The 61,750-nt window shown below is 47.4% G+C and overlaps 3 protein-coding genes and 2 pseudogenes across 3 annotated transcripts; 4 read left to right on the top strand and 1 right to left on the bottom strand.

Moving 5' to 3' along the window:
* Positions 1-1,302: 1,302 nt before the first annotated feature.
* Positions 1,303-2,416, bottom strand: LOC125540857 (protein STRICTOSIDINE SYNTHASE-LIKE 10-like). Its single transcript, XM_048704395.2, has 2 exons — positions 1,866-2,416; positions 1,303-1,783 (listed from the first exon to the last, which is right to left on the bottom strand). Exons 1-2 carry the CDS (start codon positions 2,414-2,416, stop codon positions 1,303-1,305), a joined length of 1,032 nt encoding a protein of 343 aa, XP_048560352.1.
* Positions 2,417-6,062: 3,646 nt separating this feature from the next.
* On the top strand, positions 6,063-7,667 carry LOC147983571 (uncharacterized; annotated as a pseudogene).
* Positions 7,668-10,808: 3,141 nt separating this feature from the next.
* On the top strand, positions 10,809-24,201 carry LOC147983570 (uncharacterized). Its single transcript, XM_087540779.1, has 5 exons — positions 10,809-11,135; positions 22,407-22,591; positions 23,177-23,348; positions 23,474-23,693; positions 24,089-24,201. Exons 1-5 carry the CDS (start codon positions 10,809-10,811, stop codon positions 24,199-24,201), a joined length of 1,017 nt encoding a protein of 338 aa, XP_087396905.1.
* A 949-nt stretch (positions 24,202-25,150) lies between these two features.
* On the top strand, positions 25,151-25,717 carry LOC147983569 (uncharacterized). The gene has a single exon (XM_087540778.1). The coding sequence runs from the start codon at positions 25,151-25,153 to the stop codon at positions 25,715-25,717; it is 567 nt and encodes a 188-aa protein (XP_087396904.1).
* Positions 25,718-41,532: 15,815 nt separating this feature from the next.
* Positions 41,533-42,770, top strand: LOC125534876 (protein STRICTOSIDINE SYNTHASE-LIKE 10-like; annotated as a pseudogene).
* Positions 42,771-61,750: the final 18,980 nt, after the last annotated feature.

The raw sequence follows: 61,750 nt of genomic DNA, 5'->3' as shown, positions 1-61,750 counted from the left end.
ATCAGGAGACAAACCCACTTAGCAATCTCAAATCTTATTCTGGTTTATTTGTTTTCTTTGTTTTGAAAAAACTTTACAAAACTTGGACACAACTTTGCATTGAAATTGACTTTTTGGTAATATGCAAAGAATAAGCATTTAATACTGCAACTTTCACACTCTAATATAACTAGCACACAACTTTTGCACTGAACTTTTTGTAATATGCACATGCAATTTCCGTGCTATTGTATAATTAAACACGTAATGTATAGTATTTGCATGTATACTTACACACAAAAAATTAATGTTTTCAGGAAGCATGAACTAGTGGCATTGACATTTTCCTTTATAAGATGAAAGAAGATGCAAAAAATAAAATAAATAATGACAAAATAGTCACACTAGTACATATAAATTTGATTTTTATAATATTTAAGAATGAACATGTAATGGTGGATTCACAAATAAGAAGTTTCTAAGAATGAATACCCTTAAATAAGAAAGAAGATGAAATATAAACTAAAAAAAGTTTTGAAGACTGTATTAGTGGCATTGGTTCTTCTAAGAATGAATACCCTTTAAGAAGAAACAAAATAAAATAAAAACTGAAAACTTTCACGCAACTATGCAATGAAACCACACTGTTTATAATATATGCAAATGATAAACATATAATAGTGGAATTTATGCACTCTAGGATAATTAACACACATATTGTATAGTATTTGTGTGTAAAAACTTACACTCATCCAACATCCCAAAAATACCCATAAAGGAAAAGGAAAAAACTAACTAAAAACAGAAAAGGCAAAAGCAAAAACACATAAACATAGAAAAAGAAAAACTATGGGTTTCAAGCTCAATAAGAAAATTGATAGACCCAAAACAAGGGTAAGTCGAAAATTCAACCCGAAAGCCATGAAAGAACACAAAGAGGGAAAAAGAACAGCACAAATCTTGACAAAAGAATCAAAGGTCAGAAAATAGACTGACCCAATATGAAAACCATGCAAGCGTACGGCCTTTGTTCGCCAAATAGATTTAGTGAATTGAGAGAATTTAAATAGCTATTTAACTGGACTTTTTGAACGAATGTATTAAGTTTTAGGACGTGCACGCACACTGCCACACGATATGTGCATGCCAAAATGTCCCATGAAAAGAAACTTCCACCCAAGATTGAGAACAAAGAGAATTCAAAAAATGAAATATTGTCTTTGAATTTATGTCAAACTAAAAACGAGATCAATTACGTCCACCAACAAATTTTTAACCTACATAACTGACCATGTTATGACAATCTTCTAACAAAAAAAAAGACTAGGCAACTAGGCCGATATAATCGAGCTCGACGGAGCCGAGCCACAGCTGTCCTTTCCTCTCCGTCACCTCGCTGAGCGTCACACCCTTGGCCGCCGTCAGCTCCTCGACCTCCACGCCGCCGCCGTCGAGCCGGACACCGACCAAGTGCTTCACGGGGGCTGTGGTGGCGCCCGGGCGACCCTTCTCCTGGTTCAGCGCCACCCAGTAGCCGCCCTTCCCGTCCCGCCGCACGTTGTCCGGATAGCCCGGCAGGTCGGCGAGCAGCTCGTAGTGGCCAGCCTTTGGTCCCTGGAGATAGTACCTGTGTGCCTGGCACGGCACGGTGTGCGCGACGACGATGAACGTCCTGTCGTAGCTCACTGCGACGCCGTTGGGGTACGGCAAGCCGTCCTTGAGCACGGTGACCTGCTTCGTCTGCGCGTCGTACTTGAGCAGCCTCCCCGTCGCATCCGCGTTCATCATGATCTCCGTATTAAATCTGCCGAGGTCAGTAGTTTTAACTTTCGTATTACCAATTTGTGAAGTTGAGCATGCAGAAGGGATCTGGATTAAGTACGTACCTTCGTGGATATGTCACGCTGCTGTCGGTGAAGTAGACATCACCGGTGACCTGATCGATGTCGATGCCGTTGACGAAGTTGAACCGGACGCCATTGGCCGTCGTGGCAAGCACCTCGGCCTCGCCGCCGTCGGGGCCAACCCTCATGAGCCCCTTGTACGCGTCGGCGATGTAGAGGTCGCCGGACTTGCGGTGGAACGCGAGCCCCAGCGGCCGCCCGCACAGGCTCTCGGTCTCCTCGGACGGCGCCACAGGCACGGTGCACATGGGGAACTTCCTGTAGTTGGCGTGGTGGGCGAAGGTCGTCCAGCCGACGGCGCTGCCGCCCCACTTGAGGACGCGGCCATCGGAGACGCCGGTGTAGGGGCCCTGGCCGCGCGCGTCGAAGGCCAGGCTCTCGGCGCCGGTGACGCCGTTGGGCAGGGGGAGGTGGAGGCTCCACTCCGTCGGGCTGGTCTTTACCTCCGCGGCCGAGCACGACGGGGCCACAGAGACGACGAGAAGAGCGAGCAGGAGGACGAGCCACCCGCTCGCGGATCCGCGGCGCCCCATGAGCTGCAGCGCCGGTGGTTTCGTCGGAACAAACGCTCCGTCGATCGAGCAGAACGATTTGCGGGTTTGCGTGAGTTCGTTTACGGCAGGTAGCTAGAGATTTAAAGGGCACGATCGCATTGCATCGGGAGTTTGAATTCGAACGGCCATCTGATTCAGAGTTGTAACGTTTCTCCTCCTTTTGAGGAGATTCGGAGTTGTAATCGTCTGCGTCGCGCGGAGGTGGACACTTCTACGGTGTGGTGACACGTGTCGGATCTGATGGACGTAGACGAAGTGCAGGCACGTATCATACTCCAATCTGTGTCAGTTCACCCAACGGGATTTTCCAAAGACTTGGCTACCTGGTGTAGGGATGCAAGCGGACACGTTCGCATCGTCTGTGTACGTCGGCGGCAGCCGAAAATTACTATTCTCCCCGTTTCAGAAACAAGTGTTTGAACTAAAATCACGACACATATTTTGAAGTGGATAGAGTACTAATACATACATTTTTTTTTCTGAGGTACTCTTTCGCTTCTATTCCTTTGTTTAAAAATATTTATCGGAGAAATACATAAAAATGGATATATCTAAAACTAAAATACGTCTTGATACATCCATTCCTCCCACAAGTATTTACGAACGGAGGAAGTATAATATAAGAGTGGTTTTGACACTAAACGCTCTTACATTATGGGACGGGAGGAGTAATAAAATAATTGCGACCACCAGGCATCCGTGGACCAGCCAAAATTTGGCTGGTCGCCGCATAGCCGTGGGATCTTGGTCTGCGTAGCCGTTCGATGGGAGCTATCGCCTACCTCACATCTTGTGCGTCTTCTCTCTAGGGAACAGAACACGGGGGGAAATCCATGGCGGGTTGTCCCTCTCTTCTTTCCGCTTCCCCTCCCCCGCCACCGCGCGCAGCGTGCGTCCGGCCTCACCTATTTGCGTCGCCCCCCGATGCTCGCCGTTGAAGCTCCCTGCTGATGCTCACCGTCGTCAGAAACGCAAAAGAAAAAAATAGGGCGTTGACCTGTAGCAGCTTTTTTGTTGCCTCCCCCCGCTCCCTGTTGCATCCATGGGTGCTCCCTCTCTGGCGCCGGTCGCAAAACACCGGTCCTCGCAGGCGTTGTGGTCCCTCCGGTATTAATACGGCCACGACGTCACTAGCCAACCGAGCCGGTGGTAGCAAAAGAAGACCCTAGTTCCAGCATGGGGCGTGGCTGGTTCCAGCATTTTTATCCGTCTGTTGCAACGTCGATAGCACGCGGGCGTTTTCTCTCCTAGCCCATGCTCTAGTCGGTGCCAACTTTTTTGTCACCAGTTGCAGCTTTTTTTTCTGTCATATGCAGCATCGGCAGCGGCCGCATCGCGCTTGTATCAATCATCAGTCGTGGTCACCCACCATCGCCTGCCCATTGCAGCTCGCGGCCAGCCTGAGATGCAGCTGCGAAGGGCGCCGGGGTTCCAGTTCGCAGCCGTATGAAGCTCTGGTGAGGACGCATGCGAGCGGAGCAGCCATGGGGGGAGCTTGTCCGTGAGCCATGAGAAAGGGAGATGCGAGGGAGGATGGGGTGTGATTTGTTTGTCGAATAAAATTGAAGGGAGGGGAAGGGGATCAGGCTGAGGGAAGTGGAAGGACAACGCATGGCCCACACGAGATGATGCTTACGAGACACGCGGTCGCGCTTCAATCGCGTGGCTCACATGGGACCGGCCGAGTTGTTAGCCGGTCGTCCGGCCGCAAATATTTCCCAACAAGAATGCATTGTTGCTTCAAAACTTGAGCATGTATATGCAGGTGTCGCCCGCCTGCATTTCTAGTTTAGTGGAGCAGTATCAGCCGTCTACAAATAATTTAGGACCGATGAGATATCTTAACAACATTATAGTACAAACACACACAAAATGGATATTTTTTATATTGGCACCCTAGAAACTACAAGATAGTATCGAAAATAATATCACCTATGAATTTCAATACAATTTTCTAGTTAATCTAAAAAATCAAGTCTATAAAATTCAATATAATTTTTTAAAAAGATTCAGAAGTTTGAAATGCACATTTCATCTTTTCATATAAAAATGTGAATACAAGAATTGAACTTGGTGTGACATGACTATGGGATGCTACTGAAACTGAAAATTATTGAATATTATTAAATTATATTTCTAAACTTTGTTAAAGGAATGGGCATTTTGTTACCTGTAAGAAATGCCTCTAAAGTTGATTTTAAAATTGCTAAATTAATTTAAATTTGTGTGAAACATCTCTTGAGTATTTATGAAATTGATTGCATATGAGTAAAGCAATTACAATCATTGTGCAATTTCTATGGAATTTTTTAAATACATTGGAATATGACTTAAATAATTGAAAATTATGTAAATATATATGGATCATACTTATAAGTTCTTCTAGATCAATGAATAGTAACTAAATTAATTGAATATTTTTTAATAAAAATGATTTTTGTTTAAACATCGCCAAAATAATTGAAAATTTTGAATTAAAATTAAGAATTAGACATAGCTCATATTGAAACTATTTTATGAATTAATTTGAAGTGTGTGAATTTCATTGAGCTATTTGGTTATATTAGATTTTGTGGAAATTTGTAGAATTAATATTATTTGGAAATCTTGGCAATAAACTCCAAAAATATATGCAATTTTTGTTCATCTTATAATCCGTGAATTCTGCTTAGCTCTTCTTTAGAATGTGTGTTTAATTTTATCACTAGATAAAATAGGCAGTTGGGGAGTGATTTAGGGTCAAGCTCTTGTTTGTCCGACCTTCATGAATTGGAGGTGGATTTGAGGAGGAACACAAAGATCACAAGGGGGGAAAGCACTCTATTGGACAACATCCGCACACAAGATAACAAAATCACAAACCAAAGAGATAGCTCTTAAGGGCATCTCCAAGGCGGACCCGCAGACCGCCCGTATACATTTTGTTCACCAAGTTCAAAAAATATTCATCGAATTCAAAAATTGTTCATCAAATACAAAAAAATGTTCATCATTATTAGAAAATTATCATACAAAATTTTCCATAAAAATAAAAAAGGTTTGTTAAAATTAAAAAAATCATTCTTTTGAAATTGCGGACATTTTTTAATTCAAGAAATATTTTGAATTCGGTGAACATTTTTTTAAATCCGTGAGCATTTATCATTTCCCGAAAATTTGTTCAAACTATGATTTTTGAATTCAGGAACATTTCACAAATTGCAATTTTTTTCAAAATCCCGAATTATTGTTTAAAAAAAAGTTAAAACAGAGAAAAGCCAGAAAAAATGTGTTTCCGGCCCCGCGGATGGGCTAGGCAAGAGGGGCGCGGAATAGGAGCTCCCCTTCCCTCCAATCAAAAAAAAAGAGCTCCCCTTTGTTGACTGTAACTCCTCATCTCCCATGCATACTTGTACGCGCCCCATGCACTAACCCCACGATCCTCCCTCGCATGCGCACGTCGCGCCTCTGTAACCTCTCGCGCTCATGCGCTCTGTTGTAACACAGGCTATATAGCCTCGAGTAATACACACAGCAACATCCAAGGTGCATCGCTTCCTGCTTTCTCTCGTCTACATGGTATCAGACGCCGGCATCGTCCAGTGCCGGTAGATCGCTTCCGCTGCCGATCTCTCCTCGCGGCGTCATGGCTACGCCTCCGCCGCCATCCCCACCCCCACCCCCTCCCTCCTTTGGCCGTGGTCTCCACGGCGCCTTCACGGCCGCCGCCGCTGGCGCGGCCACCCCCAACCGCACCGAGCTCCTCACCCTGTCGGCCCTTGCCGCTGCCTCGCGCACTAACGCGCTCGTCCGTGGCTCCGGCGGCCCCTCTGCGGCGATCGCGCCGGCTCCATCACACCTTGCGGCCGTCTACATCAACCAACATGTGCCGATCATCCTCAACCTCAACCCGCCCAACTTCTCTCAGTGGCGGACGCTGTTCGAGGTCACCTTCCGCAAGACAGGCGTGCTCCCTCACATCACTGCTCCGGCGCTCCCCGACGACCCCGTGTAGCTCCAGGACGACGCCTATGTGATCTCGTGGCTCTACAACCGCATCAGCCCTGAGATCTTCGGGCTCGTCCACCAGCGCGATGCGACCGCCGCCGAGCTCTGGGCGGCCATCTCCTCCATCTTCCTGGAGAACCGCGAGCACCAAGCCGTCTTCCTCGCCACCGACTTTCGTCGCATCGAGCAAGGTGCCGGCTCCGTCCTCTCGTACTTTGCGCGACTGAAGGACCACGCCGACAGACTGGCGGACCTCGGTGAGCCCGTCGGTGATCGTGAACAAGTGTTGAACATGTTTCGCGGGTTGCACCCCCGCCTTCGCTATGCTATTCCCATCCTCACAATGCAGACTCCGTTTCCTTCGTTTCTCCGCTGCCGCGCCTTCCTGCTGCTCGAGGAGAGCCGCCTGACGCCGGAAAGCTCTAACGAGATGGCATGCTGCGCACGCCCCCAACTCCGGCGGGGGCTCGTCCACGGGCGGCAACACCAACCGCCGCCCGGGTGGCAACGACGGTCGCAACAAGGGCAAGGGCAAGGCCGCCGCTGATGGTGGTGGCGGTGGGAGCTCCTCCGTGCCGCGTCCCGCAGGGCCGCTGGCGCCTGCAACCACGCCCTGGACTGGGATGGTCCATGCGTGGCCCATGCCCTGGCGCCCCCACACACCTGGCGCTGGTGTGCTCGGGCCCCGTCCGGGCGCTCCTGCTCCGTTCGCTGGCCACGCCGCCCACTACGGCGCACCTCCCCTGATCCTGCCCGGCGCCGCCCCGACGCACTGGACCCCGGGTGTCGTCCCTGCTCCCCCACTGTACAACATGGGTGCCTCGTCTTCGACTACGCCCCTGCCGCCCATGTGGGACCAAGCTGCACTCGTCCACGCACTGAACAATCTCGGACTCCAGCAGCAGCAGAGCGCCCACTCCGGCGGGGACTAGTACCTCGACACTGGGGCGACTATACACATGGCGTCCTCATCAGGTCTGCTCACCACATCTCAACCCTATAATTCTTCACGCATTGTTGTAGGCAATGGCAACACGTTCGCGGTCACACACACCGGCTCTACCTCCATTCCCACCTCCAGTACCCCCATCCATCTTCAGAACGTCCTAGTCTCCCCCCACCTGATCAAAAACTTAATCTCTGTCAAAAAGCTTGCACGTGATAATCCTCTTAACGTCGAGTTTGACGATCTCAGTTTTTCTGTTAAGGATCGAAGGACGAAGCGGGTGATCCTCCGGTGTAACTCCGATGAGGATCTGTATCCAGTCACGCAGCCGCCATGCCACACTGCCCTCTCCGCCACCGTCGTCCCGGCCAAGGTGTGGCACCAACGCCTAGGGCACCCCGGCCACGACGCCCTCGCCCACACTCTGCGTGCCTGCTCCATCCCTCCACCGCCATCGTCTTTCGAGCTCTGTCATGCTTGCTAGTTAGGGAAAAGTGTTAGGTTGCCATTTTCATCTTTAGAACATGTTTCGTATTTTCCTTTCCAGTTGATTCACTGTGATGTGTGGACTTCGCCTGTATCTAGTGTCTCTGGCAAGCAATATTATCTTGTTCTACTCGACGACTATAGCCACTTTATATGGACGTTCCCCCTCGATCGCAAGTCTGATGTGTACCCCATCCTCCACTCGTTTGCCGCCTTCGTTCGTCGTCAGTTTAACCTCAACGTTCTCACTGTCCAGTGTGACAATGGACGTGAGTTCGACAACGCCATGGCACGCACGTTCTTCTCCACCGAGGGCATTGTTTTACGTATGTCCTGCCCTTACACGTCGCCGCAAAATGGGCGCGCTGAGTGGATCCTCCGCACACTGAACGACATCGTTCGCTCGCTGCTCGTTCACGCGTCCATGCCATACACCTACTGGGCGGAGGCCCTCAACACTGCCACATTTCTCCTTAACCGCCGTGCATGCCGCGCTCATCATGGGCATACCCCGTTCTACCTCCTGTATGGTGCTCACCCGAACTACACTCATTTGCGTGTCTTTGGATGCCTTTGCTATCCCAACATCTCGTCCACGACGCCACACAAGCTCGCGCCCCGGTCCACGCCGCGTACCTTCCTCGGTTACTCTGTCGCCCACAAGGGTTACAGGTGCCTTGATCGCGCTACGAATCACGTCCTTATATCTCGCCATGTGGTCTTTGACGAGACGCAATTCCCGTTCAGTACCATCCTTAGCCCCCCTCCCACCATAGCCGACGAGGAACCACCCCAGCTCCCCGTCATCCCGCGGCGACCGCGCTCCGCTCGGCCACCACACGCCGCCCACACCACGGCGACGCCACACACACCTGTAGTATCTGCCGAGCCTAGCCCTCCGACACCTCTCTGCACGTCCACAAACACTATCATGACAAACCCAGCGTCAATAGACCATACTTGCCCAGGCGCATCTGCCACCACGAGCCCCTCCCCGACCCCCGACCCGTCCGAGCCCTCGGCCCGTCCCCTTGCTCCTACCCACACCATGATCACACGCGCTCGCGCCGGCAAATTCTTTCCCAACCCCAAATACGCTGAAAACAACTCTGTCTCGACCACTCCTACCATCTCACCCATCCCCAAATCCGTGCACGCCACGCTACGTGATGTCAATTGGCTAACAGCTATGCAGGATGAATTCTCGGCGCTGATGGTGAACAGGACCTGGACGCTTGTGCCCTGACCGCCGGGCGCCAACATAGTCACTGGTAAGTGGCTATTCCGGCACAAGTTGAAGGAGGACGGCAGCCTCGAGCGCTATAAAGCACGATGGGTGGTCCGGGGGTTCTCGCAACGCCCCGGCGTCGACTTCGACGAGACGTTCTCACCGGTCGTCAAGGCCGCCATCATTCGCACCGTGCTCACCGTGGCTGCCAGCCGAGGCTGGCCTGTTCACCAGATGGACGTGAACAATGCCTTTCTTCATGGGCATCTCGCGGAGCGCGTCTACTGCCAGCAGCCGGCCGGCTTCATCGACAAGAACTTTCCCAACCACGTCTGCCTGCTTGACAAGTCACTGTACGGCCTGAAACAGGCCCCTCGCGCCTGGTTTGCGCGGTTCGCGGCCTTCCTCGGCATCCTCGGCTTCACGGTGTCCCGGGCAGACCCGTCATTGTTCGTGCTACATAGCGACACCGGCTCCGCCTTTCTTCTACTCTACGTCAACGACATCGTTCTCACGGCGTCCACGCCGGCGCTCCTCCGTCAACTCCAACAACGCATGTCCGCCGAGTTCTCCATGAAGGACCTGGGTGCCCTTCACTACTTCCTCGGGATCAGCGTGATGCGCACGGCCGACGGGTTCTTCCTGTCCCAGCGCAAATACGCGGATGAGCTGCTGGATCGCGCTAACATGATGACTTGCAAGCCGGCCTCAACACCCTTCGACACCCGCTCGAAGCTCTCCGCTGCCAACGGTGCACCTGTCCAGGACGCCTCCGAGTACCGGAGCCTAGTGGGTGCCCTTCAGTACATCACCCTGACCCGCCCGGACATGGCGTACGCCGTGTAACAGGCGTGTCTCTACATGCACGATCCTCGGACGCATCACCTCGCGCTGGTCAAGCGCATTCTACGCTACCTGCGTGGCACGACTACGCACGGGCTGCATCTCTGTCGCTCCCCCGAGCTCACCCTGGTCGCCTACTCTGACGCCGACTGGGCCGGCTGCCCGGACACGCGGCACTCTACGTCAGGCTTCGTCGTCTACCTCGGTGATGCGCTGGTGTCCTGGTCCTCCAAACGCCAGCCCACCGTCTCGCGCTCGAGTGCCGAGGCCGAGTACCGCGCCGTCGCCAATGTGGTAGCTGAGTGTTGCTGGCTTTGTCAACTTCTCGGGGAGCTGCGTGTTCCACTACCTGCCGCCACGGTCACCTACTGCGACAACATCTCCTCCGTGTACATGGCGGCCAACCCAGTCCACCATCGGCGCACAAAACACATAGAGCTGGACATCCTCTTCGTCCGAGAGAAGGTGGCCTTGGGGCAGCTTTGCGTCCTTCACGTGCCCACGGCTCAGCAGTTTGCCGACGTCATGATGAAGGGCCTCCCGACGCCGGCCTTCGAGGAGTTCAGGTCCAGCCTGTGCATTCGGCCTCCCGATGCTCAGCCTGCGGCGGGGTGTTGACTGTAACTCCTCATCTCCCATGCATGCTTGTACGTGCCCCATGCACTAATCCCACGATCCTCCCTCGCATGTGCATGTCGCGCCTCTGTAACCTCTCGCGCTCATGCGCTCTATTGTAACACAGGCTATATAGCCTCGAGTAATACTGTAATACACACAGCGACACCCAAGGTGCATCGCTTCCTGCTTTCTCTCGTCTACACCCTTCGCCCCGCTCGCCCTCCCCCTCCTTTCCCCTCCATCGCGCCGGAGATCGGCCGGGCATGGAAAATCGACCCCCCACCTCCGTCCCTTCACTCGACCCGGTGGATCCCATCCCCATCCCGCTCGACACGCCGATACACTTCCGGATTCCCATGGGGCGCGGCCCGGACGTCCTGCTGTCCGTCGATGGGTTCGGGAGGACCTTGCGGAGCTGGCCGGACGGTCCTTGCGAGCGCCGGGAGACCATGCCCGACGTCGTCACCTCCTTCGGCGAGGGCCCGCTCGTCCTTGTCGAGGTAGATGTTGATGGGGGTTACTTCACCAGAACCCACCTCCCCTGCTGCGTCTTCCGGTCGTGCCCTAGCATGCAGGGGATCATCAACAGAGTCTGCTCCACCCTGGGCCGCCCCTTGCCTTTCTGCTATCAGCCACCGTATCCGTATGTGCCAGATCCCAAGCCATCAATTATCTACTTTGTCCCGTCCAAATTGGGTTGTTTTCTTTTATTATCATATATCAGTCAACTGAAGACAAACTGAAGATCATATGCATTTCAATCGGATTCATGCCGCCACTACTTGCCGGTGTCTGAATTCTCATCTTTAAAAAAAAATTGTGTGTAGAAAGCAGGAAAAAAGTGACTGTGTTTTTTTCCATTGTGTGCATATATCCTGTTTGCCTTGATAATATGTATAATTCCTTGACTAAGATAAATTGCTCATCGAGCTACTTGTTCCACTCCAGGTGCGGGGACGACTTTGTGGCGTCATTTGTGTTGTTGCGGCACTGCACCAAGCGACATCTCTCTTTGCGAGAAGCCATAACAGGCAATTGATGGATGCGCCTAGTTAAGCCCAATCCATCTGCGCTGGTGCTCAGACAACTCTGTTGCCTATCAGAGATAGCGGCGGGTATCAGTTTCAATGACGCAGTGGAGGACACGATGACTTGGTGCTGGACCGCGGATGGCAACTACACAGCCAAGTCGGCGTACCTATGCCAATTCGAAGGAGCTGTGCGGTCAGACGATAAAGCACTCATATGGTCCACCAGAGCGGCGCCACGAGCCAAGACGTTCCTTTGGCTTGCTGCCCGCGGGCGCTGCCTCACGGCTAACAACCTGGCTATCAAGGGCATCCCACACAACCCTGTTTGCTCGCTCTGCTGCGCTGCACCGGGGACGGCCACCCATTTGCTCGCAGATTGCAGTTTCTCCAAGCAGCTCTGGATGATGGTCATCAGCAACCTTGGGGGCCCTTTTCTCAACCTAGCGCCAATGGTAAACTCCCATCAGCAATGCCTTCATCTCAAAAACAATTGGATGATGCAACTGCAGTTGCTCCCAGCTAATAAGAAGAAATAATGGAAGTCGGTCATCTGCTTGGTCTCCTGGATGATATGGAAGGAACGAAACAACCGTGTGTTCAATGCTGACATATGCTCCGCTCAACAACTCATGGGACGAATCATGGATGAGGCAAGATGTTGGTCAGCGGCTGGGCTTAGCTTGCTCGACAGAATATTTGAACCACCTTGATTTTCCCCTTGTTTGTTGCTGGATGCCAACTTCACCTTCTTTTTGTCTATCAGACTTTGTATTCACTACCAGAAAAACTTGTTTTGCCGACGGCCATATCTATGCCGACGGCCCCCACCGGCATATATGGGCATACCCTGACGGCCCAATAAAAGCCGTCGGCGTAGAAAGGCCGTCGGCGTATAACCATCTATGCCGACGGGGGCCGTCGGCATAGATAAGCCGTCGGCGTTTCTCCGAATATACCGACGGGGGCCGTCGGCATAGAGCAGGCCGTCGGCATATCGCGTGGGCCCGTCTACCCGGGCGGCGACGACAGTTTGACGGTGTCAGGCTACGCCGATGGGCTAACGGTGGCCGTCGACATAGCTACGCCGACGTCATCGATCCGCCGCGCCGCCACGTCATCGGTCCGCGTCGTTCGCCGGTCCCGTGGGGTGGCATTTCTATGCCGATAGCTAGGCCGTCGGCATAGGCCTGGCCCATGGTTTTTGCCGTAGGCGTTTAGATTTCTAATAATATTTTTATATTTTTTGTATTTTCTCTTATTTTTTTTAAATTTTTTTCAATACTAATTTCATTAACTTAAATGTACAGAAAACATATATCGATTGCCCCCCACACGGGCCTTCTTCCGTCGTGTCACGGAGAGGTTAGACGGGACGGGCCGGGTACCTGTGGGGGGTAGCAATGCCGCCAGGTGTTGCGGTGGGCCCTCCTATGGTTGTGGAAACGTGGTGGCAGGCGCAGGCACGCGGCTCCGGGGTGTGCCCCCTCCCCCCTCACGGGCATCGATGCCGCCGTGCCCCGGAGGGGGGAAACGACCACGTCGGGCCGACGCAGGGGGAATCTTGGGGTGGGTTGTGCCGGGACTGTGTTGGGGGTGTAGCTATGGCTGGGCTATTACAACAAGGTGAAAAGGTCCACCGGTCAAACTACGTCCAGCGAAAGTCAAAGGGATAGACCCGGCGGTCGTCTATGTCAGGGTTAGACGGGACGGGGTACCTGGGGGGTAGCAATGCCGCCAGGTGTTACGGTGGCCCTCCTAAGGTTATATAAGCATGGTGGCAGGCGTAGGTACCCGGCACGCGGCTTGTATGAGGTCCCGGTGCGACACTCCGGTGGCATTGCTACCCCCCTAGGGCCCCCGTCCCGCCTAACCCTGTAGCATTTGACCACGGGATCTACCCCTTTGACTTTGCACGGACGGGCTTTGAGCAGTAGACGTATCCACCCGGTTGTGTAAGGTCAGCCCATAGGCCCACGGCAACATCTGGCCCGGATGTTGCTCCAAAGTGTTCCTATGGGCTGACCTAACACAACCGGGTGGGGAGGTCCACTTGTCAGAGCCCGTCCGTGCAAAGTCAAAGGGCTAGATCCCGTGGTCAAACGCTACAGGGTTAGGCGGGACGGGGGCACTGGGGGGGTGTAGCAATGCCACCGGAGCGTCGCACCGGGCCCTCATACATCCGGGGTGGTGTGGTGGCATGTCCGAAGAGGCGGGACGCGTCTCCGGTGCGTGGCCCCCCCTCACGGACGACGATGACACGGTAGTAGACGTTCTGCGGTAACGATGCGGCGTCAATATTACTAAATACTCGGAGCGCGATAAAATCATGAGTCTTTTTGCACGACGTGGGCACATGTGCTATAGGAAGGATGGTATTTTTGCATAATTTTTGGTGATGGAGAAGTATCCGAAAAATTCCCTCTACGCGGATTGCCCTTCGCGCGTCTACGGCTGTGGCCGGCGGCCTCCGGGGGCTAGCATGCCGCCAAATCTTGCGTAGGCAGCCTCTCACAAGTCTGGAAGTGTTGTGGCGGTTGCAAACGCCCGGCACGCGTGTCCGGGGTGTGCCCCCCCTCACGGACGGCGCCGCCGCCGGCACCTCGAGGGGGGAAATGGACGCGTGGGGTCTACACGGAGGGGATCTTGCTGTGGGTCTGGCCCGGATGTTGCTCCAAAGTGTTCCTATGGGCTGACCTAACACAACCGGGTGGGGAGGTCCACTTGTCAGAGCCCGTCCGTGCAAAGTCAAAGGGCTAGATCCCGTGGTCAAACGCTACAGGGTTAGGCGGGACGGGGGCACTGGGGGTAGCAATGCCACCGGAGCGTCGCACCGGGCCCTCATACATGCGGGGTGGTGTGGTGGCATGTCCGAAGAGGCGGGACGCGTCTCCGGTGCGTGGCCCCCCCTCACGGACGGCGATGACACGGTAGTAGACGTTCTGCGGTAACGATGCGGCGTCAATATTACTAAATACTCGGAGCGCGATAAAATCATGAATTTTTTTGCACGACCTGGGCACATGTGCTATAGGAAGGATGGTATTTTTCCATAATTTTTGGTGATGGAGAAGTATCCGAAAAATTCCCTCTACGCGGATTGCCCTTCGCGCGTCTACGGCTGTGGCCGGCGGCCTCCGGGGGCTAGCATGCCGCCAAATCTTGCGTAGGCGGCCTCTCACAAGTCTGGAAGTGTTGTGGCGGTTGCAAACGCCCGGCACGCGTGTCCGGGGTGTGCCCCCCCTCACGGACGGCGCCGCCGCCGGCACCTCGAGGGGGGAAACGGACGCGTGGGGTCTACACGGAGGGGATCTTGCTGTGGGTCTGGCCCGGATGTTGCTCCAAAGTGTTCCTATGGGCTGACCTAACACAACCGGGTGGGGAGGTCCACTGGTCAAAGCCCGTCCGTGCAAAGTCAAAGGGCTAGATCCCGTGGTCAAATGCTACAGGGTTAGGCGGGACGGGGGCACTGGGGGAGCAATGCCACCGGAGCGTCGCACCGGGCCCTCATACATGCGGGGTGGTGTGGTGGCATGTCCGAAGAGGCGGGACGCGTCTCTGGTGCGTGGCCCCCCTCACGGACGGCGATGACACGGTAATAGACGTTCTGTGGTAATGATGCAGCGTCAATATTACTAAATACTCGGAGCGCGATAAAATCATGAGTTTTTTTGCACGACGTGGGCACATGTGCTATAGGAAGGATGGTATTTTTTCATAATTTTTGGTGATGGAGAAGTATCCGAAAAATTCCCTCTACGTGGATTGCCCTTCGCGCGTCTACGGCTGTGGCCGGCGGCCTCCGGGGGCTAGCATGCCGCCAAATCTTGCGTAGGCGGCCTCTCACAAGTCTGGAAGTGTTGTGGCGGTTGCAAACGCCCGGCACGCATGTCCGCGGTGTGCCCCCCTCACGGACGGCGCCGCCGCCGGCACCTGGAGGGGGGAAACGGACGCGTGGGGTCTACACGGAGGGGATCTTGCTGTGGGTCTGGCCCGGATGTTGCTCCAAAGTGTTCCTATGGGCTGACCTAACACAACCGGGTGGGGAGGTCCACTGGTCAAAGCCCGTCCGTGCAAAGTCAAAGGGCTAGATCCCGTGGTCAAACGCTACAGGGTTAGGCGGGACAGGGGCACTAGGGGGGGGGGTAGCAATGCCACCGGAGCATCGCATCGGGCCCTCATACATGCGGGGTGGTGTGGTGGCATGTCCGAAGAGGCGGGACGCGTCTCCGGTGCGTGGCCCCCCCTCACGGACGGCGATGACACGGTAGTAGACGTTCTGCGGTAACGATGCGGAGTCAATATTACTAAATACTCGGAGCGCGATAAAATCATGAGTTTTTTTGCACGACGTGGGCACATGTGCTATAGGAAGGATGGTATTTTTTTCATAATTTTTGGTGATGGAGAAGTATCCGAAAAATTCCCTCTATGCAGATGGTGAGAAAAAGCAGCTAACCATCCCCTTTAAGGTTCTTCGGTATCTTGATTTTATAAAAAGACTGCAGCGCCTTTTCATCACGAAGGAGTCTGCCAAAATGATGAAGTGGCACAAGGAAGGTGTAAGGTACAATCCAAAAAAAATCGTACATCCATCGGGAGGGGAAGCATGGAAGTCATTCGATGAAGAATACCCCGAGGAAGCAGCCGAGGCTGGGAATGTCAGAATAGCCGTATCAGGTGATGGGTTGAATCCATATGGTATGTTGTCCAATCCATACAGTTGCTGGCCTATGTTTGTAATTCCGCTCAATCTTCCTCCCGGTGCCCTAATGCAACGGAAGACCATGTTCTGTCGCTCATCATTCCGGGGCTTGACTACCCGGGGAAGCAATTGGGTGTGTTTATGCAGCCGCTTGTGGATGCTTTGCACCATTCTTTGTACTTTCCGAGGTTGACATACGACCGGGATCTGCAGAGAAATTTCTTGATGAAAGTTTGGTTGCACTATTGCATGCATGACTTTCCCGGCTATGCTTTATTCTGCGGATGGTGTACAAGTGGTAAGATGCCATGCCCAGTGTGCATGCAGGCTTTGCGAATGATTTGGCTGAGTAAGGGTGGCAAGTATGTAGCCTTTGACCTGCATCGACAGTTCCTCCCTCCAGACCATCCAGACAGGGAAGACAAGAAGAACTTCACGAAAGGCCGGGTTGTTCATGAAGTAACCGAGATTCCAACATTTTCGGGGGGCAGATGTTCTTGCTCAGCTAAAAGCTCTCAAGCCTAAAGTCAAAGGCAAAGCCAAAGCCAAAGCCAAAGGCTTCGAGGGATATGGTGAGATGCACAACTGGACGCACATTACCCCCTTCTCGCAGCTTCCCTATTTCAAGGACCTCAAACTTCCTTACAATATCGATGTGATGCACACCGAAAAGAATGTGGCAGAGTCCCTTTTCTACACGATCCTGAACATTCCTGATAAGACGAAGGATAACGTAAAAGCTAGAGCCGATCAACAGAGAATTTGTGATAGACCACGCCTGGACATGAAGCCTCCCACAGGCGGTCAAAAAAACTGGTTCAAGCCAGATGCTGACTTTGTCCTTAAACCGCCAGAAAAAAAGAAGTACTTATCTGGCTGAAACAAATTTTGAAGTTCACCGATGGTTATGCATCGAATATAAGTAAGGGAGTCAATCTTTCAATGGGCAAAGTGACCGGCCTGAAGAGTCATGACTACCATGTATGGATTGAGCGGATAATGCCGGTGATGGTTCGAGGCTATGTCCCCGAGCATGTCTGGCGAGTGCTTGCCGAGCTTAGCCATTTCTTCCGCACGCTCTGTGCTAAAGAATTAAGTAAAGAGGTGATTGAAAAATTGCATACGAAGGCACCGGAGTTGATAGTCAAGCTAGAGAAGATCTTTCCGCCAGGCTTGTTTACTCCGATGACACATCTCATTCTGCACCTCGCGAACGAGGTATTGTTGGGGGGCCCTGTGCAAAATCGCTGGCAGTACGACCCTGAGAGGCAGAACAAGCATCTCCGACGGAAATGTGGAAACAAAGCTAAGATTGAAGCTTCCATAGCTGAGGCAGTTATCCTAGAGGAGGTGTCAGACCTCAGGACATCATACTATCCAGACCACGTTCCCCATCTGCATAACAAGGTGCCTCGATACAATATAGAAGAGCCCAAGTATCAACCCAGGCTCGATCTATTCAACGCGCAAGGTGGGAGGGCTGGGGCCTCGAAATCTTATAACATGCCACGACAAGAGTGGGAGGACCTCATGTTCTATATCTTGCACAACATCAAGGAAGTTGAGAAAGTGTGGATGAGGTAATACCACTACACCATTCCTTTATGTCTTCCACATCATCATGTTTCATGTTCACTTAGTCCCGGTCTAACACCGCTTATCTTTTTTTAGTGATTTCGTTCAAGAGGAATGGACGGGAGTGAATCCTCCTACTGAGGCGGAGGCACTTACTCTTCTCCGTCATGGAAACCCTGGACGTAAAAATTTTGTTGCTTGGTTCATGGAGAAAGTAATTTTCCACACTCCCCTATTAAATACCTACTTCAACATTTATTAGTTAACCGAACTAATGCACGCAACAATTTCCATTATACTTGTAGGGAAAAGATCCGAACATATCTATGGATGATGAATTGAGATGGGTTTCCATGGGTTTTGACCCTGCCGTCATGACATGTAAAAAGTATGATGTGAATGGGTATCGCTTCCATACAGAGGAGCACCAAAACAGCCGCCCCGATCCCAAAACTATAAATACTGGAGTGTACACCCCCGGTCAAAATTCAGTAGACTACTACGGAAGGGTACAAAATATATACGAGGTTAAATTCCGCCAGGGGCGTGAGACCCTAAGTCTGCCTGTGTTCAAGTGTCAATGGTTCGATCCGCGGGAGGGGGTAAAACATACGCCTTCCATTGGTTTGGTCGAAGTTAAACCATCAACCGTCTATGCCGGAGCCGATCTCTTCATTGCGGCTACCCAAGCTACACAAGTATATTATCTGCCTTACCCATGCCAGAAAGTGTATCTAAAGGGTTGGGAAGTTGTGTTCAAGGTGTCGCCACATGGTAAGCTACCAGACCCGAATGAAGACGATTACTACAACATTAACCCCATGACATACGAGGGAGTGTTCTATCAAGAGCAACCTGATGATGATGATGATGGTGTGGTTAGAAACGATGACGCTAGACCATTGGGTGATGATGATGTGGACCCAAACGTCGACGATGCACGGAATGATGGTGAGACCATTGTCAATGAAAATGACATACTTATGCTAGAAAAGTTAAACAAAGACGCTGACAACGAGGAAGAGCCTCCACCTCCGTCGGACAACGAAGATGATATGATTGATAGTGATGATGAGACGGACCGAGAAAGAGGTTACAACAGTGATGATTCATATGGGTTCTAGCATATGTACGTTTCAAGTATTTTTTCTATAGTTTAGGAATATGCCTTTTTATGCATTTTTATTAATGTGTTTATTATCATGCCTTTTCCTTCATTTCATTAATTTACTAATTGCTTTTTCTCTTTTCAATGCCGGTTCGTGGAACATGGGCAAGGGAAGGCCGACGGCGTGGGTTTCCTACGGAAGGTCGTCGGCCTGCCTAGTCGGAGTGGTCGAGCACGTAATCCTCCCCCTCAGCTACTTGACGATGACTCCTCACAGGGAGGTCGAGGGAGAGGTGCCCCTAGAGGAGGAGGGGGCGGGGGGAGAGCCTCTAGAGGACGAGGTGCTGGGGGGAGAGCCACTACAGGGGGTCGTGACCAGAAAGAGCGCACCCTCACCGACTTAGGGGTGTTGTCTTCGAGGCCCTCCTCTAGTGAGGTACACTCTAGGGAGGAGGAGGAGGAGGAGGTGGTGGTGGAGGAGGAGGAGGATGTGGAGGAGGAGGCAGGCGAGGAGGAGGAGGAGGTTGGGGAGGGGGAGGCAGGCGAGGAGGAGGGTGGTGGCGGGGATGATGGTAGTGACGGGAAGGGGGTTGACAAGAAGGGGTGGCTGCGTGGCAACGCAAAGCTACCAAAGCAGGTTCCTGCTACTGAGGAGCAGAAGTGGCTCATTGAGCCCACGGGAAAAGAGTAAGTGGTTCATTATTTTGCTTGTCACATGCTTATTCCGGTTGTTATTTATTTTGCTTGTCACATGCTAATAGTTCATTCTTTTGTAGCAACTGGATATATTCTAAAGGGGTCCGTATTCCCAACGGCCTCATCACCGTCTTGCTGAAGTTATATTGGCCGGGGTTGTACTGTCCTGATCCAGTCAGGCAGCCGGACCGTCGGGTTTTGGCCACGAGCTGGGACCACTGGGAAGCGGCCCGCCACGCGGACCATGAGACCCATGCCAAGGCCGTGATCACTACCTTTTGGGTGAGTTCTCTTCAGAAGCACAAGTCCATTCTAGTTTCATGAATGATTTAACTCATGGCTTCTTCCACTCTTGTTTCATGCATGATTGTAGAAATTCTATCGAGTTCTTCCGGAGCACAGGGCTAGAGCGGACCAGATCGTGCTGCGCCAATGCAAGAAGAAGGCCCGCCAGATGCAGTACGAGGTGCGCTATGTGGCCATCTCCACATACTACCACGACGTCCTTGGTGTGAAGATGACCAAGGAAGAAGCGCGGAGGATGGGCATTACCTTGGAGAGGCCCGAGTTCTTGGCGGTAAGTATAAAAGATTTTTCATTATGCTTTCATATATTATGCTTTCATTATGCTTTCATTACCTTGTGGTACATTATGCTTTATGCTTTATGCTTCCATAACACCAATTTGGACACACCTACATGCCATTATGCTTTTATTATGTAGGTGTGTCCAAATTGGTGTTATGGAAAAGACGAGTCCTGGGCGGCATTGGTGGATCTTTGGTGTGATGAGGCTGGAGCCTGGGCGGCTATGAGAACCAAAAATAAGGCTAACCGAGGGACGGAGGGAGTACATGCTCAGGGAAACCGAAACCACTATCTCCACAAGGCAGTTAAATGTATGACTAACCCCATTAAACATTCTTCTTCTTCTATTTACCATCACTTTCTTATGTATGACTAACCTCTGTTTGGTGGTGCAGGAGGAGAAACTGAAGCGGCCGCTCTCACACATGCAGGCGTGGGAGATCGCCCATACGCGGAAGGACCCCAAGCCTGGCGAGCCCAAGTACTACGGCAAGAAGACCGCACGGAGGAAGAAGGCCTACTCCGAAGCGTATCTGAAGTTACATCCTGACACACCTGACCCCATTGCGGTGCCTCTGGACGACATGGCGGTGGTGAGGATGGGGCCCAAGGAGCACGGTCGGGAGGCGGTTCTCGATGCTGTGATCACTCCTAGTATCTCCTACACACAGCTTCGTCGGATCGACCCGAGCCTGAGCCAGCGCACGAGCCAGCCAGTGACTAGTACACAGTCCCTCTTTCAGGAGCAACAATCTGTAAGTATTTTCCCTCTTATCTTCATTGCTCACTTCATTTTCCGAATTTAGTAGTTTTATGAGTTCCATCATGTCATACCGTAGGCCTACCTGGAGTACACACGCCAGGAGACCATGGCGTGGCATCAGAGGCTTTATGAACACCAAGTGCAGAGGGATAGCCAGATGCAGCAGGCTTTTCAGGATATGGCGGCCGGCAGGTGTCCTCAGTTCCCTCCAGCACAATGCCCTCCAGCACAACCAATGCTGATGAGCTTTGAGGAGTTTGTGGCACAGAACGCTGGCCCCTCGCCGGTTAGTTCATCCCCAATCTATTCACCCAAAGCATGTCATGCCTTTCAACACAGTGATATATCCCGTGCATATGTCTTTTCAACATCCAGGGAACAGGTGGATCTACCATTGGCGGTGGTCTTCGCAGCACTCCGGAGACACGGAGCCCGACCACTCCGATCCACGGAGGCGGAGGTGGAGGCGGAGGCGGTCTTGGCGGTAGCGCTGCCGCTAGCAGTGACGACCTGGGCTTTGGCCGTCTTGGCGGTGACGACCTCCGCGGTGCTCGATGATCCTTGTGTGGTGATGATGCTTGAGATGACTTGTGTGTGGTGATGATCATTTAGATGACTTGTGTGCTTCTCTATATGCTTATGCTTATGTTGGTTGTGATGATGTTCATTTAGAGACTTGCGTGTGATGATGCTTATGCATATATTGTTGTGATGGTGCCGGATGATATCCCGTTGTGTTTTATATGTCTATCCCATCATATATATCTGCTGATATGTGCTTCTATTTTAATTGAATTGATCTGAAAACAAACAGAAAAAAGAAAAAAAAGCAAAAGCAAACTATGCCGACGGCTAGGCCGTCGGCATAGGGCTAGCGTGAGCTCCCAGTAGCTGACACGTGGCACCTATGCCGACGGCCTAGCCGTCGGCTTAGTTTAAAAACTGTGCCGACGGCTAGGCCGTCAGCATAGGCGCCCACGTGTCAGCTACTGGAAGCTCTGTATGAAGGACTATGCCGACGGCCTGGCCGTCGGCATAGCCCTGGTCCACGAGCAGCGGCTGGTCGCCACGTGGCACACCTATGCCGACGGTCTAGCCGTCGGCATAGTTTTTGACAACCGTCAGCATAGGGGTGCCACGTGGCGACCAGTCGTTGGGCAGACTTGACGGCGGCCACCGTTAGGCGTGATCGTTGCCGACGGTCGGGGCCGTCGGCATAGATGTACGGCCCCCGTCGGCGTATCATATATGCCGACGGCTTTTCTATGCCGACGGCCTCCGTGTCTGTGCCAACGCATATGTTGCCGACGGCCCTATGCCGACGGGGGCCGTCGGCATAGGGGGCGATTCCGGTAGTGATTCTGCCTCTACTGATTAATCAATGAAATACGGCCCTAGGGCCGTCTTTTCGTCAAAAAAAAAACTCTGCACCTGCATAATTGGGGAATCGCATTTTACATCAGGCTTGATCTTGCCGGATTGTACCACACGTATCCTCATGTAGTTGGTGGCCCATTTCAGACATTAGAGGCGGCTTACTCTGCGAACCATGGCGACCTTCAAGACCGACGGGATCCCAGAATGTAACTTCCCTCGAATTCGTCCTATATTTTCATTTTCGTCTGTTCATTCGTCTCTATTTCCGTGTACACTTGCAGTCAGTTACTCTATCTTTTAACAGGTCTTCCTAGTCACTTACTTCTATGATGTAGGCCATGGAAGATATATAATCCCAGTTTTTAGAAGCAAAAAGACGCAAAACCAAATTTCAACTATATAAAGAACTATAGCCCAGCCTACATTATTTTCTGGATTCCTGTCCTGGGACCACTTGAGAGTTAAGGAGGCATTTTTTTCAACTCTATTCAAGAGATTGTTGTCAAATAGTACTTCCTCTATATCCAAATGTAAGACTTTGTTGTAGTTCAATTCGAACTGCAAAGACGTCTTATATTGAGAAATTATAGGCTTGTATACCATTAACTGTGTTGAGATAATTTGAAAGTTGCTTGATGTATTTAAACGCCTTCTGCACAAAATAGTTAGTTCAGTCGCCCTACGTCTCGCTGATATCATCAACATATTACTGCATTTAGCATCACTTTGTTTTAACCACTTTTGATAAACTAAAATCTACTAACCACAGTGAATGCTCTGATCTAAATTAGGTTTATGCGTCAGCCTAATGATTCTCAAGTGGATTATGTCGTACGCCAATGTCTTCACTGGCCTGATGGCACAAGGAAGAAGCGTTTGAAATCGGAACCAATTGAGGAACTACGTGATCACAAGCGCCAGCTGGTTCAAGCTTTGGTGGACAAGTATAATGATTATTTAGGGGTTTGTCTCAATCACTGCTTCCCACCTCTACTCTATGTCCTGCGGGGTTGCAATGCGTCTTATTGTCTTATTCATGTAATAGCAATTAATTAATTACTGACGGGATCCGTTTTTCTTAATTTTAGGATACTACATATGTACTCAAAGATGTTCTGCAGTATACATCAGTTCGTTTGCTCGATTGCCAGAAAATTACCAATCATATCAATTTCACTGCAAGGGCTAAAGGAACTGAAGATTCTGACTGTTCCATGGATGATCTATTCTTTGCTGAAGTCACATCTATGATAGGAGATGACAAATTAGTGGTCAGCTGTTTCTGCAGGGTTAAAACTACTGACAACGGTATTGTATTCTCTTATCCTAAGTTACTTTTTGTTCAAATAAAATTCATGAGTCGCACTAACTTGAACTTATGTGTTAGACAGTTCTGTAAATATGTTTCTAGCTCTAGCATGTCGAAAATTCAATATGGCTCGTAGGTCCACATACTCACATTAAGCCATAACACACCGCATCCATAGCATGTTATATTTACTGGTTTGCTATACTAACATGTTTGTTTTGCCACATGATCCGTTATCCTCGAGCTTTACGTCTGTCAACAGATTTATGCATAGCCATGTTGAATGTACATACCGACAATTATTCATCTATAGTTATGTAGTGTTTGTGTCTGATTATAATTATTTGGCCATTAAATCACAATTCCACCTCACATTGTTTTCGTGTAAATAAAGGTCGCTGCCATGGTTGTCCTGCGAAGCACCCCAATGTTGCTGTATACTTGCGTGGTGAAGCAGGCGCATCTCCATTTGGTGGACCTGTTATAGCCCGTCAAGTTGTTGAGTAAGATGTAAGTATGATGATTTATTCTATGCTAGCGTTTGTCCAGATGGAGTTTGCCGATGCCTAGTCAGCGTGGAATGTGTTGTCCTTGGACCTGTGCTCAGCAACAATCAAGTGGGCTCATTACGCCACGTATGACTCGATGCAGGGCACCAACCACGAAGGTCTAATCCTCTCTATGGAGAAGCTCTAGTTCTAAGAGAAGAGAAAAGTATTTCTTTTACCCACAACCCTGGCTTTGCGGAAGTGATTTGTGAGTCTGAATTCACGTCCAGTCCCCGTCAACTTGACTTGGCATGGTGCAGATTTCATCATTGCATAAAACAGGCAGCACAACAGTTCGTCACATTACATAAAACAGGTAGCAAAACAGTTCATTCATTGCATAAAACAAGTATCAGCAGAATGGGTTGTTTACGATCTTCTGCTATGTAGATATTCAAAAAGATTTTGACATTCGCCTTAGTATTTTCTCCATGCCACTGTTTACTGGTACATTTCTGCGTGTGACCTTCTGTTTGTTTATCCGCCACTCTTCTGCTTGCAGCAGGTAAACTGGTCGATGCTTTGGCAACATCCCCTGCATCAATATTCAGATGACGTCCTAAGCTTATATAGGTTGAGTGAACAAAGGCGAAGCACATGATAGGGTCGAGCTGCTCCCTGAAGTCTTCTAGCTAAGATGACATCTAAAGAGGAAGGACAAAGGACTTCGAGGTTGCAGATCGCATCGTTACTTGCATATGCTATAGTTAAGTAAACGCTACTTAAGACAAGCTCCATCGGTCACTTCAGTTTTTTAAAGCCTTCCACTTTCTCCTTGGTAACTCCACACCACGGACCTACATAATATTACTAAGATATTAGAGCCATTCCATAGCCTTAATCACTATATAAGTACCTTTGCAATCCTTCTCTTAGAACTCATCCCATTTACACATAGACATCTCACAATGTCGGGCACCAAACTCGCAGCTCTCGGGTTCTTTCTTATTTTGAGCATTGAATTAGCCAGTGCTGCAAGAGTGGCCAGATACTCTAGTGCAGCAGACACCAGCATGGGAGAGGAGGGAGGGGGCGGTGGGTATGTGACTGGCGGCGGCTCGGGGTCAGGGAACGGTGTTGGGTCTGCCGAGAGTGGACGTGGTGGAGTTCCTGCAAGCATCGTTGATGGTGGAGGAGGCGACAACAACCAATATGGTGGTCCGGGATACGGTGAAGGATCTGGTTCGGGCGTGAGCTTCGGTGCATATAACAAAGGGTCTCATTACGATTTCAGTGGGTATTCTAGCACTAACGCGAATGGCGGTGGTGGCGGTGGGCGACAAGCTGGAGATCGCGATGGATCAAGCGGTCATGGTGTCGGCATCGGCATTAGCTCTGGCTCTGATAAGGCGGACAAAGTTTCTAGAGCACCAAGTTATCTAAATGCTAAAGCTGATGGAAATGGTGGCGGCGAAGGCAGCGCTCAAAATGGCGGGAGCGGTGATGGATCTAGGAGTGGTGACGCACGCCCTTAATTTTTGTATACCTAGTTAAGTACGAAGATGGGTTGCAGCCTCTAATGTTTCATGTCGGCATCATCTTTATTTATTCCCTTGTTTATCTTCTTGTTTCATGTATTAAGGGGCCCAAATAAAGGCACATTGCTTTGATTAAATGTACTAGCTACAGCTAGTCTAAAAAAAGATTAAATGTACTAGCTAGTGCATCTCCATGGGACTATCCGTTATATGTTATTGTATGTTACTCCTATATATTGAAGGAAATATGCCCTAGAGGCAATAATAAAGTTATTATTTATTTCCTTATATCATGATAAATGTTTATTATTCATGCTAGAATTGTATTAACCGGAAACATAATACATGTGTGAATACATAGACAAACAAAGTGTCACTAGTATGCCTCTACTTGACTAGCTCGTTAATCGAAGATGATTATGTTTCCTAACCATGAACAAAAGAGTTGTTATTTGATTAACGGGATCACATCATTAGAAGAATGATGTGATTGACATGACCCATTCCATTAGCTTAGCACCCGATCGTTTAGTATGTTGCTATTGCTTTCTTCATGACTTATACATGTTCCTATGACTATGAGATTATGCAACTCCCGTTTACCGGAGGAACACTTTGTGTGCTATCAAACGTCACAACGTAACTGGGTGATTATAAAGGAGCTCTACAGGTGTCTCCAAAGGTACATGTTGGGTTGGCGTATTTCGAGATTAGGATTTGTCACTCCGATTGTCGGAGAGGTATCTCTGGGCCCCACTGGTAGAAAAAGGGCCTATATACCCGGTTCGTAAGGGCCTTTAGTCCCGGTTCCGGAACCGGGACTAAAGTGTCGGTACTAATACCTCCCCCCTTTAGTCCCGGTTCAATCTAGAACCGGGACTAAAGGCCCTCCACGTGGGCAGTGCGCAGAGCCCAGTCAGGAGACCCTTTGGTCCCGGTTGGTGGCACCAACCGGGACCAATAGGCATCCACGCGTCAGCATTTCTGTTGCTGGGGTTTTTGTTTTTTTTGAAAGGGGGGGTTGGGGGTTTTGGGGGGTTAATTTAGGTGTTTCATATATTGTGTTAGCTAGCTATAATTAATAGAGAGAAGTGTCCTCTCTTATGTCCGTGCTTGGTCGACGCTACGTACTATACATACGTATAGAGAGGACTAGACACGTTGGCTAGCTAGTAAGCAAACGAAGGAAACAGAAGATCGTCATGAACATATATGCATACAGAGAGAAGTGATATCGACCACCTCTCCTTCTCCGAGAGATTGGTCGAACAACAAGTTCTCGTATATCTATCTGACACTACCGGCTACATATATACAATAATTATCTCTTACAAATATAATCATACGGACTCAGGGTCCACATAGAATTCTCCGTCTTCAGGGATCACGTGGTCAAGAAAGAATGCCGCCAATTCCTCTTGAATTGCTCGCATGCGAGCTGGTGCTAGGAGTTCATCCCGCTTCCGAAACATCTAATTTGAAGAAGGGGGTCAATACATATATATATGAATGAATGAAACTCAACACAAATGATGGTAATAAAATAAAATTGTGAATGTTGTTATTTACGTACTTCATATTGTTCGTTAGAGTACCCGCCCCGCTCACAGGTCGTGTGGCGGATGGACTCGCAGATGTAGTATCCACAGAAATCATTCCCTTGTTCCTGCCACAACCACTTTACAAGAAATAGAGGTCAATCAAACTGATAAGGAAGAATGCTAAATGGTATTGATGAAACTAGCGCTTGAATCACTAGGAGATGCGCGGAACATGCTACTATAGTACTTACTTTCGGGTGTCTAAATTCCAGCTCCTTCGGCAGTCCCGGAACTGTTTTGGTGAATTTTCTCCAAACCCTGCCGGACAAAGAAAACAATTACTTGATATCAGGAAATGAACAAAGTTGCTGATATGATGGATAATGATCGATTTAACTTACTTCTGTAGTATTTGAGTCATGTCTGCATAGTCCTGGGGATCTTTTCGTTTAGAGTCTAAGACGGTTACTACTCCCTGCTCAAGCTTAATCTCTAGGAGAATATAGTGGAAACTGCACACACATGCATAACTCATCAATTACATTACTATAACCTTGACTAATATATAAGGGAAACCGAATACGCACAAGACAGTAACACTCACCTGAAGTTGTAAGGAAAGAGTATTATATCTTTATTTTGATTTATTACGAACGATCGTAGCAAGTTGGCCTCGGTAGCTGCGGCATGAAGTTTAACCTCAGTTGCATCTATGAGATATGTGTTAATGAACCCAATATCACCGACTTGTCTTTTCTTCAATTCGGCAATCTTCAATCTGCATAATATAGTGAGGATGATTATAAATACATGCAATGAAAGAGCTAAGCTATATAGAGAAACTTAATGACAGAAGTAGTACTACTTACAGATAGTAGCAGGCGACCGTTGTTTTATCGAGGGCCAATTGGTTGAAAAACTGATAGAACTCCTCAAATGGAACAGGCAACAGATCAATTCCAACGAGGTCATGCTCCTTTTTAACTTTCACATACAAAGTACTCCTCCCCCCAGAGTCTCTGCAGATTTTCAAGTACCAATCATGCAATCTTCGCATCATCGTTGATAGAGATCTTTCATCTTTGACGAGAGGCTTCCCGTACTTGTATCTTTGTATCTGCACATCCATGGGTTCATAATGTACTTCGTCGGGCAGGTAATCTGCAAGATTGCTATAACCGGGCACCATCCTCGGATCATTAGCGACGTTGTGGCTAGGCACCTTGAGCGGGGGGCACGATTGCTTCGCTTGTTCGCCGAGCTGGGCAATTTGTTTCCCAGCTCGTCGTTCTTTCAGCCTTTGATCACTGACAGTACTTCCCGACTGCTCCGCTTCGGCAAATTCCTTTCCAATAATGCGGTCATAGTTTCCTTTCGGCGGATCAGACTTTGGTGGTTTTGTCAGGACAGCCAGAGTGCGCTTCACTTTCACCCGATCTACCTTCTCCTCTGGAGGTGGATGTTTCTTTGCTTTCACCCCTTCAAAGAAGTTCCTCACTTCTTCTCGCGCGATCTCGGCGTTCTCCTCCAGGGTCCTCTCATATGGTAACTTCTCTGGAGTCTTCAGAGAAGGACCGAATCTGTATGTCCTTCCGCCTCTGGTTGTACTGCTAGACGCCGACCGAGCAGACGTAGCGGTTGTCTTCTTTACTTCCTTAAGAGGCGGAGGAGAAGGACTACGACGCGTCGGAGCAGCTGGAGCGGCGGCAGGTCTCTTCCGCCCTTGCTGACGAGGTGGAGAAGGAGGAGGCTGGCTGCTCGGGCGCGTCGGCGCAGGCGGAGAAGGAGGCGGAGTGCCGCCACGCGCCGGAGAAGGAGCCGGCCGAGGGCCCTGATCGTCACTCGCCGGAGGAGGAGGCGGTGGAGGCGGAGTGCCCTGACTCGCCGGAGGAGGAGGAGGAGGCGGTGGCGTCCAGTTCGGAAGATTGATGAGCTCCTTCCCCCATAGGCATGGAGTCTTCAGAGCAGACCCCAGCCGAGTCTCCCCTTCACCGGTAGGGTGGTCAAGCTGGAGATCCTCAAATCCCTCTGTTATCTCATCCACCATCACCCTAGCATATCCTTCTGGAATCGGCCGGCAGTGAAAAGTTGCGCCGGGTTCAATAGGATAAACAGAGCCAACAGCCGCCTTGACCTTCAAATTCATCCATTGCGTCATAAGGTGGCAATTTTGAGACTCCGTTATAGCATCCATGGGATAGCTGGCAGGAGTCGTCAAGGCATGCTCCGGCTGAAGCAACTCGGTGGAAGCCACGCTGCTTCTGCGCTGAGATGGCGGGGTAGCTTCGGGGAGGCTTCGGCAGTACGTTTGCTGCGATTTGCTTCTCGTTCCTCTATCGCGTCTACCCTTGCTTGCAGCGCCTGCATTTGGGTCTGCTGCACTTTTTTCCTCCTCTCATGGGATTTGTAACCACCTGCGTCCAGAAACCCAACCTTCCACGGAATGGAGCCTGGCGTGCCTCGTGTCCGTCCAGGGTGCTCAGGATTCCCGAGGGCCATTGTGAGCTCGTCGTTCTCTCTGTCTGGAAAGAACGTCCCTTCCTGCGCTGCTTCGATATACTGCTTAAGCTTACTAACTGGTATGTCCATTTGATCGTTCGTCCAAATGCACTTCCCTGTTACAGGGTCCAGGGTTCCGCCAGCCCCGAAGAACCAAGTCCGGCAACGGTCTGGCCAGTTAATTGTCTCTGGTTCGATCCCTTTATGAATCAGATCATTCTCAGTCTTGGATCACTTAGGCCGGGCTACGAGGTAGCCACCTGACCCCGTGCGATGGTGAAGCTTCTTCTTTGCAGCATTTTGCTTGTTTGTCGCCGACATCTTCTGACTCTTTTCCGATGTCTTGTGGGCCACAAATGCGGGCCAGTGATCTCTGATCTTCTCATATCTGCCCTTGAATTCTGGTGTCTCATTATTTTCGACAAACTTATTCAGGTCTTTCTTCCACCTCCTGAATAGTTCTGCCATCCTCTTCAGAGCAAAAGACTTGATTAATTTCTCTTTAACTGGGTTTTCTGGATTATCCTCAGGCGGTAGGGTGAAATTTGACTTCAGCTCAGTCCAAAGATCATTTTTCTGCATATCATTGACATAAGAGACCTCAGGGTCTTCTGTAGCCGGCTTAAACCATTGTTGGATGCTTATCGGGATCTTGTCCCTAACCAGAACCCCGCACTGAGCAACAAATGCGCTCTTTGTCCGGAGGGGTTCAATAGGTTGGCCGTCGGGCGCGATTGCTATGATCTCAAACTTTTCATCCGAGCTCAACTTTTTCTTCGGGCCTCGTCTCTTTACCGAAGTTGTGCTCGATGCGGAGGGCTAGAAAAAAGAACAAAGACTTAATTAATATGTGTACATACCAAAACAATGAATGCATCAATCAGCTAGTCAGCATAGGCTTAACTAATATATATACCTGGCCGGACTCGGTTCGGTCACCAGAGCCGTCCTCATGTTCTTCTTCTTGCACCGGCATTAGGTCACCGTAGCCAGTTTATTCACCCTCTCCTTCCAGACCATCGGTTTCGTTGAGAAACAACGAGATGGCATCACTTCCTTCTACGATTATGTCCCTCAACAACGCTTCTTTTGTTGCTTCGTCTAGGGCGGTGTCCATAGTTTCTACAAATATTTACAACATGGCAATTATTATTCAAACATGACAGATGGATATATTAGTGCCAAACGTAGAACTAGCTACCTAATCATAGTAAGCTATCGGGAGGGGGTATATATCGACAACGATGACACTACATCTATGTCCCTCGACGACCCTCGTTCCCGATAAAAAAAAGAGGAAGAAGAAGAAAAAAAAGAGGAGAAGAAAGAATAGAGGAGAAGAACCCTCGAACCCTCGACCCCTAGACGACCCTCTTCTTCCTCTCATGTTGGAGAGGATCGCCGAGGGGTCGGGAGGTTGCCTAGTGTCAAAGGATTCAACAAAACCATGTCTTCATCATTAGGCAAAAGTAACATGTGCATGATGGTACGAAGCTCTTCAAAGTTGTTCTGGAGCGGAGTCCCAGATAGAATAATCCGCCTTTTGGTACGAATTCAGCAAAGGCCTTCCGAATATCGCTATTTGGAAGGCCTTTGCTGAATTTGTACCAAAAGGCGGATTATTCTATCCGGGACTCCATTCCAGAACAACTTTGCAGAACTTCGTACCAACATGCCCTGGTTACTTCCGGCTAATGATGAAGGCATGGATTTCTTCAATACTTTGACACTAGGAAACCTCTCTCCACCCCTCGGCGATCCTCGACCCCTCGAACCCTAGACGACCCTACTGGAACCCTCGACCCTCTACCCTAGTTCCCGACCCTCGACCCCTCGAAGAGGAAAAATAAATAAGAAGAAGAAAAAAGAAGAAAAAGAAGAGGAGAAGGAAGAAAGGATATATTCTTCTCCACTATTCCTTTCTTCCTTCTCCTCTTCTTTTTCTTCTTTTTTCTTCTTCTTATTTATTTCACCTCTTCTTTTCCTCTCCTCTTCTTCTTTCTTTCCTCTTCTTATTTTCTTCTTTCCTATCCTTCTTTTTCTAAAATTGTAATTTTTGCATATATAAAACTTTTCTAAAATTGTAACTTTCTATATAAAACTTTCCTATCGGGAGGGGGAGAAGATCGAAGAAAAAAAAGAGGAGAAGAAGAAAGGAATAGACGAGAAGAAGAAAAAATAGAAAAAAAAATTCTATTTTTTCTTCTTCTCCTCTTCCTTTTCTTCCTCTCCTCGTCTTCTCCTTCTTCTTCTCCTTCTTTCTCTACTTATTTTCCTTTTCCTTATTTTACTTTTTCCTCTCCACTAACATAAAATGCACTAACCTAAAATGCAACAAACATAAAATGCACTAAAGAGGCTCAACTAACCTAAAATCAGTGATAAAATGCACTAACCTAAAATCGATATCTACTAACAACTTAAAAATTAATACATATATGAAAAAAATGCATATATGAAAAAAACATCATCATATCATCAACAGAAAAAAAAACATCATCACATCATCAACAGAAAAAAAACATCATCATATCATCATATCATCAACATCATCAACCTAAAGGGCCGGCACCGGCGCGGGGCGACGACGGGGCGGGGCGGCCACGGGCTTGGGGCGGCGACGGGATCGGGGCGGCGACGGGGCGGGGCGACGGCGGCGGGCTCGGGGCGGCGACGGGGCGGGGCGACGGCGGCGGGCGCGGGGCGACGACGGGCTTGGGGCGACGGCGCGGGGCGACGCCGTACGGGCTCGGGGCAGCGACGGGGCGGGGCGGGGCGACGACGGGCCGGGGCGGGGCGACGGCGGGGCGGGGCGACGGCGGCGGGCGCGGGGCGACGACGGGCTCGGGGCGGCGACGACGACGACGAACGGCCTAGGGGCATCGGGGCGAATGGGAGGCGGTTGTCCAAAATTTCACAAGTGTTGGCTTATATAGCCAGAGCAATGGTCCCGGTTCGTGCTACGACCCGGGACTAATGCTCCCTTTAGTCCCGGTTGGTGCGACGAACCGGGACCAAAGTCCAATTTTCAGCAGCCGAAAGGGCGGGAAGCGAAGGCCATTGGTCCCGGTTGGTGGCACCAACCGGGACTAAAGGGGGGCAATGGTCCCGGTTGGTGCCACGAACCGGGACCAATGCCCCCTTTAGTCCCGGTTGGTGCGACCAACCGGGACCAATGGCGTTGTGCTGCCCCGCGCCCAAAAGTTTAGTCCCACATCGCTAGCTGAAGGGCGCCGGCACTGGTTTATAAGCGCTGGTGTGCCCCCCCATTCGAGCTCCTCTCTAATCCAGGCTTTCGGGCCTAAACTTGCTACTGCCTGTGGGCCTATTGGGCCTTCTGCGGGCCTGAATCCTGGCCCATGTAGGGTTTCTAGTCGTATTCAGACCGTGGAGGCCCAGTAGGAGGCATTTTTTTGGTTTTTTCTTTTTTATTTCTACATTTTTTTGGTTTTTTATTTTTTTATTTCTACTTACAACTAAATACTTACAGTTTTTTAGTGATTTCTTTTTGCTTTTAGGTCACAAAAATTATAAAGTTTCTGTTAGTGCCATTAGTTTTAAATTTTGAATAGTTTAAATTTGAATTTTTAAAAATTTGTGTGAATCACTAGTTTATGAATAACTTTACTATAAAAATAGAATTTTTTTCTATTTATTTTTTATTTCTACTTACAACTAAATACTTACAGTTTTTTAGTGATTTCTTTTTGCTTTTAGGTCACAAAAATTATAAACTTTCTGTTACTGCCATTAGTTTTAAATTTTTAATAGTTTAAATTTGAATTTTTAAAAATTTGTGTGAATCACTAGTTTATGAATAACTTTACTATAAAAATAGAATTTTTTTTCTTCTTTGCTATTTATTTTTTATTTATACTTACAATTAAATACTTATAGTTTGATTTTAGGTCACAAAAATTATATTCTTTTTGCTATTGAAGAATATTATAGTTTTATTTTAGTTGATCATAACATAATATTTTAATTGATTGTTTTTATTTTCATAAAAGTTTTGTAGTTCATTCTGTTTGCTATTAATTCATTATTTGAGCTAAATGACTCTGAAATTGGAAAGCATTTCAAAATGAACTCTGAAAAGGTTGAAAGTTGGCATGGTATCATCATTTCACCCACATAGCATGTTCCAAAAAGTAGAGAGGGTTACGACAAAAACTTGATGCACTTCGTGTACAAAATGGACAATCACTTTTGAAGTATCAAAGTTTCGAACCATAAGACATGAAAGCATTTCAAATGAACTCTGAAAAAGTTGAAAGTTGGGATGGTATCATAATTTCACCCACATAGCATGTGCATGTACAAAACGGACAATAGTAGCATGTTCGTCTGTTACAAATTTGGCATGGTATCATCATAATAGTTGCGGGAGAAAGTCTTCACTTTTTCTTCGCTTGTGTCATTTGCTTATTGCGCCGTAACCATGGATAATCTTCATTGTTTATCAGGATGCTTGGGTCAGCCTTGACATTGAAGGGAGGAATTTCATGAAACTTTTCATAATCTTCAGACATGTCTGTCTTGCCGTCCACTCCCAGGATGTCCCTTTTTCCTGAAAGAACTATGTGGCGCTTTGGCTCATCGTATGATGTATTCGCTTCCTTATCTTTTCTTTTTCTCGGTTTGGTAGACATGTCCTTCACATAGATAACCTGTGCCACATCATTGGCTAGGACGAACGGTTCGTCAGTGTACCCAAGATTTTTCAGATCCACTGTTGTCATTCCGTACTGTGGGTCTACCTGTACCCCGCCGCCTAACAGATTGACCCATTTGCACTTAAACAAAGGGACCTTAAAATCAGGTCCGTAGTCAAGTTTCCATATGTCCACTATGTAACCATAATATGTGTCCTTTCTGCTCTCGGTTGCTGCATCAAAGTGGACACCGCTGTTTTGGTTGGTGCTCTTTTGATCTTGGGCGATCGTGTAAAATGTATTCCCATTTATCTCGTATCCTTTGTAAGTCAATACAGTCAAAGATGGTCCCCTTGACAACAAGTACAACTCATCACAAACAGTGTTGTCACCTCTGAGACGTGTTTCCAACCAACTGCTGAAAGTCCTGATGTGTTCACATGTAATCCAGTTGTCGCACTGCTCCGGGTGTTTGGAGGGCAGACTGTTCTTGTGTTCATCGACATACGGGGTCACCAAGGTAGAGTTCTGTAGAACTGTGTAGTGTGCTTGAGACCAAGAATATCCGTCCCTGCATATTATTGAGTCTCTTCCAAGAGTGCCTTTTCCAGTCACTCTCCCCTCATACCGCGATTTAGGGAGACCTATCTTGTTAAGTCCAGGAATGAAGTCAACACAAAACCCGATAACATCCTCTGTTTGATGGCCCATGGAGATGCTTCCTTCTGGCCTAGCGCGGTTACGGACATATTTCTTTAGGACTCCCATGAACCTCTCAAAGGGGAACATATTGTGTAGAAATACGGGCCCCAGGATGACAATCTCGTCGACTAGATGAACTAGGACGTGCGTCATGATATTGAAGAAGGATGGTGGGAACACCAGCTCGAAACTGATAAGACATTGCGCCACATCACTCCTTAGCCTTGGTACGATTTCTGGATCGATCACCTTCTGAGAGATTGCATTGAGGAATGCACATAGCTTCACAATGGCTAATCGGACGTTTTCCGGTAGAAGCCCCCTCAATGCAACCAGAAGCAGTTGCGTCATAATCACGTGGCAGTCATGAGACTTTAGGTTCTGAAACTTTTTCTCTGGAATATTTATTATTCCCTTTATATTCGACGAGAAGCCAGTCGTGACCTTCATACTGAGCAGGCATTCAAAGAAGATTTCTTTCTCTTCTTTTGTAAGAGCGTAGCTGGCAGGACCTTTATACTGCTTCGGAGGCATGCCGTATTTTTCGTGCAAATGTTGCAGGTCCTCTCGTGCCTCGGGTGTATCTTTTGTCTTCCCATACACGCCCAAGAAGCCTAGCAGGTTCACACAAAGGTTCTTCGTCACGTGCATCACGTCGATTGAGGAGCGGACCTCTAGGTCTTTCCAGTAGGGTAGGTCCCAAAATATAGATTTCTTCTTCCACATGGGTGCGTGTCCCTCAGCGTCATTCGGAACAGCTAGTCCACCAGGACCCTTTCCAAAGATTACGTAGTGTAAATCATTGACCATAGCAAGCACGTGATCACCGGTGCGCATGGCGGGCTTCTTCCGGTGATTTGCCTCGCCTTTGAAATGCTTGCCTTTCTTTCGACATTGATGGTTGGTTGGAAGAAATCGACGATGGCCCAGGTACACATTCTTCCTGCATTTGTCCAGGTATATACTTTCAGTGTCATCTAAGCAGTGCGTGCATGCGTGGTATCCTTTGTTTGTCTGTCCTGAAAGGTTACTGAGAGCGGGCCAATCGTTGATGGTCACGAACAGCAACGCCTTAAGGTTAAATTCCTCCTGTCTGAGCTCATCCCACGTACGTACACCGTTTCCATTCCACAGCTGTAAAAGTTCTTCAACTAATGGCCTTAGGTACACATCAATTTTGTTGCCGGGTTGCTTAGGGCCTTGGATGAGAACTGGCATCATAATGAACTTCCGCTTCATGCACATCCAAGGAGGAAGGTTATACATACATAGAGTCACGGGCCAGGTGCTGTGATTGCTGCTCTGCTCCCCGAAAGGATTAATGCCATCCGCGCTTAAAGCAAACCATACATTCCTTGGGTCCTTTGCAAACTCATCCCAGTACTTTCTCTCGATTTTTCTCCACTGCGACCCGTCAGCGGGTGCTCTCAACTTCCCATCTTTCTTTCGGTTCTCACTGTGCCATCGCATCAACTTGGCATGCTCTTCGTTTCTGAACAGACGTTTCAACCGTGGTATTATAGGAGCATAGCACATCACCTTCGCAGGAACCCTCTTCCTGAGGGGCTCGCCGTCAACATCACCAGGGTTATCTCGTCTGATCTTATACTGCAACGCACCGCATACCGGGCATGCGTTCAGATCCTTGTATGCACCGCGGTAGAGGATGTAATCATTAGGGCATGCATGTATCTTCTCCACCTCCAATCCTAGAGGGCATACGACCTTCTTTGTTGCGTATGTACTGTCGGGCAATTCGTTATCCTTTGGAAGCTTCTTCTTCAATATTTTCAGTAGCTTTTCAAATCCTTTGTCAGCCACAGCATTCTCTGCCTTCCACTGCAGCAATTCCAGTACGGTACCGAGCTTTGTGTTGCCATCTTCGCAATTGGGGTATAACCCTTTTTTGTGATCCTCTAACATGCGATCGAACTTCAGCTTCTCCTTTTGACTAATGCATTGCGTCCTTGCATCGACAATGACCCGGCGGAGATCATCATCATCGGGCACATCGTCTGGTTCCTCTTGATCTTCAGCAGCTTCACCCGTGGCAGCATCATTGGGCACATCGTCTGGTTCCTCTTGATCTTCACCAGCTCCCCCCGTTGCAGCATCACCGTATTCAGGGGGCACATAGTTGTCATCGTACTCTTCTTCTTCGCCGTCTTCCATCATAACCCCTATTTCTCCGTGCCTCATCCAAACATTATAGTGTGGCATGAAACCCTTGTAAAGCAGGTGGGAGTGAAGGATTTTTTGGTTAGAGTAAGACCTCGTATTCCCACATTCAGTGCATGGACAACATATAAAACCATTCTGCTTGTTTGCCTCAGCCGCATCGAGAAACTCATGCACGCCCTTAATATACTCGCGGGTGTGTCTGTCACCGTACATCCATTGCCGGTTCATCTGCGTGCATTATATATAATTAAGTGTCCAAATTAATAGAAGTTCATCATCATCGAGAGGAGAAAGCTTAAGTAGTGTGGCTCGGGCATTCCATCGAACACCTCATGTGCATAGGAGGTGAGCTAGAGCACCACAAAGCCCTCTCCCCCTCGGCCAGAAAAAACAGAGCACTGTGCTCTGCTCTTGCGCGAGGGGGTATATATAGGCACCTCATTGGTCCCGGTTGATGACATGAACCGGGACTAAAGGGAAGCCTTTGGTCCCGGTTCAAGCCACCAACCGGGACCAATGGTGATGGGCCAGGAGCGAGGCCCATTGGTCCCGGTTCGTCCCACCAACCGGGACCAAAAGGTCCAGACGAACCGGGACCAATGGCCCACGTGGCCCGGCCGGCCCCCTGGGCTCACGAACCGGGACCAATGCCCACATTGGTCCCGGTTCTAGACTGAACCAGGACTAATGGGCTGAGCCGGCCTGGACCATAGCCCTGTTTTCTACTAGTGCCCTCTCGGTAATGCACATCACATAAGCCTTGCAAGCATTGCAACTAATGAGTTAGTTGCGAGATGATGTATTACGAAACGAGTAAAGAGACTTGCCGGTAACGAGATTGAACTAGGTATTGAGATACCGACGATCGAATCTCGGGCAAGTAACATACCGATGACAAAGGGAACAACGTATGTTGTTATGCGGTCTAACCGATAAAGATCTTCGTAGAATATGTAGGAGCCAATATGAGCATCCAGGTTCCGCTATTGGTTATTAACCGGAGACGTGTCTCGGTCATGTCTACATTGTTCTCGAACCCGTAGGGTCCGCACGCTTAAGGTTTCGATGACAGTTATATTATGAGTTTATGCATTTTGATGTACCGAAGTTTGTTCAGAGTCCCGGATGTGATCACGGACATGACGAGGAGTTTCGAAATGGTCGAGACATAAAGATTGATATATTGAAAGCCTATATTTGGATATCGGAAGTGTTCCGGGTGAAATCGGGATTTTACCGGAGTACCGGGAGGTTACCGGAACCCCCCGGGAGGTATATGGGCCTTAGTGGGCTTTAGTGGAAGAGAGGAGAGGTGGCCAGGGCTGGGCCGCGCGCCCCTCCCCCCTAGTCCGAATAGGACAAGGAGAGGGGGGCGGCGCCCCCCTTCCTTCTCTCTCTCCTCTTTCCCCCTCCCGAATCCTATTCCAACTAGGAAAGGGGGGGAATCCTACTCCCGGTGGGAGTAGGACTCCTCCTGGCGCGCCCTCCTCCTGGCCGGCCGCACCCCCCCCCCATTGATCCTTTATATACGGGGGCAGGGGGCACCCCTAGACACACAAGTTGATCCACGTGATCATATTCTTAGCCGTGTGCAGTGCCCCCTTTCACCATAATCCTCGATAATATTGTAGCAGTGCTTAGGCGAAGCCCTGCGATGATAGTACATCAAGATCGTCACCACGCCGTCGTGCTGACGGAACTCTTCCCCGACACTTTGCTGGATCGGAGTCCGGGGATCGTCATCGAGCTGAACGTGTGCTAGAACTCGGAGGTGCCGTAGTTTCGGTGCTTGATCGGTCGGGCCGTGAAGACGTACGACTACATCAACCGCGTTGTGCTAACGCTTCCGCTGTCGGTCTACAAGGGTATGTAGATCACACTCTCCCCTCTCGTTGCTATGCATCACCATGATCTTGCGTGTGCGTAGGAATTTTTTTGAAATTACTATGTTCCCCAACATATATACCATCCGTTTTCATTTCGTGGAAGTTCCGGTCTATAATCAGTAATAAAGAAAAAACTGAAATATATGAATACTTTAGTAAGTCTGAATGTGATGGGTGAGTGTTAAAACCGACAATAATGTATGTATCGTAACTTAATACCCACTCTGTCCCATAATATAAGATGTTTTTGCAAGCTAAAACCGCTTGCCAAAACGTATTATATTATGGGACGGAGCGAGCAGTAAAGATAGCTTAGATACCTTGAATACATATCACACTCCTTTAAGGATGATGAGGCGTCCCAAATGTGCCCCATGCAGCTTGTCTACCAAACAAGAACAACAGGATCGAGTACTAATTGAGTATATGTTGAAGTAATTAGACTGTTTTACTTGCATATGTAAACAAAACAAAAGTCCGAAGTGTTTATATGAACATGCACTTGTAGATAATATAAATGACATTAATAGGGTAATACATGTTGCATGAGCTTCCTTCAGGAATACATAAGCTTCACATCAAAGCATTTGTCTGCAGGATACGGAGTTACATCAACATGAGCTTCAAGATGTTGCTACAACTAGTAGAATTCATGTTACATTTCACTGAGATATCAGCGCTGCAAAGTAAATTAGAATACTAAGATCCAAAAGACCTCCAAGGAAAAAAAAAAGAGGCAAAAGGTTGAGATACGAAATAATAGGAGATAACATGCATAATACAAAGAGATAACATGCAAAATGCATAGTTAAAGGAAATATATTCATTATGTATTCAGGTGAAGACGACTACTTAAGAAACTACAATTTTTCATGATGTTTTCTCATTTTTACTAATTTGACACTCTTATCCATCAACAAGGAAATATTAACTGGTTTCAGAGCATGCACATTATACATATAAAATTAGAAAATGCACATCTACTGTATTCTTAATGAAGGCAAAAGTTTTGCCTCATCATATTGGTTAAGAAGTTTACAATTTACATCCAACAGACATGTCATATGGCCAAACAACAAGCCTACTCCACCCGTCCACGAATAAGTGTATATCTAGCTTTTGTTCTAAGTTAAAGTTTTAAAATTTTGACCAACTTTATAGGGAAAAGTAGTAATATTTCATAACAGCTTACAAATAAGTCATATTGCAGTCAATTATTTAAGTCATATTGGGATGATTTTAATTATTTAAGTCATATTGCAATCAATTTAAAAAAACCTCCATAGACATTGCATGATGATTTTAATTATTTTAGTCATATTCAATCAATTTCAAGAATATTCAACAGAGTTTTCACAAAAATTCCAATTAGTTTAGCCATTTTAAAATTAATTTTAGAGGTAGTTCTTACAGGTATAAAATGCACATTGCTTGAACATAGTTTAGAAATACTGGGATGGAGGGAGTATATTTTATAAATGTTCAATAATTGTCAGGTTCAGAAACATCCAGCAGTCATGCCACCCCAAGTTCAACTCTTGTATTCACATTTTCATAATATACTCCCTCTGTTCCATAATTCTTATTGAAAAGTTGTATTGAAACTCAGAGAGATGTTATTTTCGGTAATTATCTTGTTTGTTGTATTTGTATTGTAATAGTGTTAATATAGCTCATCGGTCTTAAATTATTTGTACACGGCCATACTGCTCCACTAAACTAGGAATGCTGGCGGACGACATCTGCCTATGTTTGCATAAGTTTTGAACAGACAATGTATTAGTTCATTAGCTCAAAAATAGAAAAATAAAACAATGTATTACTCCCTCCGTTTATACAAATATAAGATGTTTTAGATATTTCAATGTGGACTACATCACACTGAAACTGTCTATATACATCTGACTATTTAAAAAAAACATCTTATATTTATCAGCGGAGGGAGTTGTAACCTTCGGCCATAGCTGACGTACACAGAAGATACGGACATGTCCGCCTGCATCCCTATGCTTGCTAGGCCGCTACACCAGGTAGCGAAGTCGTTGGGTAATCCCGTTCGGTGAAACGGATTGGAATAAACACATGCCTGTACTTTGTTTACAGCCATCCGATTAGGAACCGACGGTCCTAATCCCCAACACGTGTCACCACCCCAAAAGAACTGTCCACCTCCGCGTGACGCTGACCATTACAACTCGGAATCTCCTCGAAAGGAGGAGAAACGTTACAAGTCTGAATCATATGGCAGTTCAAATTAAAACTCCTGCAACGCGGTCGTGCCCTTTAAATCTCGAGCTACCTGCCGTGAAAGAACTCGCACGAAAACCAAGGAAAGTCGTTCTGCTCGATCGCCGCAGCGCTTGTTCCGACGATCATGGGGCGCCGCGGATCCGCGAGCGGGTGGCTCGTCCTCCTGGTCGCTATTATCGCCGTCTCTCTGGTCCCATCGTGCTCGGCCGCTGAGGTAATGACCAGCCCGACGGAGTGGAGCCTCCACCTCAACCTGCCCACCGGCGTCACCGGCGCCGAGAGCCTGGCCTTCGACGCGCGCGGCCAGGGCCCCTACACCGGCGTCTCCGACGGCCGCGTCCTCAAGTGGGGCGGCAGCTCCGTCGGCTGGACGACCTTCGCCCACCACGCCAACTACAGGAAGTTCCCCATGTGCACCGTGCCCGTGGCGCCGTCCGAGGAGACGGAGAGCCTGTGCGGGCGGCCGTTGGGGCTCGCGTTCCACCGCAAGTCCGGCGACCTCTACATCGCCGACGCTTACAAGGGGCTCATGAGGGTCGGCCCCGACGGCGGCGAGGCTGAGGTGCTGGCCACCGGTGCCGGTGGCGTCCCGTTCAACTTTGTCAACGGCATCGACATCGATCAGGTTACCGGCGATGTTTACTTCACCGACAGCAGCGTGACATATCCATGAAGGTACTTACTTACAATGAGCACTAATCCAGATCTCTTCTGGACGCCAAAATTCCAAGTTGGTAAAACTAAAATTAAAACTAATGATCCATGCAGGTTTAATACGGAAATCATGATGAACGCCGACGCGACAGGGAGGCTGCTCAAGTACGACGCGGTGACTAAGCAGGTCACCGTGCTCAAGGACGGCTTGCCGTACCCCAACGGCGTCGCGGTGAGCTACGACAGGACGTACGTCGTCGTCGCGCACACGGTGCCGTGCCAGGCACACAGGTACTATCTCCAGGGACCAAAGGCTGGCCACTACGAGCTGCTCGCCGACCTGCCGGGCTACCCGGACAACGTGCGGAGGGACGGGAAGGGCGGCTACTGGGTGGCGCTGAACCAGGAGAAGGGGCGCCCGGGCGCGACCACAGCCCCCGTGAAGCACTTAGTCGGTGTCCGGCTCGACGGCGGCGGCGTGGAGGTTGAGGAGCTGACGGCGGCCAAGGGCGTGACGCTCAGCGAGGTGACGGAGAGGAAAGGACAGCTGTGGCTCGGCTCCGTCGAGCTCGATTATATCGGCCTTGTTGCCTAGTTACATTACTAAGTTTTTTATTAGAAGATTGTCATAATGTGGTCAGTTATGTAGGTTAATTTGTTGGTGGACATAATTAAGCTTGTTTTTAACAGACATTCAGAAACAATATTTGGGTTCGTTTTCTGAGTTCTCTTTGTTCTCAATCTTGGGTGGAAGTTTATTTTCATGGGAGACGATGGCATGAACATATCGTGTGGCAGTGTGCGTGCACGTCGTAAAACTTAATCAGTTTTGCTAGAACTCATCTAGATGAGATATAATTTGGTCTCATTCATCTTTTATAGCCATTGAATGTGATGCTATAAGATGCGTGTGTGCTGACGTGGATGTTATATGTTCTTGTTTTCTAAGTGAATGAGACCAAATTATATTTCATCTAGATGAGTTCTAGGTACTCCCAAACTTAATACACGGACCAAGTTCGTTCAAAAGTCCAGTTAAATAGCTGGATCGAAATTCTCTCAGTTCCCTAGATCTATTGGGCGAACCAAGGCCGAACGCTTCGTCTTCCATCGAATGACAACAGTGGGATAAACCAGCAGAAGAAAAACCGCTCCAGCAAGGAATCAAATAGCCTAATAACCACCTTATCCCGTAGTTATGGTCAACCAGATGTAAACTAAGTTATCCTATCCTTTTGACCACCTGTTAGTAAAATGCACTTTATATGTAAGTTGCATGATTTTCAAATTTGGGCCAGTCTATTTTCTAACCATCGATTCTTTTGTCAAGATTTCTGCTATTCTTTTTCCCTCTTTGTGTTGTTTCCAGTGGCGGAGCCAGAAAATATGTAGGGGGGGCCAAGTGCTGCTAAAACATATTGGAGAAGGCCAAACTATTTAAAACATGATTTTTAGTAGCAAATTATGGCACTGTTCATAGTAAACTAGTACTAAATCCCTGATGTTAGGGGGGGGGGGGGGGGGGGGGGCTGCTGGTCCCCTGTCTCCGCCACTGGTTGTTTCATGGCTTTTGGGTTGAATTTTTGACTTACCCTTGTTTGGGGTCTATCAATTTTCTTATTGAGCTTGAAACCCGTTGCCTGTTTTTTTTTCTTCCTCTATTTTTATGTGTTTTTGCTTTTTTAGTTAGTTTTTTTTCCTTTTCCTTTATGGGTATTTTGGGATGTTGGATGAGTGTAAATGTATACACACAAGTACTATACAATATGTGTGTTAATTATACTAGAGTGCACAAATTGCACTATTATATGTTTATTCTTTGCATATTATAAAAAGTGCAATTTGGTTGCAAAGTTGTGTGAAAGTTTCCCTTTTCTTTCATATTTTTCTTCTAAAAGGGTAATACCAATGCCACCAATTCAGTCTTCGAAATGAAATTTCATTTTATTTTGTTTTATTTCATTTTATTTCTTATTTAAGGGTAATACCAATGACACTAATCATTCCTTCTTAAAAACTTCCTATTTGCAAAAATTCCACTAATTCATGCAAAAGCCAAATAGTAGTTGAACTGCCTATATATTCAAAAGTGTTACAAAAGATCGAATTGTGAATAGACTTATCTATTTATACATGTGCAACATCAAAAAATAGTCGTTGAACTGCCTATATGTTAGCTATGAATCATCTACCTTATCATAATATTCCTTTGTAAAATGGGCGTGCATCTATACCTATACCTATTATTAAAAGAATAAGTGTTTCTTACCACAGTAATTTAGTCTATTTATCGTCTGTCCTACTCGCCGGTCCATTTTCGTATGCCGGCCTCGCTCGTCCGGTTGTAAGTCACATGGGCCATTGAATTACTGTTATGGGCCGGTGAAAAAGTTGCCTCTTATGCATGTGCTAAAATTACTAGTAAGCTGGTACGTGCATAGCACGTGCAAAGTTTTAATTCATGTGTTTCGATGGAAATAAGTCTAAGAAATCAGCCCTCTTTGTGTGTGTGTAAAGCTCTTGTGATAATTATTATAATGGGATAGTTTCATTAACCAGTAGTACTACAATGGGGTTCAGATGCACTTTAATGGGATAATTTTTTGTTCCCCAAAATTTTTTTTATGTATTTTTTTAGAGAAAAGGTTGGGCCCTGGCCTTTGCATCATTAATTACTATGCACAAAAGATTGAGAAAAAGATGCATTTGAAGCTAGTGCCTGCTCTAATCACAAGGCTACTTCTAATGAGCTACTAATTCTGCCATATCATGTACAGTTCGGCCTAGAAAATCTCGTGAAGCCTTTGGGACAGGCAGACGCTATCGCCTAAGCATCCATTAAAATACTATCTTATTTCAGCTTCTAGAGCCATCGTTCTGCCTACACAAGGTCTTGCAAGTACTGTTGTCCATGTGACCTACAGTGAATGCCTCAGGAGGGCCTAGAATTTTCAGGAACAAAGCGAGATGATACACTGGTACTGTAGAGGCGAATCCCTTCACTCTGAGCCATAGGATTGACCCTCATCAACGGCTCAAGTTGCTTCTCAAGCTTAGGATTCAAAATTTCAAAACTCATACACTATATAGTAGTAAAGATGTATTCCTTTTGTAGTTAATAGTCACACACTGCTCCTTTCAATCAAATCATATCAACATATATACGTTCATGATTTGCAAAAATCAAACAAGCCAAGACACCAATAAAAAGAGGATGAGAATATGGGCCATCTTTACCCTAGAAAAATAAAGGTAAAGAAGATGCCTGCTGAATGGCATGACCAATCGAAAGTTGTGAAAGCGGAGAGGAAGCAGGGTGGGATTAGGGTTAAGGGATGCAGGTGGGCCGAGGCGGGGATTCTGGCTGGGTGGGTTGGGCTGTTGGGGAAGGTTTCCAAACAATTCCCGAATGACCCTAAAAAAAACAATTCCTGAAAGGGCTAAAATTGCACGTGGATCATTCGAAGTTTGGGCTTTTCACTGTAGGCATTTATATTTTAAATCCTTGTGGTGTAATGATGGCCGCTCGACGCGACCCTGATGTTGTTGGCTGTAGATTTTTAATCTTTCTCTGATGAAAAACGGAGGATTTGCACGATGCATCTCTCTGTTGCTTTAGTTGGATATAAGTGCTCCAGTTGGCTAAAATTAAATCGGATTATGGGCTATGTATGGAACAATGTGTCAAGAATTTTTGAAGAACTGTCAATTTTTAAAAACATTGAACATTTCTTAGATTGGGGAATATTTTTAAAATTCTTGAAGAACTTTCCAATTTCTTGAACATGTTTTGAATTTACGAACCTTTTTTTAATAGAACTCATGAATACTTTTTTAGTTATCCATATCAACACTCACGACCTCAAAATATGGAGTCTCGCGGGTCATATATGAAGCGCAGTTTATAAATTATGGTGATCTGGAGGCATATGACGACTCTGCTAGAGTGCTATTTTGGGCCAAAATCCTCATACGGACTGTTATTATGTTGAACGGCCTGATATGACGAGTCTGTTAGAGTGCTATTTTGGGCAAAAATCGCCATACCAACTGTTAATATGCCATCAGCTTGGTATGCCAACTCGGCTAAAATTGCTCTTACACTACTATCCACAAAGCACAATACCGTTGAAGTGTAACCAAACACTTTAGCTAGATTTCAGTCGGCTGAATTTTAGTTTCATGGTCAATCGATTTTCTGACCCTTGAATTGTGCTTTAAGATTTGTGTAGCTTTTCTTTTTTCTGTCAATTTTTGCTGGTGGTGCTGTTTGGATTCGATTGACACCTATTCTGGGTCAGTCGATTTCCTGCTTGGCTGGATTTTTGTGTGTGTATGCTTTTTTCATGTGTTTACTTTTGTTTTCTGCACGTGTATGCTTTTATTTTTTTATTTTTCTGTTGAGTTTTCTTCTTCTTTACGTGTATGGTTGGATGTTGAGTGCGTGAAAATGTATACATGCAAGTACTACATGTACAAATTTTGCTTATTATAAAAACTGTATTTTTTGTGCTAATTGTGTGGATTTTTTTTCATTTTGTTTATTTTTTAAGGATAATACCAATGCTAATTGTTTTGTGCATTTTTTCCTAATTAAATACATTTTTATATTATTATGCGTAAGTACTCCCTCCGTCCGGTGAAGAGTGTACATCTAGATTTAAAATTTGTCCATAAAAGAGTGTACTTCTATCTTCACAATGCACTTTAAAATGGAAAAAATACTTCTCTCTCATCACACGGTAATCAAGACCAATAGCAATCTACACATGGTATTTTTAATTTCTATATGCACTTAGTTCATTGAAGGGTGGGTAATTAAAGAGGAGAGAGATAGTGGCTTGCAGCTTTCCAATGCATTTTTTACTCAACTTCATAATTTGTCCTATAACTTCTAGATGTACATTATTCACCGGATGGAGGGAGTATGCATAAAAGTACAATACAATACGTGTGTAAATTGTACTAGACTGCTAAAGTTGCATTATTATATGTGTATTCGCTGCATATTAGAAAAAGTGCAATTTCAGTACAAAATTGTGTGCAAGTTTTTTATTTATTTTCTTTCCTCTTAACAATAATTCCAATGTCGTTAATTTATTCTCTCTTAGAAAACTTTATTTGTTTTATTATGTTTAGTTTTTAATTCATTTCAAGTTTTTAAGGACGATACCGATGCCACTTATTTGTTCCTTGTTTAAAATTTTCGTTTTTATGTAAAATTCACTATAATATGTTTATTCTTACACAACTAAAAAAGTGCAATTTATGTGTAAATTGTGTGCAAATTGTATCATTATTTTTTTGAATTCCTTTCTTCTTAAACGGTGGTACTAATGCCACTATACTTCATTTCTTCTTAGAAAAACTTTTTTTTGTGTTTGTAAGTAAGTATACGCGCAGGTATGATACACCATGTGTGTAAACTATAGTAGAAGCAAAAAATTGCACTGTATATGCTTATTTTTGGCATATTAGAAAAGTTCGATTTTAGGGCATACTTGTGTGCAAGTTATTTTTTAATTTTATTTCTTATTAAAGGGTTTCATTTTCCCAAAACTTCATTAGTTTGTTTTGGTTTTCGTTGTTATATTTTCTTTCTTCTTAAAGGGTTTTATTATTTCATTGAAAACTTTATTCTTTTGTTTTAGTTTTAGTTTTTGTATTTTGTTTTCTTAAAGGGTTTCATTCTTCCATAAAAAACTTCATTATTTTGTATTTGTTTTAGTTTTTTGTTTTCTCTCTTCTTAAAGGGTTTCATTCTTCCCTAGAAAACTTCATTATTTTGTTTTTGTTTTTGTTTTTTTATTTTCTTTCTTCTTAAAGGGTTTCAATCTTCCCTAGAAAATTTGATTATTTTGTTTTAAATTTTTATTATCTTTCTTCTTAAAGGGTTTTATTCTTCCCTACAAAATTCATTATTTTGTTTTCATTTTAATTTATTTTATTTCTTTAACGGTGATACCTTTCTTTTTGCATATTATAAAAAACGCATTTTTTGTGTAAATTGCTTGCAAATTTTACCATTACCTGGTTTTTATTGCCTTTCTTCTTAAAGGGTACTGTCAATGTTCAGTTTTTTTTTACATTCTTTCTTCAAGGGTAATACACGGGCCAGGGACTCCACCGGCACAGGAGCATGCTCGGCTTGGGATTCAGCAAACACGTCAACCAACTGACCCGTAGGCATTCAACTGAAATGAGTTTGGGCCAGTCGACTGACCCAAAAAGAAGTCAGTCAACTGACCAGTAGCCGCTCCCGTAACCAAAACCTCCTTGATCTGCCCTCCCACCAGGCTGAAAACACGCGTAATTGGCCAAGGCTGAGAGAATATTGGAGCATGCACCCTTGGGTACGTCGTGTTGAACTAAAAGAAAATGGACCTGTGTGTGTTTGCAAGGGAGGGGGTTGAGGCATGCTTACTGGACTATGAGTGTTTTATTTTTCTTTCGTTGGAACGCACGAACTTGTTTGCTAGTTGCCTATCAATATACGGATCACAACTTCATGGCCAATTAGCATATAAACATATTCACTAGGGTCCCATGGGCATTACAGATAATTTACAGCCGAATCTATAGTTTTACAGTTGTCTCAACCAAACAGCTTTCAGGTTTTCCGCAGCTTGAACTTGAACTTCATGGCAGCTTTCTCGCAATTCACATCTCACAGCAGCTTTGGCAGAATCCCTAGCTCAACCAAACACAATCAAAGTAAGTAACATGGGCAATTTTGCAAAGCCAATCTTGAAAGTGGCAATTTTAAGAAGCCACGTATTGAAAGTGGCAAATATCCGAGAATTGAATATTTGCCACTTTCAATACGTGGCTTCTCAAAATTGTCACTTTCAAGATTGGCTTCGCAAAATTGCCACTCTGCTCGTTGGCTCCTTGATTAGCATGCCACTTCCCTCCTTTTATTGATTTTCCTTTTTCTCTTTCCATTTATAAGCACTAGAAAAGACCATACTACGCCTGATGCTATGTACATGTAATATCCACATCCTAATTGATCGTAATTGATACTTGAAGCAGACGAGAGCGTACCGGCCGTCGAGAATGCCGTGTGTGTTCCATCACTGATCTCTTCGACGCAGAGTGCCGCAGATCGCTTGGACGTCGCATGCCGCCAATCTTCTCGACGCCCCGTGCACTGCGTGCCGCTGATCTTGCCGACGCCGCGTGCATGGATTCTGGACGGTATCATGTCGAATCTAATCCTTGCTTTTGTTCAAAAAGCTGGAGCAATTGATCTCTCGTTGCAAGGCTCGTTAACAAAGCTCTACATCATGTGAGGTACTGAATCTGTGAAAACTACAATCGTGATTTCAAACCTGCTCCCCTGCTACGTGAAACGATAGCCTACATCTACAGTTCACACGTACAGTTTGCATCTAATTCCTGATAGCCTGGATCTAAATCAAGAAACGGAGGGAAAGGGGTCATTGCTATGCTATCTGGCAATGATGGCTTCCAATTTGTATCTAATCACATAACAGAATATGTGGGTAAACTTCTCTGCATATAACACAGCGCCCAGAGGAACTCCTGCTGTCCGACAACAGCCTCTCCGTGGCCACGTGCCCATCTCCGTCCGCCTCCTCTTCCGAGCCAAGTGGTCAGGCGACCGGGACGAACAGCGCGAGCACCGAGCAGGCGGCCGGCCTGAGCGGCTATGGCGCGTGGGCAGATAGGGCGAGCGGCGATGGCAAGTCTGGCGGAGCGAGCAGCAAGCAGCCGAGTAGCGCGGGCGACGACGGCGACGAGAAATTGTGTGGCTCGTTCTCCGTGGAACACGAGAATAACATATGCATATGTATAAACTCAGTACGTGTACATAGCATTGGGGGTAGTATGGTCTTTTCCAATGCTTATAAATGGAAAAAGAAAAAAGAAATCAATAAAAAGAAGGGAGTGGCATGGTGATCAAGGAGCCAACAAGCAAAGTGGCAATTTTGCAAAGCCAATCTTGAAAGTGGCAATTTTAAGAAGCCACGTATTGAAAGTGGCAAATATCTAATTCTCTCCTATAAGGCTAGCCTTCATCCTCAAGGGAGCTTTGTCTGATAGATGGAGGCTTGTTCGCCCTCCATCTAGCTGTCCCTCCCTCAGAAGCTGGCAACGGCGGCGTGATACCTTTAGGAAGGGAACGACGCAGACATTGTCGCCATCGCCAGCCTTGGCAATAACCAAAAGCAGGTTTTCATCCAGATCTGTTCGAAAATCTTCATCTCTCGTGCACGGGCCGCCGCCATCCCTGCCGGTAATCTGGAGGATCCAAGCCGCCGCTGCCAGATCACAGCAAGGAGAAGTCCCCTCACCGAGACCCGCCGGCCGAGCAGGGGAGGCCGAGACCGCCCGCAGAACCAGATCCGCGATGGATCCGTGCCGGCGCTGCCGCCCTGGAGCCAACCCCACGTGCAGCCACCACGGCCTGGTTGCCCGTTCTCGCCGCCGTCTGGCCGCCCCACCGCCCGACGCGCCCTCGCCGCATCAGCACCAAGACTCCGCCGTGCCGCTGCATCTCGCGCTACAGCCGCCGAGAGGAGAAGAAGAGCCCCACCGCCGCCGACGCGCACCGGGCTTTGCCCGGCGGCGCCTTCTGGCGGCCGGAGGGGAGGGGATGGTGTAAGAGACGGGCGCATGGTGAAGGCTAGGGTTCCCCCGCCGCCGCCCGCGAGAGCGACGCGAGGTACGCGAGGAGCTCATCCACACATACGAGTAAAATGCAGTTGATACGAGGTACATTCTGATCAGTACTGGTACGGCGAGAGCGCGGCAGCAAGCTGGGAAGCGATCTGACCGCCAGCCACCCCGGCCGGGCCACCGGCAGGATCCATGTCCTTCCGTTCCGCTGCCGCGCAGCGTTGCGAGTCCAGGCGATGGAGGCAGCAGTATGCAGCAGCATGAGCCACGGAGGAAGCGAGCGAGGCACGTATGGGGCGAACCTAGGGGCAAGCATCCGTTGGGTAAGGGGGTGGGACACGTGCCGCCCGATCCTATCAGGTACTCACAGATCCTTTCCCGTACCCGTCGTCTGTATGCATCGATCCTGCACCTGCAGTCGGAAAGATAAGCTGGATCGGTGTGGAGTACGTACGTGTCCGAGTTGGACTATCTCTCCATATTATATATGGCGCGGCTATGTATGATATGAACGATCCTCAGGTCAGCAGGTAGGAATCGCGCCAGCCACACGCATTGGAACAGTATAGATCGTCCAGCGTTTCTTTCAACTCGTCGGCCGGCGCGAGAGGCAGGCAACGTACGACATGCCGCTGCCCACACCTACACCGTACGTGCACATCGCTTCGCCTCATATTTTTCTGCTATGTTTCGTGAGCATCTGCTCCGTCGTAATTTGGTAGGGAGGTGCTTGTAGCGGGTTCAGTTGAAAACACAAACAAGAGCATCCTAAACCCACAAAAAATTCGATACAAGTTTTAGAGTGGTTGGACTTTTTTAGAACCGTTCGTTGATGTTGATCTAACGGCAGACAAATACGAAGTACTGGGTAGTACTCCGATGAAAGTACGCGAAAGTACTAAAACGAGTGGGGCCGGTACTCGTGACAAGGTGGGGACGCGTTTTAATCTAGGGACAATTTAGTCCTAGGAAAATGTGCACGCAGCGCCCCTCTCGTCAAATGCATAACCGCCGCCATAGTGCTACACATTCCACAATTACTCATCGGCGGCCATCTCCTCCCTCTCCTCCAAGTCCACCGCAGTCATCTCCTCCTTCTTGCCGCTGCAACTTCGCTCCACTCAGGCAAACCCCCCCCCCCCACCCACCCCCACCCCCTCTTCGATCGAAGCAAGAATCGGCAGATCGAGCTGATGACCGGCGGCGAGAACACCGACTTCGTGCAGATCGCCGGCGGCGACCAGGTCAAGTTGGTTAGGTTGAGGGAGATCCGTTCTTGGTTTGACAACACAAGGCAGATGAGCTGGACGGCAATGGCCACTCTCAAGAAATTGACAAAGAAAGAGAGGGCAAAGCTTTGCCCCCCGCCCGCACAACCGATTCACAAGATCGAGATCCTCCTCTGGGCGATGGAGCAGGCCAATTCGTCTAGCGAGTGGACCAGGCGAAGGTGGTGGGCGTTCAGATCCAGGGTAGAGCTTCCACTGGATCAGGAACCCACCGTGCACGAGGTGTCGTTGCAGATTGTGCAGCCTCCAACCGAGTCACCGGACACTCCGAAGCGCAAGATGAGGAGGACAGTGGTCGCGACCTCGCTTCCCCGCCATTCTCCACGCTTCCCTCGCCGCTCTCCTCGTCTGAACGGCGGCGGTAGCTATGTTTAGAGTAAGCTTCCCCACTCCTCATCTTCCTACTGCTCGTGCTTACATCGTGGTGATACTGATCGTAATAGCTCAGAAAGGGAGTGCTAGATGACATTTTAATCTCAATTAATTGCATGAATATTTGAGTATATGGATTTGGAGGATGGATTATGATGTATGTGAACCCTAGGCATCATATGAACCCTAGGAAAAATTAGTAATGTTCTAGTGGTAGACACTGAAATATTTCGGTACACACCGGTAGGCACTAAAATATTTCGGAACTGCCCTAGGCAAAATTTGTAATGTTGTAGTGGTGGACACTGAAATATTTCGGTACACACCGGTAGGCACTGAAATATTTCGGTACTGCCCTAAGCAAAATTTGTAATGTTCTAGTGGTAGACACTGAAATATTTCCGTACACACCGGTAGGCACTGAAATATTTCGTTACTACAATTTCAGTACACACCGATGCACACTGAATTATTTCACTACTGCAGTTTCAGTACACACCGGTACACACTAAAATATTTCAGTACTGCAAATTCTATACAAAGTTGGCATTTTGTCATTTATTTGTGAATTAATCCATGCATCATATGGCCTAACTTTGTACATGAGTTTGGGTTAATTTCATGTCTATTTATTGTTAAAATTATTGTCATGCCATGAAACACAAGACAAGTCACTGACCCAAGCTTGCAAAGATGCCATATCAATGTTGCTGATATGAATATGCATGTTTTCATCAAGTCTTGTGTCTGAATTAAAACTGAGCATTTTTTCTTGATGGTATCCATGGATCTATAACTCCTATGAATTTGCTCAAGTTGGATGTTTTGTTCTCCATCATTTGTACTAGCATTCCGTGCGATTAGATGCCATGACAAGACCCCTGGCATATTTATTTTCTTGCCTCCAACATCCCATGTGTGTTTTGCAGGAAAAAACCTGGAGTTCACCAGGCTGGCTGAAGTTGTGAGGCTGGGAGGCTGATGGTGCTGCTACTGGCTGATCCTTCTTCTTTCAGCTTCTGTTCGTCCTTTCTCAAGCCGTTGGACCAGGGCTAGTTCCCTATGTGCTGTTAATGTATTAAGTAGTTCCTTCGAATTTGTAGTATTAGTTAGTTTGAATGTGGAAGTACCTTAATTTTTAGGAACGAAATGTTGCTATGTATGACCAAGGGTTTGATACCTTAATCTTTGGACAATTAGTTATGTGAACTGTTGGATGTGGCGCACAACGAAATGCCTCTACCATTGATACTAGTTACACATTTCGGTCCAATTAGAGACCAGCCACTACCATATAGAACAGTTAGCATTTCATACTACAACCTGGCACGTAGAAAACATCACACAGTGGAATAATCCCAGCGAGTAGACCATTTATTACTGAAAACATCACAACATGTCAGAAGTGTTTTAAGCATTTTATCATTGCAAAAACCTTAGAAAATCCATACAGAAAAAACCGATTTATTTTAAGCGGTTGTGTGGATGACAAGGGGACCCACTTGTGAGACCGATAGCAATTGATGGCAAACCACAGGAGGTGCACGACCGCCATGTCCCCACGTGGAATGGGGACGGCCGGGTGGGTGTGTCAAGTCAAATCGGCACCCGCGGCGCCTCGGTAACTCCAAGAGGCAGGATCAGTGCATTTCTTCCCCAAATCGGGTAGAAAACCCTCGTCCTCTCCTGAACCTAACCACCCTCTCTTCCTTCCTCACCACCTCACCACCCTCTCCTCCTTCCTCACCACCCTCCTCCCTTCGTACGTCTCCCTCCTCCCTTCCTACGCCTCCCTCCTCCTGTCTTCAACCGACGATGAAACACGGCCGTGAAGATGCGGCGGACGAGCCGGAGGCAACCATCGGAGCAGAGCAATCTGCTGCCGTAGCTGCTGCCGTGGGTGGAGCGGCTGAGTCCGCCGTAGCGGCGAAAGCTGGCGGTGCAGCGACCGATGTGCCTGCTCCCGCTGCCATCGCAGCCGTTGAGGCACCCGTCGGCGAGCACAAGGTCGGGGAAGATCTGGAGGAGGAGGAGATGAGAAGGCTGAAGCGCCAGGTGCATGACGAAATCGAAGAGCTCTACGAGGAGAACGCCATAAAGGAGTTCGACGTAGATTGCAGGAAGGGCAGCGACTTCGAGGAGGATGCCATCGACGAGCTATCTGAGGTATTACTCTATTTTTTGCTCCGTTTTTTCATGCCATTGGGGTTTTTCTTGTTAACTAGATGAGCATCAATTTCACTTGGGCGTGCTAGTTGTACGTATGTAGGATTGTAGGGATCTAGCATAGATCTTCATGTTGGATCTGGATTTATAAATCTAATTCCAGCAGATACTCTGGTTTTTTTCATGGCATTGAGGTTTTTCTTGTTAACTAGATGAGCATCAAATTCATTTGGGCGTGCTAGTTGTACGTATGTAGGATTGTAGGGATCTAGCATAGATCTTCATGTTGGATCTGGATTTTTAAATCTGATTCACATTCTGATTCCAGCAGATACTCTGTTTTTTTTCATGACATTGGGGTTTGTCTTGTTAACTAGATGAGCATAAGTTTCACAAGGGATACATTAATGAAAGAAGTGGGGTAATGAACCCAAATACAAGAAAATGTTCATGGCAGGGATACATTAATGAAAAAAGTGGGTTAAACAATGGATATATGGCAGGATTCTCATAGCTATTTCTAGCGATCTCATGTGCCACACCATTGGCTTCCCCAGGACAGTGACAAAATGTTGCAGTTCCTGATTCATTTTAGTTTATGTAGATGAATTAATTTGCACACATGTTCATAGATGATTAGTTTGCACACATGTTCATAGATGATCCATTTGCAAATTCTATACAGATTTCCATTTTGCAAAGGAAGTGATTGCTCCCTTAATAATTATGGGCTGACACTACATATCCACTGGATACCAAAAAATCAAAACATTTCATCTAGCCAATTTTCCACAGTATGTTATCTAGATGATCACAGCCACATCTCTCATCAATATGAGCAGTGAGACACCCCATAGCTCCTTTACCAATTTCCTTCTGAAACTTATCAGGGTCTAACAATGTTGGAGAAGCAGTATTACCGCTGTCAGAAAGAATAATGGTTTCTTCATTCCAGTAGATAGAACAAACCCCCCTTGTGTGAAACATGGAGGAGTATAATGAAGCCATTTTTCTGATTCCAATAAGAATTACACCTGTAACAAGTATCAAATATCATTAAACCAAGCCACTTCATGAAGTCTTTCATGTGTTAATTATGTACTACTTGTGCACTAATCTATAAATGGAAGTATTCCACCGTCCATATTTATGCATTTAAATTCTTTGGCTCAATTATGTATGTGCACATACGCCTTATTTCTAGCAAATAGATAGTTGCCATGTTACACATGTGTACTTTCAAAACATTTAATTAAAGGCAATGTACCATAATAGATTAGCTGAGTTCTTCTATGTGTACTAATTCACTAATCTACATGAGGATGATGACGACGTGGACTACAGCATGGACAGCAGGCACAGCAAGAGCCGGTACACCCTGAGGCATCTGATTGCTGGGAAGATCAAGTGCCGTTTCTTTGGCAAGATTGGGTGCCCTTTCTGTTGCAAGGTGATCGGTGGCGGCATAGATGGCATGATCCAGCATGCCTTCAGCACTGGCAATGGACATGGTAAGAAGCATAGTGCCAGTACTCTGGCTAAACATGCGGCCTACGCACGCTTCCTCGAGATTGTCAAAGTCAATGAGCCCTACAACATGCATTGAAGAAGGGAGAGAAGTGATGTGCTGCTAGAATGCTGCTGCTGCCCCAGGACCGCCGTGTCCTCTTATGTTATCTATGTTTGTTTGTTGTTCGACTCTAACACTACTAGGAAAAGGCCTACTAATGGCGCACCAGTTTTGCCTACTAATGGCGTATCACTGGTGCGCCATTAGTATCACGCCACTAGTATTTATTACTAATGGCGCACCACTGGTGCGCCATTAGTATCTGGTATACTAATGGCACACCACCTAGTGCGCCATTAGTATATAACACCATGCGCCATTAGTATGCCTCCTAGGGCCATATTTAACCATGTGCTTTGGCATACTAATGGCGCACTATGGATGGATGCGCCATTAGTATACTTGGCATACTAATGGCGCACTCTGTAGTGATGCGCCATTAGTATGAATATTAGGTTTTTTTACTTTTCTGATTTTTGCACAGGTTACAAAATATATTACTTGACAGAATATAGACAGTAGCACACAGCAACAGCAGATTCATCGAATACAATAGAAGATTAGTCTGCGAATACAATTCATCATATTAGTCTCCGAATTCAAAAGACTGAACAAAGATAAAACATTACAAGTCTCGAGACCACGAGTATCGAGTTTGTCGGAAGTAATACTAATCCTAACAATCCTACTAATCATCATCATACAACTTCTACTCGTTATTCATAACAAGTCATACGATCATCATCTTGATAGTCATCAAACCAACCTTACTTAATTGTTCTTAGCACATGATCATCAGTATTAGGCAGGACCTAAATACCCTATTTAAGCTAAAATAGCATAAAACAATATAGACCCTGACTCTCCATTATGGAGAATGGAGAACATCCTATCTCCAATTCTTGCGCTTCGCTTCCTTTTGCTTCCAAGAAGCTCCTTATGACTGTCCATACATTTTTCCATCCTTTGATTTTCATGTCTCCACTTCTTTTAGAAATCTCGTATGGACAGTTGAGATTCGTAGGATGACCTGGCTGTATGTTCAAAACATTAAGACTACCTTTCTGATACATCATATGAGGCACACAATTATCTGGGATTATCTGTTGAAAAACATAGTAATAGCTTCATAGTTAGCAATGATGTACTAGTTTTAGAAGTATGAAAAAAGATGCACGGATGTCGTAATAGTAAAAATCTTACCATGGTATCTCCATAGTAGTTACCGTAGTTGAACACATGCACTAGTGGCACGTATTTACCATAATGTTGAGGAGTTTGATTGTGGATATTGTAATTCTCAATGTCAGTACAAAATCCGACCAGATGATTTTTCTCCTTGTAAGTTGTTAATTCGGAGCCATCGGTGTAGTGGGTTTTGTCTACCATCTCCCGCACATTCTTTGAATAATAAAAATAAGCTGTCAATGGAAATAAGCTGTCAACTATTTTGAAATAAACAATATAAATTAGCTAATAACTATGTTTGAGAAACTCACATAGCGGTAGAACTGGAGGCGTATCAACTGTTGGAAATATGCCCTAGAGGCAATAATAAAAGCATTATTATTATATTTCCTTGTTCATGATAATTGTCTTTTATTCATGCTATAATTGTGTTATCCGGAAATCATAATACATGTGTGAATGCATAGACACCAACATGTCCCTAGTAAGCCTCTAGTTGACTAGCTCGTTGATCAACAGATAGTCATCGTTTCCTGACTATGGACATTGGATGTCATTGATAACGAGATCACATCATTAGGAGAATGATGTGATGGACAAGACCCAATCCTAAACATAGCACAAGATCGTATAGTTCATTTGCTAGAGTTTTTCCAATGTCAAGTATCTTTTCCTTAGACCATGAGATCGTGTAACTCCCGGATACCGTAGGAGTGCTTTGGGTGTACCAAACGTCACAACGTAACTGGGTGACTATAAAGGTATACTACGGGTATCTCTGAAAGTGTCTGTTGGGTTGACACGGATCAAGACTGGGATTTGTCACTCCGTATGACGGAGAGGTATCTCTGGGCCCACTCGGTAATGCATCATCATAATGAGCTCAAAGTGACCAAGTGTCTGGTCACGGGATCATGCATTACGGTACGAGTAAAGTGACTTGCCGGTAACGAGATTGAACAAGGTATTGGGATACCGACGATCGAATCTCGGGCAAGTAACGTACCGATTGACAAAGGGAATTGTATACGGGGTTGCTTGAATCCTCGACATCGTGGTTCATCCGATGAGATCATCGAGGAGCATGTGGGAGCCAACATGGGTATCCAGATCCCGCTGTTGGTTATTGACCGGAGAGCCATCTCGGTCATGTCTACATGTCTCCCGAACCCGTAGGGTCTACACACTTAAGGTTCGGTGACGCTAGGGTTGTAGAGATATGAATATTCAGTAACCCTAAAGTTGTTCGGAGTCCCGGATGATATCCCGGACGTCACGAGGAGTTCTGGAATGGTCCAGAGGTGAAGAATTATATATAGGAAGTGCAGTTTCGGCCATCGGGAGAGTTTCGGGGGTCACCGGTATTGTACCGGGACCACCGGAAGGGTCCCGGGGGTCCACCGAGGTGGGGCCACCCATCCCGGAGGGCCCCATGGGCTGAAGTGGGGAGGGGAACCAGCCCATAGTGGGCTGGTGCGCCCCTTTGGCCCACCCCATGCGCCTAGGGTTGGGAACCCTAGGGTGGGGGGGCGCCCCACCTGGCTTGGGGGGCACTCCACCCCTTGGCCGCCGCCCCCCTAGGAGATCCCATCTCCTAGGGCCGGCGCACCCCCTAGGGGCCTATATAAAGGGGGGGGAGGGAGGGGCAGCCGCACCCTTGACTCTTGGCGCCTCCCTCTCCCCTGCTACACCTCCCCCTCTTGCAGTAGAACGGCGAAGCCCTGCTGCGGTGACTCCTGCATCCACCACCACGCCGTCGTGCTGCTGGATCTTCATCAACCTCTCCTTCTCCCTTGCTGTATCAAGAAGGAGGAGACGTCACGCTGACCGTACGTGTGTTGAACGCGGAGGTGCCGTCCGTTCGGCGCTAGGATCTCCGGTGATTTGGATCACGTCGAGTACGACTCCCTCATCCCCGTTCTTTGAACGCTTCCGCTCGCGATCTACAAAGGTATGTAGATGCATCCGATCACTCGTTGCTAGATGAACTCATAGATGGATCTTGGTGAAACCGTAGGAATTTTTTTTTCTGCAACGTTCCTCAACAGTGGCATCATGAGCTAGGTCTATGCGTAGTTCTCTTTGCACGAGTAGAACACAATTTGTTGTGGGCGTAGATGTTGTCAACTTTCTTGCCGCTACTAGTCTTATTTTGCTTCAGCAGTATTGTGGGATGAAGCGGCCCGGACCAACCTTACACGTACGCTTACGTGAGACCGGTTCCACCGACTGACATGCACTAGTTGCATAAGGTGGCTGGCGGGTGTCTGTCTCTCCCACTTTAGTTGGAGCGGATTCGACGAAAAGGGTCCTTATGAAGGGTAAATAGAAGTTGACAAATCACGTTGTGGCTTTAACGTAGGTAAGAAAACGTTGTGATCATATTCTTAGCTGTGTGCGGCGCCCCCTGCCACCATAGTCCTCGATCATATTGTAGCAGTGCTTAGGCAAAGCCCTGCGATAGTAGTACATCAAGATCGTCACCACGCCGTCGTGCTGATGGAACTCTTCCCCGACACTTTGCTGGATCGGAGTCCAGGGATCGTCATCGAGCTGAACGTGTGCTAGAACTCGGAGGTGTCGTAGTTTCGGTGCTTGATCGGTCGGGCCGTGGAGACGTACGACTACATCAACCAAACGCTTCCGTTGTCGATCTACAAGGGTACGTAGATCACACTCTCCCCTCTCGTTGCTATGCATCACCATGATCTTGCGTGTGCGTAGGAACTTTTTGAAATTACTACATTCCCCAACAGTGGTATCAGAGCCTAGGTTTTATGTGTTGATGTTATATGCACGAGTAGAACACAAGTGAGTTGTGGGCGATATAAGTCATACTGCTTACCAGCATGTCATACTTTGGTTCGGCGGTATTGTTGGACGAAGCGGCCCGGACCGACATTACGCGTACGCTTACGCGAGACCAGTTCTCCCGACGTGCTTTGCACATAGGTGGCTTGCGGGTGACAGTTTCTCCAACTTTAGTTGAACTGAGTGTGGCTACGCCCGGTCCTTGCGAAGGTTAAAACAGCACCAACTTGACAAACTATCGTTGTGGTTTTGATGCGTAGGTAAGATTGGTTCTTGCTTAAGCCCGTAGCAGCCACGTAAAACTTGCAACAACAAAGTAGAATACGTTGTTGACACACGAACACGTCACGTGTACCCTCGACGCCGGGGGTGATGCACCGTAGCTCACATCGAAGGAGACCCGACCGACAGCGAGATACGCAGGACAGTCGGCGAGCGCTTTTGCAGACCCAAAACCCCGCGCACCCGGGAGGGACCCCGTCAGGGGTTGCGGCGGCTATGGGCTTCCCTAGGTCGATTCGCTCGCCCCTAGAGCCTCGTGGATCGCTGCCGTCCAACGCGAAGAACGAACGAAGAACGAGAAAGAAAGATACAAGGGTAAGGGATAAAAAGTAGATGAACACAAAAGTGTAATAGATTGATTTGTTTGATTGGTGTTGTTTCAATCGGCCGTCACCCCCAACATATATAAGAGGCGGCTGGACTTCCCGTACAAGAAAAGGACTAAAAATTCCGTCCAAAACATCAAAAACCCTAACCTAACTCGGACAGGAATCTTTGGCAATTTCCGGATCAATCTCGGTCTCACCGATTAGTTTTTTTCGGTCCCACCGAGTGAACGTTGCAAACTTTCTGTAACTTTCTGTAATTTTTCGGATCAACTCGGTCTCACCGAGTCAATCAACTCGGTTGGTCCGAAATGACTCTGCAGCTTCTGTTTCTGACCTTGTTTTGTCTCCACAGGTTGCATACGAACTCGGATTAAGATGATTTTTACATCAAAATCTATCGTTTCGACGAGACGCACAACTTTCATGTTGAAACAGTTTCCATCAGAGGCCATATTGATTGAGTTTTATGCATTTCTTTACTCTGGTGTCAATATAAGCATCTCTGAACTTGTCATAACTTTTGAGTCCGAACTCCGTTTTGGACCATCTTCATATCCATCTTGATCTTCTTGAAGAGAGACATTCCAAGGTGACTTCCAATCATCAGTTTGAATTGGTCTTGATATAACCTATGCTAATTTTATGACTGTGCCAATTTTGAGCGTCAACACATGCCCCCCTGTTTTTCGGCATAGCTAGCGTGCTGAAAAATAACTTGTACCATGTTGGTTCTAAGGACGATGCCAACACTCCATCGGCCATTTATTTTCTCAGGGTGATAATTATTTATCGGCCATCTTTGTGCTAAGGGCGATAATCGTATCTCGGCCGTTGCCTACTTAGGCTTCCTGCCACACACTCGGGTGGTACTTCTTCAAATATTTGCCATTGAGAGCTCGAGGTAACAATGACCCCTGTATTGATTCCACCAAATATGAATTTCCGGGAACAACTCTTGTAATCCTAAAAGGACCTTCCCAACTTGGAGACCACTTCCCGAATTTTCTAT

The sequence above is a fragment of the Triticum urartu genome, chromosome 2A, assembly GCF_056163025.1.
Source record: "Triticum urartu cultivar PI428250 chromosome 2A, HENAU_Tu73, whole genome shotgun sequence".
In the NCBI taxonomy this organism is placed as follows: domain Eukaryota; kingdom Viridiplantae; phylum Streptophyta; class Magnoliopsida; order Poales; family Poaceae; genus Triticum; species Triticum urartu.
The sequence above is the reverse complement of the archived record's forward strand: the minus strand, read 5'-3'. Positions and strand labels throughout refer to the sequence as shown.

Excerpts from the sequence above, each read along its gene's own strand:
- LOC125540857 (XM_048704395.2), bottom strand. The coding sequence starts at position 2,416 with ATGGGGCGCCGCGGATCCGCGAGCGGGTGGCTCGTCCTCCTGCTCGCT. Across the intron at positions 1,784-1,865 it reads AGCGTGACATATCCACGAAG|ATTTAATACGGAGATCATGA; the intron begins GTACGTACTTAA and ends TGACCTCGGCAG.
- LOC147983570 (XM_087540779.1), top strand. The coding sequence starts at position 10,809 with ATGGAAAATCGACCCCCCACCTCCGTCCCTTCACTCGACCCGGTGGAT. Across the intron at positions 11,136-22,406 it reads TGCAGGGGATCATCAACAGA|GGCCGTCTTTTCGTCAAAAA; the intron begins GTCTGCTCCACC and ends ATACGGCCCTAG. Across the intron at positions 23,694-24,088 it reads GGTTAAAACTACTGACAACG|GTCGCTGCCATGGTTGTCCT; the intron begins GTATTGTATTCT and ends GTGTAAATAAAG.
- LOC147983569 (XM_087540778.1), top strand. The coding sequence starts at position 25,151 with ATGTCGGGCACCAAACTCGCAGCTCTCGGGTTCTTTCTTATTTTGAGC.